The sequence below is a fragment of the Pelophylax lessonae genome, assembly GCF_965119305.1.
Source record: "Pelophylax lessonae genome assembly, chromosome: 1".
Lineage (NCBI taxonomy): Eukaryota > Metazoa > Chordata > Amphibia > Anura > Ranidae > Pelophylax > Pelophylax lessonae.
The window spans coordinates 53,004,304-53,059,332 of NC_138768.1; the positions used below are offsets into that span (position 1 = coordinate 53,004,304).

General features: G+C 42.9%; 1 protein-coding gene across 1 annotated transcript; it reads left to right on the plus strand.

Annotated features, from left to right (window-relative positions):
• The first annotated feature begins 5,581 nt into the window (after positions 1–5,581).
• On the plus strand, positions 5,582–54,805 carry HDHD2 (haloacid dehalogenase like hydrolase domain containing 2). The gene is made up of 7 exons (XM_082269825.1): positions 5,582–5,703; positions 12,560–12,671; positions 14,074–14,282; positions 18,425–18,509; positions 43,018–43,234; positions 53,264–53,327; positions 54,676–54,805. Exons 2-7 carry the CDS (start codon positions 12,571–12,573, stop codon positions 54,777–54,779), a joined length of 780 nt encoding a protein of 259 aa, XP_082125951.1. The 5' UTR covers positions 5,582–5,703; positions 12,560–12,570; the 3' UTR covers positions 54,780–54,805.
• The last annotated feature ends 224 nt before the right edge of the window (positions 54,806–55,029 follow it).

The following is a 55,029-nucleotide window of genomic DNA, read 5'->3' on the forward strand; positions in this document are numbered from 1 at the left end:
TGCAGGTGAGTATCTAACCACTCCTGGACCGCCCACCGTGTATTTATGTTTGTATTTTGACGTTAAATACCGGGGGTTTTGGCAGCAGCTAGCGGCCATAACCCCGTATTTTTTTTACACAGCAGGCAATCTGAAATCTGACAAAAAGAGGTCCCCGCGGCTGATGCGCCACAAGATCACTTTTATGGGCAGTGGGGGACATGCCCCCTCCCTCTCGCAGCTTCCCGGTCGTTTTCCCTGCTTTACCGAAGCCGTAGGTGGCGGCGAAAATGATCTGATTCGGATGCACGGATGGGCAGGAAGTCGAGTGAGGGCAAGATGACCCCCACTCTACTCTATGCCCCTGGAGGACCGGAGCGACGTCAAACGTCACTTCCGCCCAATGGTTTTAAAGGGCAAATGTTTTTAATGGCATAAGTAAAATGAAATTTTTTTTTTTTTGCTTTTAGGTGTAAATGTGAGATCTGAGGTCTTTTTGACCCTAGAACTCATTAACCACTTGCTGTCGGCTCACTGTATATTTACGTCGGCAGAGTGGCAGCTACAGAATCACGTTAATAAACGTCATCAGCCTGGGAGGAGCTAGGGGGCAAGTGCGCGCGGCCGACGGCAAGCTCCCGCCCCCGATCGTAAGCGGGGAAGCCAGTGCGGGTGTCAGATGGCTCAGATTGCTGCCTGACACAGGCGATCTCTCCCCGCTGACAGAGAAGGACGGACGGCTGTTGTAAACACAGCCGTCCTTCCTTCTGACTGCAATGATCACAGAGGTCATGTGATCCTGCTATATACAGGGAGTGCAGAATTATTAGGCAAATGAGTATTTTTGAGGATTCATTTTATTATTGAACAACAACCATGTTCTCAATGAACCCAAAAAACTCATTAATATCAAAGCTGACTATTTTTGGAAGTAGTTTTTAGTTTGTTTTTAGTTTTAGCTATTTTAGGGGGATATCTGTGTGTGCAGGTGACTATTACTGTGCATAATTATTAGGCAACTTAACAAAAATCAAATATACAGTATACCCATTTCAATTATTTATTTTTACCAGTGAAACCAATATAACATCTCAACATTCACAAATATACATTTCTGACATTCAAAAACAAAACAAAAACAAATCAGTGACCAATATAGCCATCTTTCTTTGCAAGGACACTCAAAAGCCTGCCATCCATGGATTCTGTCAGTGTTTTGATCTGTTCACCATCAACATTGCGTGCAGCAGCAACCACAGCCTCCCAGACACTGTTCAGAGAGGTGTACTGTTTTCCCTCCTTGTAAATCTCACATTTGATGATGGACCACAGGTTCTCAATGGGGTTCAGATCAGGTGAACAAGGAGGCCATGTCATTAGCTTTTCTTGTTTTATACCCTTTCTTGCCAGCCACGCTGTGGAGTACTTGGACGCGTGTGATGGAGCATTGTCCTGCATGAAAATCATGTTTTTCTTGAAGGATGCAGACTTCTTCCTGTACCACTGCTTGAAGAAGGTGTCTTCCAGAAACTGGCAGTAGGACTGGGAGTTGAGCTTGACTCCATCCTCAACCCGAAAAGGCTCCACAAGCTCATCTTTGATGATACCAGCCCAAACCAGTACTCCACCTCCACCTTGCTGGCGTCTGAGTCGGACTGGAGCTCTCTGCCCTTTACCAATCCAGCCACGGGCCCATCCATCTGGCCCATCAAGACTCACTCTCATTTCATCAGTCCATAAAACCTTTGAAAAATCAGTCTTGAGATATTTCTTGGCCCAGTCTTGACGTTTCAGCTTGTGTGTCTTGTTCAGTGGTGGTCGTCTTTCAGCCTTTCTTACCTTGGCCATGTCTCTGAGTATTGAACACCTTGTGCTTTTGGGCACTCCAGTGATATTGCAGCTCTGAAATATGGCCAAACTGGTGGCAAGTGGCATCTTTCTCAGTTCAAGGGCTGTTATTTTGCGCCTTGGTTTTTCCACACGCTTCTTGCGACCCTGTTGACTATTTTGAATGAAATGCTTGATTGTTCGATGATCTCGCTTCAGAAGCTTTGCAATTTTAACCGCTTGCCGATAATTAACGTCACTAGCCTGGGAGGGTCTGGGGAGCGAGCGCGCGCCGCCGGAGGCGCGCTCCCGCTCCCGCGCGGTCACGGACCCCCCCGCGCGTGTGACCGGCAGACCCGATGTCCGCCGCTCACTCGGCGATCGTCGGGGGAGAGGGAGAAAGTCAGGCAGCTAGTGTAAACAAGCTGCCTGTCATTCTCCTCGGTGTTAAAACACTGATCAGACGGATCTAGTATGTAGATCTGTTGATCAGTGTCCTTTCACCTCAAGCCACAGCCAATCACAGTAGAAAGCACGCCCCTAGGGACACACACAGCCCCTCCCTCCCAAATAAAGTTAACCCCTTCACTACCAGTGTATTTTTACAGTAACAGTGCATATATATAGCACTGATTACTGTAGAAATGTCACTGGTAACCCCAAAAGTGTCAAAAATTTCAGTCAAGGGTCCGATCTGTCCGCCCCAATGTCGCAGTACCACAAAAAAAATCTCAGATCGCCGCCATTACGCGTTAAAAAAAAACAACAAAAATGACAAAAATCTTTCCCTTTGTTAGTAAACGCGATAACTTTTGCGCAAACCAATAAAAATACGCTTTTTGCGATTTTTTTTACCAAACATAGGTAGGATAAAACAAATTGGCCGAAAATGTTAAAAAATTTTGATTTTTACATTTTTTTTTGAGGAATTTCATATAAAAAAATGTGAAAAATATTGTTATTTTTGCAAAATTTACGCTCTTTTTTTGTTTATAGCGCAAAAAGTAAAAATCGCACAGGTGATCAAATACCACCAAAAGAAAGCTCCGTTTGTGGGAAAAAAAGGACGTCAAATTCGTTTAGGTACAGCGTTGCACGACCGCGCAATTCTCCGTTAAAGTCACGCAGTGCCGAATCGCAAAATACCCCCTGGTCGTTTAGCAGGAAAATCCTCCGGGGCTTAAGTGGTTAAGAGTGCTGCATCCCTCTGCAAGATATCTCACTATTTTTGACTTTTCTGAGCCTGTCAAGTCCTTCTTTTGACCCATTTTGCCCAAGAAAAGGAAGTTGCCTAATAATTATGCACACCTGATATAGGGTGTTGATGTCATTAGACCACACCCCTTCTCATTACAGAGATGCACATCACCTAATATGCTTAATTGGTAGTAGGCTTTCGAGCCTATACAGCTTGGAGTAAGACAACATGCATAAAGAGGATGATGTGGTCAAAATACTCATTTGCCTAATAATTCTGCACTCCCTGTAGGATCACATGTCTCTATGATCATTTCAAAAGCCCAACCCCCCCACAGTTAGAATCACTCCCCTAGGCTTACATTTAACCCCTTGATCACCAACAGTGTTAACCCCTTCCCTGCCAGTGTCATTATTACAGTAACAGTTTATATTTTTAGCACTGATTACTGTAGTAATGTCACTGGTACCCCCAAAAGTGTAAAAAATTCCAGTCAGGGGTCCGATCTGTCCTCCGCAATGTCACAGTCCCGCAAAAAATCGCAGATCGACACCATTACTAGTAAAAAAACAATAAAAATGACATAAATCTTTCCCGTAGTTTGTAGACACGATAACTTTTGCGCAAACCAATCAAAATATGCTTATTACGATTTTTTTTTTTTTTTTTTACCAAAAATATGTAGCAGAAAACAAATTGGCCTAAAATGTTTAAAAAATTTTGATTTTTAAATTTTTTTTTGGGAAATGTCATATAGCAGAATATGAAAAATATTGTGTTTTTTTTCAAAATTGTCTTTGTTTTTTTGTTTATAATGCAAAAAATAAAAATCGCAGAGGTGATCAACTACCACCAAAAGAAAACTCTAAAGGACGTCAATTTTATTTGGGTACAGCATTGCACGACCGTGCAATTGTCCGTTAAAGTAAAGCAGTGCCGAATCCCAAAATAGGACCTGGTCATTGAGCAGGAAAATCTTCTGGTCAAGAAGTGGTTAAAGAGGACCTGTCATGCTTATTCCTATTACAAGGGAGGTTTACATTCCTTGTAATAGGAATAAAAGTGATCAAAACATTTTTTTTTTTTTTTTTTTACAGGGACAGAGTAAAAATAAAAAGGAAAATAAATAGGGAAAAAAAAAGCGCCCCATTCCCTCCGAGCTTGCGCGCAGAGGCGAACGCATGCGCAAGTCACGCCCACATCTGTAAACAATGTTCAAACCACACTTGTGAGGTATTGCCGCGATTGTTGGAGTGAGAGCAATAATTCTAGTACTAGACCTCCTCTGTATCTCTAAACAGGTAACCTGTAAAAAAATTTTAAAGTCTCACCTATGGAAATTTTTAAGCACTGTAGTTTGTCTCCATTCCATAAGCATGCGTAATTTTGAAGCATGACATCATGTTAGATATCAATTTATTCATCATAACACCATCTTTCACATTATACAAAAACATTGGGCTAACTTTACAGTTTTATTATTTTTTAATTTCAAAAAAGTATATTTTTTCAAAACAAAAATTGCATTTGTAAACGCAATAAAGTATTGCAATGATCTCCATTTTATTCTCTAGGGTCTCTGCTAAAAAGAAAAAAATTATGTTTGGGAGTTCTAAGTAATTTTCTAGCAAAAAAAAATAAAGATTTTAACTTGTAAACAACAAATGTCAGAAAGAGGCCTGGTCCTTAAAGTGGAGTTCCACCTAAAAAAATACATAAAAATACCCCCGGGACAGTCAGGGCTAGTGCATTCCACAATGGCTAGCCTCTGATCTGTCCCGGGTCGCACTTACCTTTTAGAAGAAATACTTACATTGAAAAAGTATTGTCCAGCGCTGCCATCTCAGGTGTGGGCAGCTTGAAGCCAGCGAGATCCTCTTCTGCGTCCTCTTTGGTCCCACGATGCACTGCGCCGGCCCCGCTCGTCACTTCCGGTGCCGCAGCGTCTTCCCTGCATGCCCAGAAGCTGTTTAGCAAGGTATGATGGCGCCTGCGCTGGAACTGACGTCGGGGCCGGTGCAGGCGCATTGATTCCTGGGAGTGATGACGTTCAGCTCCCAGGAATCATTGCAAAGCCAGGAAGTGACGAATCGCCGTGGCCGCCGAGGGGAGGAAGAGGAAGTAAGGTAAGTATATTATCTTCTGACAAGGTAAGTGTTTCAGGTGACCCGGAGCAAGAAGATGGACCAAACTTCAATTTCAGGGTCGAACTCCACTTTAAGTGGTTAATATACTTTATTTTATTGTTATGGTGGTGACAGGGGCTCTTTCATGTAATTATCCATACACAATATTTATACCACTCATTATCAGTTAATTTTAAACAGGAATGTCTCCTATTCTTCCATGACGTCACACACTATGTCCCTGTGTCAGGCTGAAGACTCCAGAACTCGCAGCACTACAAATTCCACACCAGCAGGCCGACCTACAGCCAAAGCATGCATTTTGCGTTCCACGCTCACTTCCGCATTCGGCCGCACGCATGATGACAGCGTAGAGGCTTGGAACGCATGATGCATTCAGCTATTTCCTATTTTGAGGACTCGGGGTCCTTCTTAAAAATCGTCTGTCCTACTTATGCCTGATTTAATCAGTGAAAACACAGAATGGACCAATGAATGAAAATCCATCAGGCTTACTGTGGGGCAGCAGAAGTCATTAAGCAGCACAAGGGGAGGATTGCTGCAAGTGTAGAGGTAGGTCAGAGCTGTGTTGTAATGCAAGGGACATGTGTTACTTGCATCCTTGCTGATTGAATTGTGATTATGGCTTCTTCTGTGGACAGGAAGAATTTATGTTACATTATACTCTGCACTCCCCTGGGCTCTGTGACCCCCATGTGGGTGATATTATTAAAATTGTTTTATTTTTCATGAAAACTGATTGGGCCAGAGAATGGATCCCAATGCAGCACATTTTAGAATTGTAGATGTAAACCTGACCGCTAGATTCTCATATAGATTACCACATTTAGAGACCTTTCACACTGAGGCGCTTTTCAAGCGCTTTGGCGCTAAAAAAAAAAAAAAAAAAAAAAAGCCCCTGTAAAGCTCACTGATACATTAAAATCAATGAATGCTTTCACACTGGGGCGGGGCGGTGCAAAAAATCCTGCAAGCAGCATCTTCGGAGCTCCTGAAAAGCGCTTCAAAATGGTTCTTGAAGCAGTTTTGAGTCACACGTCCTTAGAAAAAAAAAAAAAAAGAAGTGCACCACAAACGCCTCAAAAGTGGTTCAAAGCGCTCAGCGTTTTATGGGCAGTTTTGAAGCGCCTCAGAGTGAGAGGGCTCTAATGCCAATTTAAATGTAATTTTGTTTGTTTTTTTTAAATCTGCAACTTTCCTTTAAAATAATCCCCGGGATCCCGCCATGTGGGTTCTGTTCAGAAACTTCCTGTTGAAGGGTGACAACGCCCTTCCCTTCTTCCCAATTGTGTTTCACCAAGTCACATGAACGTCTGATCTCCCTGCTCTGGCTTTCTTGGTCTGCACACCTGCTGTGCCCATTATGAGGGGTTCCCTCCATCCCTGTGCTGAGTTCCCGGGTCTGTACAACCTGCTGCACCCATTATGAGGGGCTCCCACCATCCCTGTGCTGAGTTCCCAGGTCTGTACACCTGCTGTGCCCATTATGAGGGGTTCCAACCATCCCTGTGCTGAGTTTTCAGGTCTGTACACCCGCTGTGCCCATAATGAGGGGCTCCCACCATCCCTGTGCTGCGTTCCCAGGTCTGTACACCTGCTGCACCCATTATGAGGGGCTCCCACCGTCCCTGTGCTGAGTTCCCAGGTCTGTACACCTGCTGTGCCCATTATGAGGGGTTCCAACCATCCCTGTGCTGAGTTCCCAGGTCTGTACACCCGCTGTGCCCATAATGAGGGGCTCCCACCATCCCTGTGCTGAGTTCCCAGGTCTGTACACCTGCTGTGCCCATTATGAGGGGTTCCCACCATCCCTGTGCTGAGTTCCCGGGTCTGTACACAAGCTGTGCCCATTATGAGGGGTAGTGGCCTACCTAGATACACCTAGAACTGAATAAAGTTTTGTGTGGGCCATATAGACCTACAGCCCAAACCCTTTAAATTGTCAGGATGGGAAAATCTTGCACTTGGTTTGCACTCAGGGACACTTCCTCTCCAGAAAACAGCTTTCACCTTGAAGCTCCTACATCTCCATGCAGATAATGTTGATTCCTGCTAGATAAGGACCAATAGTCTGAGATAATCATGATAAAGACGGATGCCTCAGAGAGTTTAACTCTTTCCTCCTGGGAGTGTATCTAAAACCAGGAACATAAATGTAATATATTGCAGCTTTTCGGTCCTTAGGTGCGGTGGCTGCGTTACTTTTTACTTTCCAGGCTTTTTTTTACCTTTTATTTTCACCTGGTGATCCTGCCAGTAACACACTTCCTGTCCAAGGGTGACAACTCTCACTCGGAGTATTGCATCTATGGAGGGGCAGCGTTGTCACCACAGAGAGGGAGAGTCTACAGCACTACAGAACACAATGTTACAATGTATAAGACAATAAATAGGATAAATAGGATTTGGACATTTTGGGTGCATGTGTTATAAATCCAAACATTGAATATCAGTGAAAATGCTTTCAATTTATTTTGGATCATATATAAAAACATTATTGTAAAATGAACTGTAAGAGCCGGTTCACACTGAGGCGATCCGACTTCGGGGGGCGACCTGTGAAGTCGCGTGCACCGCGACTTCGGCGCAACTTGCAGGGTCTTCACATAATGGAAGTCTATGCAAGTCGCTCCCAGGTCGCCCCGAAGTAGTACAGGACCCTTTTTCTAAGTCGGAGCGACTTGTGTCGCTCCTATTAGAACGGGTCCTGTGCTAATCAATGAACGCGACCGACCGCGACTTGTCAGGCTGACAAGTCGCGCTAGTCTGAATGGGCTCTTACAGTTCCATGGTAAATATCTAGTATATGCAATATGGTGATAATCATACAACCCTCGTACACATTTTCTTCTTCAAGTTTCGCCAACTTGGCTTATTCAGGAAGTAATTATGTGCATAGGAGACTATTAAAGATTAAAAAATATATATATATTTTATGCATACACAAGTGAAGATAGAGGGGGGGGGGGTCCATTTTATATATATAGTATCTCACAAAAGTGAGTACACCCCTGACATTTTTGTAAATATTTTATTCTATCTTTTCATGTGACAACACTGAAGAAATGACACTTTGCTACAATGTAAAGTAGTGAGTGTACAGCTTGTATAACAGTGTAAATTTGCTGTCCCATCAAAATAACTCAACACAGCCATTAATGTCTAAACCGCTGGCAACAAAAGTGAGTACACCCCTAAGTGATAATGACCAAATTGGGCCCAAAGTGTGAATATTTTGTGTGGCCCCCATTATTTTCCAGCCCTGCCTTAACCCTCTTGGGCATGGAGTTCACCAGAGCTTCACAGGTTGCCACTGGAGTTCTCTTCCACTCCTCCATGATGACATCACAGAGTTGGTGGATGTTAGAGACCTTGCACTCCTCCACCTTCCATTTGAGGATGCCCCACAGTCGCTCAATAGGGTTTAGGTCTGGAGACATGCTTGGCCAGTCCATCACCTTTACCCTCAGCTTCTTTAGCAAGGCAGTGGTCGTCTTGGAGGTGTTTGGGGTCGTTATCATGTTGGAATACTGCCCTGCGGCCCAGTCTCTGAAGGGAGGGGATTATGCTCTGCTTCAGTATGTCACAGTACTTTTTGGCATTCAGGATTCCCTCAATGAACTGTAGCTCCCCAGTGCCGGCAGCACTCATGCAGCCCCAGACCATGACACTCCCACCACCATGCTTGACTGTAGGCAAGACACACTTGTCTTTGTACTCCTCACCTGGTTGCCACCACACACGCCTGACACCATCTGAACCAAATAAGTTTATCTTGGTCTCATCAGAGCACAGGACATGGTTCCAGTAATCCATGTACTTAGTCTGCTTGTCTTCAGCAAACTGAGGGCTTTCTTGTGCATCATCTTTAGAAGAGGCTTCCTTCTGGGACGACAACCATGCAGACCAATTTGATGCAGTGTGCGACATATAGTCTAAGCACTGATAGGCTGACCCCCCCCCCCCCCCCACCACTTCAACCTCTGCAGCAATGCTGGCAGAACTCCTATGGATATGACGCTGAGCACGTGCACTCAACTTCTTTGGTGGACCATGGCGAGGCCTGTTCTGAGTGGAACCTGTCCTGCTAAACCGCTGTATGGTCTTGGCCACCGTGCTGCAGCTCAGTTTCAGGGGCATGGCAATATTTTTATAGCCTAGGCCATCTTTATGTAGAGCAACAATTCTTTTTTTCAGATCCTCAGAGAGGTCTTTGCCATGATCTGCCATGTTGAACTTCCAGTGACCAGTATGAGAGAGTGAGAGCGATAACACCAAATTTAACACATCTGCTCCCCATTCTCACCTGAGACCTTGTAACACTAACGAGTCACATGACACCGGGGAGGGAAAATGGCTAATTGGGCCCAATTTGGACATTTTTCACTTAGGGGTGTACTCACTTTTGTTGCCAGCGCTTTAGACATTAATGGCTGTGGGTTGAGTTATTTTGAGGGGACAGCAAATTTACACTGTTTTACAAGCTGTACACTCACTACTTTACATTGTAACAAAGTGTCATTTCTTCAGTGTTGTCACATGAAAAGATATAAAAAAATATTTACAAAAATGTGAGGGGTGTACTCACTTTTGTGAGATACTGTGTGTGTGTAGTCAAAAGTATTGGGATGCCTGCCTTTACACACACATGAACTTTAATGGCATCCCAGTCTTAGTCCGTAGGGTTCAATATTCAGGAACACAGATCTCTGTCTTCCCCCAGTCAGAGCAACCCCCACACAGTTAGCAAGCACTCCCAAGTAACACATTCAACCCTTTGATCGCCCCTGATGTTAACCCCTTCTCTGCCAGTGTCATTAGTACAGTGACAGTGCATATTTTTGGTAGCACTGATCACTGTATTGATGTCACTGGTCCTCAAAAAAGTGTCAGTGTCCGAATTGTCCGCCACAATGTTGCAGTCTTGCCGCCATTACCAGTAAAAAAAATGTTTAAAAAATTCCATAAAAATCTCCCATAGTTTGTAGATGCTATAACTTTTGCGCAAACCAATCAATATATACGCTTTTTGAGATATTTTTTTTTACCAAAAATATGTAGCAGAATACAAATTGGCCTCAATTTATGAAGAAATTTAAATTTTTAATATATTTTTTTGGATATGTTTAATAGCAGAAGTAAAAAATATATTTATTTTTTTAAATTTTTGTGTATAGCGCAAAACAGGGCTCGACAAACCCCGGGCGCCAGGTCGCATTTGCGACTAGAATTAGCGACCTGGCGCCTGGGGTGCCCTGCAGGAGGTGTCCTGTCCCTTTTGCGCCCCCACCTCCTCCCCGAGTGCACGGACTTCCGCGCCGTCCGAAAATTGAGGCCCCGGCTTTTCGGCCTTCTTCTGTGAGATGAGAGAGGCTGGGGAACTGGCGCCCTCTTGTGGTGGCCGGGAGTAATGACTGTTTCCACTGCCTGTTAATGCATTCCCATCTCCTTCCTAAGAGGAGATGAGAGGGAAGTTTTTGCAGGCTTCATCTCCCTGTCCAGTTACCTTTGCTTAAAGGTAAGTGGATAGGGAGTGTGGTTATTATTATTAATTTATTTTTTAAATTAAAAAAAAATAAATAATAATAATTTTTTCTTTTTTTTAATAATAATAATAAAAAATAATTTCTTTTTCTTTTTTTTTTTTTTTTTTTTCAATTATTCTTATAAAAAAAAAAATATATATATATTTTATGTGTAAATTTAGTATCCGTTTTATTAAATAAAGCTTGGTTGTTAGTTTAAAAAAAAAAAAAAAACCTGGCTCCTAGATTTCAGGCAAATTTGTCAAGCCCTGGCGCGAAAAATAAAAACTACAGCGGTGATCAAATACCACCCAAATCTATTTGTGGGAAAAAAAAAAGGACACGGAATTTTATTTGGGTACCGCGTCGCATGACCGCGCATTTGTCAGGTAAAGTAACGCAGTATCGTATTGTCGTAAAAATGGCCTGGTCATGAAGGGGGGTAAATCCTCCAGGGCTGAAGTGGTTAATGGACTTCAATTAAGCAACAAACAAATTACAGCCAGACTCCAGCTAACATCTTTTTTAGATAGTTACAGCAACCGTTTAAATCCTATGGAGAAAAGGTGACTGTTGTAATCTCCCCCTGCAGTGTTACTGTATATGGTTTGTCCTAACCCCTGTTAAGGCTCTTTTACACAGGCAGCTGAGCCGTAGTTTTGCTGCCCCCCGCCACGCACCCAAAGGCCAACAAACTATAATTCTGCCACTTTACAAGACTCTGATCCTGGCCACGTCCTGGATATGCTGTCCCGTTCCGGTCACCAGTCCTCAGGAGGGATGTGCTGGAGACGTCCAGAGAAGGAAAACTAAATTAATATGGGGACTGGAGGACCTCAATTACGAGGAACCACTACCAGCATTAAACGTGTTCTCCCTGGAGAAGAGACGCTAGAGAGGAGATATTATGGCGATGTACAAATATTCCGTTTCAGGGAGCTTAAAAAGACAGGTGGCCACTGAATTGGGAGGAGAAGCGATTTCCCCTTAAAAGGGTTCTTTACTGTTGGAGCGGTAAGGATGTGGAAGTCCCTTCCATAATCGGTGGTGTCAGCAAGGAGTGTCGACAGTTTCAAAGATCAATTAGATGGGCATCTTAGCGAACACAATATGCAGGGATAGGGGAATTATTGTTGACACAACTCAGACGCGGGGTGAACTGGATGCAGGCAGTCAAGCCGACACCGCCTGTCAAACTCACCCATTGAGATCAATTGAGCTGCACTATAAACATGAGCCAAACCCCCACCTTCCTGGATGCTCTGTGAATGGGCCACCATGGCCTCCTGAGATATGTGATAAGGTTATTCTAGGGAGCCGTCATCAGAATGGCGGTGTGGGGTGGGACCACCTGGAAGTGCCTACTGGCTTTCACAGGCTACTGTATAACATCTACTAAAAGACAACTTAAAGCAAAACTCCAGTTAAAAGATCAATAAAAATGAGAGATTAAGGAACAAGGCTTTTGCTGCAATATTGAACATCAATCCAGAGAATTCCCTGCTGTACTTTTATCTGCCACTAGATGTCCTCAGTCTTCTAGCCAGCATCATTCACCACACTTGTCCTGATCCTGCCCACCTTGTGACTGGACAATGAAAGGAGAAGCAGCACAGTGATGAGGTCATCTCTCTGTCACTCTGCTCTCTCTTTCTATCAGCATGCTTCTTGTCAGCACATAAACTGATTTGGCTCCTTGTACTGCTTCTTCCTCTTACACTGCACAGGCGATGATAAAAGGCTAGTACCAGGTCAACTTCAAATACTTACACAGCTTATATTTAAAAGAAAAGTGCTTCTTAAGATGTAATAACGACTTCCATAGCTATATTTAATGTCAGTGCTGCATGTTTAGTTTAAAGTATAATCTTTTGTTCCACTAGATCACTTCAGCATGGCGGCTCGGCGGGCTATAAAAGCCGTACTTGTGGATCTTAGTGGCACTCTACATATTGAGGACACCGCCATCCCTGGAGCTCAGGAAGCTCTTAAAAGGTGAGTTTCTTTAAAGTGTAGAGAGTTCACAACATGGCTTGTCATTTACCCGCTTCAACACATTTCGCCCAGAGAGAGCTTAATCATGGAAACCTATGAGGCATAGGGGGGGGGAGCTTAATCATGGAAACCCATGAGACATAGGGGGGGCCAGTGTTTTGGGGGGGGTCAGTGGAGGCTTTCAGATGGCTGTACAACCACTGGATCACTTCCACCTGAAATCCAAAATTCAGTTTGTTAGACGTATACGCAACTTCCTTTTGTCATTTGTCACATAAAGTTCAAAAAAGTACAAAAGCTTTTTTGGGGCAGAATTGTGCGTTTTAAGGGGAGCGCTTGAACAGAGCTTGAAAAACATGGCATCTCACCTGTCATCCATCCACAAAAACGTGTTTCGCTCAGAGAGGGCTTAATCATGGAAACCTTTGAGACATGGTGGGCCAGTTTTTTGGGGGTCAGTGGAGGCATTCAGATGGCTATTCAACCACCAGATCACTTCCACCTGAAAGCCAGCAGTCAGTTAGTTAGACCTTAGATGGAAGCCACTGCTGTCAGTTGCCACATACATTGTTTTAAAAAGCACATGAGCTTCTTTGGAGCAGAATTGTTCATTTTTAGCTGAGTGCCAGAGCAAAGCTTGAAAAACATGTCATCCTACGTCATCCACCTGCCCTAACGTGTTTCGCCCAAAGAGGGCTTAATGAAAACCTATGAGACATGGGGGGGGGCAGTGTTTTGGGGGGCAGTGGAGGCATTCAGATGGCTGTACAACCACTGGATCGCTTCCACCTAAAAGCCAATAGTCAGTTAGTTGGACTTGGACGCAATTTCCCGCTCAATCAGTTGTCACACAACTCTCTTTGCCCCAAAGACCTTCTCTTTGGGGCAAAATTGTGCATTTTAAGGGGAGTGCTTGAACAATGCTTGAAAAACATTGCATCCCACCTTCCATCCACCCATCAAAACGTGTTTCGCTCAGAGAGGGCTTAATCATGGAAACCTTTGAGACATGGAGGGCCGGTGTTTTGGGGGTCAGTGGAGCCATTCAGATGGCTATTCAACCACCAGATCACTTCCACCTGAAAGCCAATAGTCAGTTAGTTGGACTTGGACGCAATCTCCCGCTCAATCAGTTGTCACATAACTCTCAAAAATGCACATGAGTTTCTATGGGGTAGAATTGTGCATTTTAGGAGGAGTGCCTAACCAACGTGTTTTTCAGGAAATTCGAATTAAAAGTCTACGGGGCCAAAAATGCACAATTCTGCTCTTGTACTACAAGTCGCACATAAAGACATGCAAAAAACGCATGAGCAGAAATAACAAGTGTAGAAATTTCTACTTACCTGCAATAAAAAAAAAAAAAAAAATTCTCAACTTGCCCTGATATTTCTTGCTTTAGGTTACGTAGCGCTCCACTCGCCATACGCTTTGTGACCAATACCACCAAGGAGAGTAAGAGGACCCTTCTGGAGAGGCTGAGGAAGCTGCAATTTGATATCAGCGAGGATGAGATCTTTACTTCACTGACTGCAGCCCGGAACTTAGTGGAACAGAAGGGAGTCCGGCCCATGCTGTTGGTGCATGAGAGTGCTTTTCCCGACTTTAAAGGTATTGGACCTTTTTATGGCAGTTATTTGCACCCAAGAGGTGTATGGAGTCAGCCAGATACACTATTAGGCCAAAAGTTTGTGGACACGGAAAAAAAGAGGGCACATCGGCCTCACGCATTAACCAAGACACCTTTTATTTAACAATAAGAATTGTACTCAAAGAGTATATGTAGCTTCAAGCTTAATGTAAATATCCAACAGAACAGCCAGAACCGGTTACACTAGATGGACTGAAGTGATGTCGCTGAGTTCTGGAGACGCTTACGTGTTTCAAGGTTACTCTCTTAATCAGAAAAAAAGATGACGATGATGAAAGGGTACAATCCAACATGTAAGCGTCTGCAGAATGCAGGGACATCGCTTTGGTCCATCTAGTGGAGTGTAACTGGGTCTGGTTGTCCTTAACTTCTGCAGATGCATGCGTGTTTCGAGGGTTCCCCCTCTTCATCAGAGCAAAAAAAGATGATGACGATGAGAGGGTATCCTCAAAACGTTTAAGCATTTGCAGTACATCACTTTGGTCCATCTAGAGGGGTGTAACCAGGTCTGGTTGTTCTGATGGATATTTGCATTGAGCTGAAAGCTCCATATACTTTGTGAGTATAATAACTTTTATCAGTATATAAAAGGTTTCTTGGTTAATGCACAAGGCCGATGTGCCCTCTTTTTTGTTTCTACATATAATGTTTATGTTATAATGTAAGGAATACGGCGCTAAATGAATATTACTTCCAAGTAGCTGCCAGCACTACAATAGACATTGTGATCCAACATTATAAAAAAAGTGCAGCGCTTAAATCACAATAAATGACCATATATCATATGCATCTATAAAGGGCACAGTGCAAAAAATTCCTACTTTTATCCAAAAATGTATAATAAAAATAAATAAAAAAATATAATTCACATATATATATATATATATATATATATATATATATATATATATATATATATATATATATATATATAAAAAGAAAGTCCAATAAATTGTAGACGTTCCAATGTGATCAAAGTAGTTATGGATGGTAGTGATGACAGTCACTATATAATACCAATAAGTGAACATTTACCACCAAAGTTTTTGCGCTTATCGGATCCAGTGAACTCAGATACCGTAGTACTGAGTCAGTAGGGCATTGGTAATCCAAATATTGATTACGGAAGCAGCGTTGGGTCCACGCTCTATCTAGATCAGTGATGGGGAACCTTGGCACCCCAGATGTTTTGGAACTACATTTCCCATGATGCTCATGCACTCTGAAGTGTAGTTGAGCATCATGGGAAATGTAGTTCCAAAACATCTGGGGTGCCAAGGTCCGCCATCACTGATCTAGGTCATTGTGTTCTACATGCTGCTCTTTTCTTATTGGATTTGATGACAAGCTTTTGATTTTTGGATGTGATGTAAGTGTTCTACTTTCTTTTAATAAACTTGCCAATTGTGGTTTTACACTATATGGAGGCCCTTTTTATATTTACAAGGATCATCAGAATGCCTAAAATAATCAAGTGAGTGGCAATCCTATCGCAAGGTGGTGAAGTGAGACCCTCCAAGCTGCTTCCGTAATCAATATTTGGAATACCAATGCATTATTGACTCAGTACTACGGTATCCGAGTCCACTAGATCCGGTAAGTGCAATACTAAAAACTATAAACAAACTAAAAAATAAACAATTTCATTTTTAGTCCTGAAGCAAAGCTGATCCCGGCTTTGTTTGAGTCTGTGTCTAGCCAGCAGACTTGCTGGTCACTCGGGTCTCGGTGGGATGGGAGAGCCCAATAGAGCCTTGTAATAGCATAAATAGAGAATATTATGTTCTGCAGCACACCTACATATTGGAAAAACAAGCCTCCACCCCTATTTGTATATGCAAAAAATACTTTTCATAGGTTTGCGGGACTTTAAATGAGGCAAATTGATCCTTGATTATATGAAATAAACATTTTAATATTTTAATAAATATAGACCAATATTGGCCTTCCATTGTAACAACAGTAGAATATAAACCAGTTGAAAAGGTCTACTTCAATTCTTAATAAATAAATATACAAAAAATAAAAAATAGAAAATAATAATGATTATACATTTCAAAGAATACAACATAATTTAAATAGGTAGGTCAAATTACAATTAAAACAGGTAAGTATGTCGAGAAGTGCTGACATGTGAGGGAATTCATTCCTGCATCGTACAAAATATATATTTTTGATGGTACATGGTATTGCTCTGCTGTAAAAATACACTGATTGGTACTGCACCTGATTGGCTGCAGCTGCTGATTGAATGAAAAATTTCTAACATTCCCGGTCAGCAAAAGTTGATCGTTCGATTGACTTCTGTTGAGCAGGAATGGCCATGAATAGATAAAAAAATTCTGGCAGTCCCTGCTGAAGCGGCTGAATTTCGATCCATCTATGACTAGTTTAAGGATGCACACTGGTGTACATTGTGTAGGGGCAGTGGGGAAGGGGAGGGGGGTTTTCACTTTTTTTTTTTAACTTTATTTTAAGTGTCATAAAATTAAGTCTATGCGATGACCTGTTGCGGTGAAAGGGCGCATCAAAATGCAGAGACCGCACTTATGCCCCATACACACGTGCAGATTATCTGCAGACTTTTGTCTGCAGATTTACCTTTTCTATGTAGTGCAAGGGCCTGCCGGATTGCATACAAATTAAAAGTGTTTAGGTTTGACCTCATATTAAATGGTTTTGGTAAGTCTGCAGACTTTAATCTGCACGTGTGTATGGGGCATTAATGCGGCGTTATGATGGGAACTGGACACATAGAGAACAATTGTTTTCTAAGTGCCCTTGTATTGACCCTGCATTGATTTATGCTCAGATAAGTTACACGTCAGTGACCTCTGGATCACTGTTATATAAAATAAAATATAATTTTAATAAATGTTATATTAATAAAATATAATAAAAGGAATAATATAATTTAAGGTATAATCTAACATTCTAATACAATATGAGGTATAATATAATATGTTACTAGATATAATATAATTTATATTATAATAATAATAATACAAGGTGTGATCTAATGTATAATATAATACAAGATATACTATAATTTAGTATGAGGTATAATGTAAGCTAATATTTGTTATATTATAATATATAATATAATGTGAGGTAAAATATATAATGTATAGTATAATATAATAAAATACAATATTAGGTAGATTATAATATTATACAACGTATCCTCTAATATAATATAATATAATCTAGAATATAAAGTATGATATATTATAATATCATACAAGCAATAATATAATATTTAATATGAGGTATAATATAATTATATATTATAAGGTATAATATAATGGATAATACAAAATATTATAATACAAGATATAATTATATAATGTATTATATTATACCTCATAAAATATTATGGGATATAATACGTAGTATAATATAATCTATAAAAAAATATAATATAGAATATAATATAATAGAATATAAGGTATAATATATTTTAATATTATACGAGCTATAATATAATATTTAATATGAGGTATGATATAACATAATAAGAGTTATAACACAGGATTATAACTTATTATATATTATAAGGTATAATATAATGTATAATTCAATATATTATAATACAAGGTATAATTATATAATCTATTATATAATGTATTGTATTGTATTATATTATATTATACCTCATAAAATATTATTGGGTATAATATAATATAATACATAGTATAAAATAAAATGAGGTATAATATAATACGTGGTATATTTTAATATAATACGAGGTATAATATAATACGTGGTATAATATAAAAATATAATCAATATAAAAAAATACTATCCAGGTATTTTTCATTGTCTTTAAATGGTGAAACCAATAGATACATTAGAGTGCGGACCCATTAACATCCCGGTGAAGAAGATAATGAAAAGCCTGGCGTAGAGAGAACAGAGGAAAGGTGCGTCCCCTATAAAGACTATTTTAATACCGGTCGGAGAATTAAAGGTTTTTTTTTTGCATTGATGAGAATTTGCACCTTTGGGCTTTGTACTGAAGCATGACTAACTGATAGGCTGCATGTACAATTCAATTACTGCCGAGTCTTCTCCTAGTGACCTCTCCGTTCTGTGCTCCCAGGAATCGCCAGCGACAGTCCCAACGCAGTGCTGATAGGATTAGCTCCCGAGCACTTCAACTACCAAACCATGAACGAGGCCTTCAGGTGAGTGCCGTCCTGATTGCGGCTCGCTGTCCCTATAATTGGCCGGCGACTGTTTTACTGAAGGATTAATTCTGTTCTGCGCTCCGCCGGGACCCAGTGAGGCGGGTAATACCGTTCTATCTGCGCGTTAATAAGAAATGCGTATAAAGACGCCAATATTCGTGCCCCAGTTCTCACATGCTTTCCGGCAATTAGGTTCTCATTTCCAATGTCTGAATTAAAGGGAAAGTATGTGCTTATAGGGAACCTACCCTACCTTATTGTTATAAATTATGCCTGACAGTCCTTTGATTGTGATTGGTGATTGTCACACTGTAATTGGTGGTATCAGACTGAATTTGTGCCATCATTGCAGTTTGGGGGGGGGGTAAAAACATGCAGTCCAGCCATGTTTTACCTACCCCGGGTAGGCTGCAAAGGGAGACTTAGGGGGGTATACTCATGCCACGGCTGTGATGCTTTGAATTCCGTTGTGGCAAAAATGACCCCCTTACAACGCATTTGTCAGACAATACTATCCATTGAATGCGACCCATTCCAGTGAATGGGACCGAGCCATAACCACGCTGCGACTGCCTACAATGCAAGCAATTTAGGGGTTAAACAGGTGGTGAGGGGGTAACATCATGCCTCCTTACCACTTGTCAAACGCCCTCTAAAAAGCCATCCATTACTCTTTGAAGGGCTAGCACAAATGCACGAGAAACTTTAGTTGGCCATACGTTATTATAAAATTAGTTTGTTGAGGCGTTTGAAGATGCCAACATTAACCTCTTAAAGAGGAAGTAAACCCTCCTCTGACACTTGTACCTATAGTTAAGCCTATATTAAGGCTTAACTATAGGTACTGTAAATATCTCCTAAACATGTACCGTTTAGGAGATATTTACATTTCATGCAGCCAGTGACGTCACTGGCGCATGCGCTCTGAAGGAACGGCCGATCGTGCCGTTCCTTCAGAGCCCCGTGCCGTGACCGTCGGCTCCCGCGCGCGTGCGCGGGAGTGACGTCACCGCGGCTCCGGCCAATCAGATGGCCGGATGCCGCGATCCTGGAAGACGGGCGACAGGACATGTCGCCCATCATAGAGGTAAGAGAGCGGCGCGGCGGTGGCTCGTTCTAAGGTAAGTATTTGATAATGAGCTAGTATGCGATGCATACTAGCTCATTATGTCTTTCTCTTTCAGGATGTAAAGAAAAAAAAATGTTTTTCTCAGTTTACAACCTCTTTAACGGACGCCCTCCACAGTTTTACTGCGGCAGGTTGGCTGTGTCCCGCGAAACTACGTAACTGTACGTCGCTTCATGGGTAAAACGACCAGGAAGCTGCAGGAGGGGGTCGCCGCCCATAAGGGTGATCTCCGCTGGGACCACCCTTATGTTAAAGCAGACCGCCCGCCGTTTAAAAAAATACCGGGGTTATGGCAGCTATCTGCTGCCATAACTCCGGTATTTAACATCAAAGTACCGACGTAAATACACGGTGCGCGGTCTGTAAGTGGTTATTATTGGCATCTATGGGAAATATTGGTCAGCTTGACATGGCACTGCACCCTCTCTTTAACAAAAGGATAGGGGTAAGTGGGGCTTTACGGGCCAGTGGGAGTAGAAGGATCACACCAAAACCAGCTTATATAAACAATTTACATTTTATTGAGTTCCAGCGTAAAAAACATGGCCGTGTACGCACATGTTGACAAGGACAAAAAACATAGAACAATGCTTATAAAATCAATTGATAAGAGTCATATAAATAGAAATACATCCCATAAGGGAAAAGAACCAAGAGCCTGTGTAGGATGGAAAATAGGTCTCAGATGGAATGCGGTCAATGTAGGTCCCCAGCAAGCCGACGCGTTTTCGCTCAAGGCTTCCTCAGGGCCAGAGAGACCATGACAGACCGGTATTTCCTTTTTAATGACTCAGGAGATGGCAGATTGGCGACACATAGAACAATAGATATTAATCCCCTAATGTTTGTATATAGCATCCAAGATGTACATATATTCACTCATTTATTTTGGGCTAGGTGTCCAGCCTCTCAATCACCGCAAGAGCACCGCTTTTTATGCTAAATAGAATAGCACTTCGTTATAGCTTGATAGTCAGAATTAGTTTGTATATCCAAATATTCTGGGAGTACGGTAGTTATCACACTAGTAGTTGCACTTGATATATCCACCTATAGTTTCCTCCTCCCTGGACAGACCGGTGGGGTGATTATTTGGCGTGTATATAGCGATACAAACATGCAATCCTTACAGCCTATTTGCAGTGTATGAGTGGCCTCAGGCAGGAACAAACAGCGTCAAATCATCCTACTTCAAAAAGGTGGGGGGGATAATATGTCCCAGGTCCAACAAGTCCTCAAAATGGTTACACGCCAGCCAGCCTGTCCGGGTGTTCGTGTGTTCAACATAAAGCCCATCCTTAACATCCACTTAACATCAACTACCTAAAACAAATCTTCGCCCATCCACCCCCCCCCCCTATTTTTTATTTTGTTTTGTTTAATTTTACCCCCCCTTACTGGGTGGTCTGTGCACATTTCAGATCCATCTGAGCATCCAGGTCGAAAAAAGACCTCACAACTACACTAAAAAAGAAAAAAAAAAAGTCATATTTTTTTTTTTTCATGATGAACCGGAGGATTTTCCTGCTTTACGTCCAGGCCACTTTTTGCAACTTGGCACTGTGCGAATTTAACTGACAATTGCGCGGTCATGCAACGCCGTACCCAAACGAAATTTACGTCCTTTTTTTCCCACAAACAGAGCTTTCTTTTGGTGGTATTTGATCACCTCTGAGCTTTTCATTTTTTGCGATATTAATAAAAAAAAGCGACAATTTTGAAAAAATAACAATATTTTTCTACTTTGACAGTTAAAAAATATAAAATATATTCAATTTATGTCATATATTTAGGCCAAAATGTATTTAGCTACATGTCTTTGACAAAAAATTCTCAATGAGCGTATTTTTAACCGCTTTAAGACTGTAGAACGTGGGAATTTTTGGATGACTGGTACGGATAAATTCCCAACATTGTTTGTCGATGGTGTTGTTGTAGTAGGCGGTATCGACTAGTAAGTAGAATTCTTGGTAATATTTCTCAATGGTAGATTTGGAAATGGGTCTGTACTAGTCTTTATCCTGTAGGATTTTGTTGCACATAAGTTTGTACTGATCATTGTGCATGCCACCCTTGTCAGAGGGTTTAATAGCAAGTTGAGATTGGTGTAACAGAGTTTCCAATGCTTGTTTTTCTGGAATCGAAAAATTTGAGCTGGGTGTGGAAGTTTTAAGTTTATTTATGTCTTGAATGGTCATGGTAAGGAAAGCTTTGAGATTAGGGTTTAGGGCAGGAGAAGGGAATTTGTCGGATTTCTTTTTGAGTTTGGTTATACTTGTAGCATTGTCTGGTAACGGATTGACATGTGCATTTAAGAGAGTTTCGAGGTCGATCTTATCTATTAGGTCAGGGCCTTCTTGTTCTTCTAACAAGGAGATAAGTGTGTCAAGAGCCACGTTCTCTGCAGGCCTTTTCTCTGTGGGTTTGGTGTGGAAGCTTCTAAGTAGTAATTTTCTGGCGAAGATTTGGAGGTCTTTTATTAGTTCAAAACTGTCAGTATTGGAGTCCGGCCAAAAACTCAGACCTTTGGTCAGTAAGTTTGATGGGTCTTCGGACAGTGGGTAGTCGGAGAGGTTAATGATATTAAAGGGGTCACTGGTGAGTTTATTGAGGGGTGCCAGTCATGTGTGGTGTGATGGTGCAGGGGAAGATAGGGAAAGAGATCCTTCCATGTCACTGGAGGATGTGATCAGGGGTGCTGTTGTGCTCGTATTTTTAAATATGGGTGCTGTGGTTTGTCTAATTGGACCGTTGCATGAGGTACCTGTATTTAGTGAAGAGAAGATTCCTGTCGGTGCAAGTGGTTGTGATGGGGCGTGCGATTCAGTGATGTGTTTCTTGAATAGTTTGTCATCGTTGTCTGAAGAAGTCCTCTTCACTTTTGCGCGCAATTGTCCATTACGCGGTCGTGCGACGCTGTACCCAAAGTAAATTTATGTCCTTTTTTCCCCACAAATAGAGCTTTCTTTTGGTGGTATTTGATCACCTCTGCGATTTTTACTTTTTGCGCTATAAACAAAAAAAGAGTGACAATTTTGAAAAAAATAACAATATTTTTCACATTTTTTTTTTATATGAAATTCCCCCCCCCCCCCCAAAAAAAATGTAAAAATCAAAATTTTTTAACATTTTAGGCCAATTTGTTTTCTGCTACATATTTTTGGTAAAAAAAATCGCAATAAGCGTATTTTGATTGGTTTACGCAAAAGTTATCGCAGCTACTAACTACGGGAAATTTATGTCATTTTTATTGTTTTTTTTTTTTTTAACGAGTAATGGCGGCGATCTGCGATTTATTTTTTTGCGGGACTGGGACATTGCGGCGGACAGATCGGACCCCTAACTGACATTTTTGACACTTTTGTGGTTACCAGTGACATTACTACAGTAATCAGTGCTATAAATATGCACTGTCACTGTAATAATTACACTGGCAGGGAAGGGGTTAACTTTATTGGTGATCAAGGGGTTAATGTATGCCTGGTGCTTACTGACGTGTGTGGGGGGAGGGGACTGTGTGACACAGGCACAGATCGCAGGTTCAGCTATGCTGAATCCTGTAATCTGTGACTGTCTGTCACATAGGAGATCCGCCCACTTTGTTTACACAAGCGGGCGGATCTCCTCATTCGATCCCCGACGATCGGGGAAGAGCGGCGGTGATCACCGCCTCTCCTCCCCCTGCCCGACTCCCACTGTGTCTGAATACAGCGGGAGCCAGCCTCCGGCGGCGCACGCACCGCCCACAGGAGGAGGAGTCCAGCAACGTAGGTCTATGTCACTGGACGATATCGAGCCACTTTGCCGGTGTACGCTCCATGTGAGCGGTCGACAAGTGGTTAAACCCGTTGTTTGTGAGCGACGTCTGACGTCGCTCCAGTCCTCCAAGGCCATAGAGTTGAGTGGGGGCCATCTTGCCCTTACTCCACTTCCTGCCTGAGAGGACAGCGGACCGTATCGTTTTCCCCACTACCGACGGCTCCGGTAAGCAGGAAGTGGTGGGAGGGGGCACCATTTTATCCAGCTCCAGTGTGGAAGCAATCGGATGGCAGCGGATCCACCCAAATGCTTCCCCCTGACAAGTGAGCCCTGCGACTTTGCAACAGTGAATGGGCTGACAAAAGCCCAGGTGCCAGGATGCAGTTTCTAGTTGTCATGGCGACCTGGGGCCTGAGATTCGTCAAGCCCTGCTTTATAAGCAGTTACAGCAAACAGTTTTTTTCTTTTTTTTTCCTTTTGGGATAAAAGTTTTACATCATTGTAAGCACCCCTGTCAGTGTTAACTTGTCCCATCCCGGTAAACTGATACATCTGAAAGAGAGCTTGTTCTTTTGAAAAACAACAGACTTATTGGCCGGATAACCAGATGAAAACAGAAGAAAGAAAGCCTTAGAGCCTGATTGAGTGATGACAGACATCGCATGTGATTCGGAGCGCACTGCTCTGCAAATCACATGCGATGTCTGTGCGATGCGAATTCAGTCATACAGATTTTATGGCTGAATTCGCATTGCATTCGGAGACAACTCACACAGGACCGTTTTTTGGGTCCGCACCAGAATCGGATGGGTGTTCAAACCTATGCGATCCGATTCATGTCCGAACTGACCGTTCGCACTGCGATATGCAAACTGATCTGGGGGGTGTCATTAACTTTGTATTGACACCCCCAGCAATTCGCATATGGCATTGTGAACTGCCTGCGAGCTAAATGCGATGCGGGAACCCGAAAACGAATGCAGCCACCACATCTAAAGCTGGCCATACACTAGCTGAAAAATCGTTCAAACTCCTTTTCGAAAAACGAAAAATTGCCGTGAGAGCAGGCAATTGGGCCTTAATGTAATGACCGAATTTCGAATGATAAATCGTTCGGTGGACATAAATTAACCACTTTACGACCGCCCACATTGACACTACTGCGGCAATGTGGCACGATCCCATCCAGCGACGTAGACCTACGTCGCTGGACTCCTCCCCCTGTAGGCGGCGCTCACACACCGCCGGAGGCACGCTCCCACTGTTTTCAGTCACAGCGGGAGTCGGGCCAGGGGAGGAGCGGCGGCGATCGCCGCCGCTCTTCCCCGATCGTTGGGGAATCGAGTTTGGAGATCCGCCCGCTTGTGTAAACAGAGCGGGCGGATCTCCTAAGTGACAGGCAGGGTCAGATTGCAGGGTTCAGCATAGCTGGACATCCGATCTGTCCCTGTGTCACTCAGTCCCCTCCCCCCACACACGTCAGTAAGCACCAGGCATACATTAACCCCTCCCTCTCCAATAAAATTAACCCCTTCCCTGCCAGTGTCATTTTTACAGTAACAGTGCATATCTATAGCACTGATTACTGTAGTAATGTCACTGGTACCCCCAAAAGTGTCAAAAATGTCAGTCAAGGGTCCGATCTGTCCGCCGCAATGTCGCAGTCCCCCCAAAAAAATCGCAGATCGCCGCCATTACTCGTTAAAAAAAAAAAAAAAAACACCAAAAATGACAAAAAATGTTCCCTTAGTTAGTAAACGCAATAACTTTTGTGCAAACCAATCAAAATACGCTTATTGTGATTTTTTTTACCTAACATATGTAGCAGAAAACAAATTGGCCAAAAATGTAAAAACATTTTGATTTTTAAATTTTTTTGGGGGGGAATTTCATGTAAAAAAATCTGAAAAATATTATTTTTTCAAAATTTGCGCTCTTTTTTTGTTTGGGTACGGCGTCGCACGACTGCGCAATTGCCAGTTAAACACAGCGCCGAATCGCAAAAAGTGGCCTGGACGTAAGACAGCAAAATCCTCCGGTGGTAAAGTGGTTAATCCGTTTTGCGTTCAGTTTGTTTCATATACCTAGTGCAAACATTTCGGGCGAGAAATACATTAACGTTCAATGTATCGTTCGTTCGGCAGAAAATTTCCAAACTGTTCCTTCGATTTTTCGGCTCTGAAAAGTGAAAAACGATTTTCTATTTGTGCCCATTAACTGCATGAAAAACTAACGAATGGACCAAATGACAGATTTTCGAACGATTTTTCGGCTAGTGTATGGCCAGCATAAGAATTGGTAAGCTGCGATATAATAAATGTTTGCTTTTTTTGGTTTAATACCGCGTAAACATATATTGATAAAATGATTTACATTCACACATTTATCTAAAGGAAAAATCATAAAAATGAACACGCAACGCTGCTAAATGCTAAAAAAAAAAAAAAAAAAAAAAGTGAAATGTTTATCTGTATCGTTTCTATGGCCTGATAAGACTTTCCTGATAATCGCAGCATCCTTGGTATGTCCATGAACGCGTTCTCGCCTGCAGAGAGTGACGAAGGTCACCAGGGTACATGGGAAACCCTCCCCAATTTTATCTAATCTCCCAGCTGCGTTATCTTATCACCCCTGATAGAACCTGATGTTCTCCGTTACATTGCACCTCTCTATAACTTATATACAGTATAATTCCATGGCCGCCGTTCCCTATATATGAGAGCATGGAAGGTGGGGGTGAACCCCGGTCTTCTGCAGGTCAATGGTCCCGCTGCCGTTATGCCGGGGTAATAAACTGACACTGAGCTACAATCTTATGTATCCTGACAGTTGTTGATTCCTATCAAGTTACCAATCTACAATAATATTCACAGCAGATTGAAGCTTGCAAGCGAAGGTGTCAATGTTCTTCTGGGGGGGCTTAAAATGGGGTTCTCACTTTGCCACTTGGACCCAAGCTGTCTCTTGTTAAAGCCCAACTTTAGCGCAGTTTTATATTTAAAAGGTAACTCCACTTTCGTGGGGAAGTCAAATCAGCAAATAAAGAAAAAAACAATATAGCGTATACAATTGCGACACAAATCATATTGTAATTGAATGTTATTAAATATTACTTTTTCCTTTTCAATCTGCAGCTGAAAATGCAATACAATATGGCCGCCTGGAGTTGTTCTGTACACAGAATGTATACTGACCATAGGCGTGCGCAGGGGGTGTGCCAGGTGTGCCTGGGCACACCCTAATCACTACGCTGCATGATGGAGAGTGGGGAAAGGGGCTAGTAAATATGTAATTTACTGGTGCCTTCCTTTTCCAAATGAACATTGTGAACACAACTAGGTTTACTATGCTTCAGTTTGTGAATGAACAGGAAGCCGCTAAGCACAGAGCACTTCCAATTCATTCACTGTCCAGTGCAGCTGAGGCTGCAGAGAAAGGCATGTGTGTGAGCTTTGGGGTGCACATCCTAATGCAATAGGCTGCGCACACCTATGATACTGACCACACCCCCAGAAACCTAATTTCCTGCTTGTCTGATTGGCTCACCAATTTTCCCAGAAGTCTGCCTAAGATACAAGTCAGATTTCTGGCATCCCCTGCAACAAAAATGTAATTTTTGGTGAGATACTCCCAATAGAAACACGTCTAAAGGGATGCAGGCCCAGCAGCTTTTCTCATTAGGGCCCTGCAGCTGCCACAGCTGACAGATAATTATGAAACCACTCCCATGCCTGTTCAAAATGAATGGGCTGTAATGCACCTTAAAGGATAAGTTCATTTTTTAACCACTTCTGGACCGGAAGTTTTAACCCCTCTTAATGACCAGGCCATTTTTTGCGATACGACACTGCGTTATTTTAACTGACAATTGCGCATTCGGGCGATGCTGTACCCAAATAAAATTGATGTCCTTTTTTTCCCACAAATAAAGCTTTCTTTTGGTGGTATTTGATCAGCTCTGCTGTTTATATTGTTTGCGCTATAAACAAAAAAGGAGCGACAATTCTGGAAAAAAAAAAAAAACAATACTTTTTACTTTCTGCTATAAAACGCAGCCAATAAATTTTTTTTTAAAAATCAATTTTTTTTTATTATTTTAGGCCAATATGTATTCTGCTACATCTTTTTGGTAAAAAAAAATCCCAATAAGTGTATATTGATTGGTTTGCTCAAACGTTATCACGTCTGCAAACTAGGGGAAAGATTTATGCCATTTTTATTTATTTTTTACTAGTAATGGTGGGGATCAGTGATTTTTAGTAGGACTTCGACATTGCGCCGGACAGATCGGACCCCTAACTGACACTTTTGAGGTGACCAGTGACATTACTACAGTAATCGGTGCTAGGAAGGGAAGAGGTTAACACCAGGGGCGATCAAAGGGTTAAGTTTGTCCCTAGGGGGTGCTTTCTAACAGTGTGTGGGATGGACTCAGTAGATGAACACAGGATCCCTGTGTTAATCTGTGACAGAACGGCGATCTGCCTTGTTTACATCAGCAGGCCACTGTTCTGTCTCTATGGGAGCGATTGCGGATGCCCGGTGGACATCGCATCCGCCGGACCCGCTGATTGGCTCCCCCTGTGGCCAATCAGCGCATGCGCCCCCAGTGGTGTGCTCACGCCCCCACTGGCTATTGCACATACAGGTATGTCATTTTGCGCAATAGAAGCCGACCTGTGGCAGTGAAAGTGCGGTGGCTGGTCGGCAAGTGGTTAAACAAAAAATAATAAGTGCACATTTTTTATTATTCTTTTTTCTTGGGAGCCTGCAGAGCATTGCACCCACGATCAGTAGAACACAGGTGCAATGTGAGGCTCTTGCAGATCGCGGGTGCAATGTCAGGCTCCTGCAAACTCTCAGTATAGCTTTCTGCCTGCTCCTTCCATAAGGGCAGACAGTTACTCAGCTGCAGAAGAATCAACGAACTACATGAGCGCTCAGCAGTACCCTCGCCGTTCATGGTTAACTACAGGACATCTGCCGCAGTGGCTGATGGTACTTGAAGTACATTCATTCACAGAACGCTGTGAATCCCTGAGGCCCGTACAGCTGCTCTGTTTTCAAATTGTGACATCGGTTGCAGGGATAGGATCCTCCGTCCCGCTGTCACAATGGGGGGGGGGGGGGAGGGGGAACGGACACAGGGGCTGCTACTTTAGTAACATGTTACTTGTTACACCCTGATAATGGGTGTAATCTGTTACTTAAGATTATCCTTTAACGTCCAAAACTGTTTTAAAGCATACCACAATACACACTGAAGAGAAAAAGTAAATGTAAAATAAGCCCCATCAATGGTATCAGTGGCAGTAAGGATAACCCCCAGAATTGGTGTGTGTGGCTCCAATCTAACCCCTCTCCCCCCTTCTCCCACATTGGTGTCAGTGGACACAGAAAAATAGCCCACAGCATTGGTATCACTGGCCGCAATCACCCCCACCCCTCCCAGCATTTGTTTCAATGAATGTAATAATAACCCTCAGCATTGATGTCAGTGGCTACAATCAAAACTCCCCAGCACTGATGTCAATGAATGTAATAATAACCCCCAGCATTAGTGTCAGGGACTGAAATAATAACCTCCAACATTGGTGTGAGTGGACTCAATAATAACCCCCAACACTGGTGTTAGTAGATGCAATAATCACGTCTGGGATTGGGGTCAGTGGCCAAGTCAACCCCCCCAAGCATTGGTGTTTCAGTGACTGTAATAATAACCTCCAGCACTGGTGTCAGTAGATGCAATACTAATCCCTAACGTTGGGGTCAGTGGCTGCAGTAATAGCCCCAGCATTGGTGCCAGTGAATGCAATAATTACCCCCAATAGTGGTGTCAGTAACCGGAATAATAACTCTCAACATAGGTGTCAGTAAATGCAATAATAACCCCTAACATAGGTGTCAGTGACTGGAATAACAACCCCCAGCATTGGTGACAGTGGATTTAATAATAACCCCTAATATTGGTGTCAGTAACTGGAATAATAACCCTCAACATCTGTGTCAGTAATTGCAATAATAACCCTCAACATAGGTGTCAGTGACTGGAAAAATAGCCACTAGCATTGGTGTCAGTGACTGCAATAGCATCCCCAACATTGGTATCAGTAGACACAAGAATAACCCCCAATATTGTTGACAGTGGAAGCAATAATAACCCCCAACATTGGTGACAGTGGAAGCAATAATAACCCCCAACATTGGTATCAGTGGACACAGGAATAATCCCCAGCATTAGTATTAGTGATTGGAATAATATCCCCAACATTGGTGTCCGTGGAAGCAATAATAAACCCCAACACTGGTTTGCGCAAAAGTTATCGCGTTTACTAACAAAGGGAAAGATTTTTGTCATTTTTGTTTTTTTTTTAACGCGTAATGGCGGCGATCTGCGATTTTTTTTTTTTTGCGGTACTGCGACATTGGGGCGGACAGATCGGACCCTTGACTGACATTTTTGACACTTTTGGAGTTACCAGTGACATTTCTACAGTAATCAGTGCTATACATATGCACTGTTACTGTAAAAATACACTGGTAGTGAAGGGGTTAACTTTATTTGGGAGGGAGGGGCTGTGTGTGTCCCTAGGGGCGTGCTTTCTACTGTGATTGGCTGTGGCTTGAGCTGTAAGGACACTGATCAACGGATCTACATAGTAGAACCGTGTGATTAGTGTCTTTACACCGAGGAGAATGACAGGCAGCTTGTTTACACAAGCTGCCTGACATTCTCCCTCTCCCCCGCCGATCGCAGAGTGGCCGGCGGACATCGAGTCCGCCGGTCACATGCGTGGGGGGGGTCCGTGACCACGCGGGAGCGCGCCTCCGGGGGCGTGCGCTCGCTCCCTAGACCCTCACAAGCAAGCGACGTAGACCTACGTCAGTTTGCCTGTGAGGGGCTGACCGCCGACGTAGATAGTCGTGCGGCGGTCAGCAAGTGGTTAAGGCAATCAGACGATTAAACAATACATATTGCATCAATATAAATAACAATGTTTAATGGATCACAATGGATCACTCAATACATTACTATGAATACAATAAAATATCCAAATCTGTGTGTGTCAACAATCTTGCATTGTATCACAATTCATAATAAAATAGGAGTTAATTTGTAGGCTCGACGCGTTTCATGGACCTCCGTCCATTCATCAGGAGCTTGAATAAATATTATGAATCTAAAAATAAAAATATGAATTGTAATATTGTATTTGTGAGGGGATAATGATTAAAAATAAAAAATGTAGTGGAATAAACACTACCTTGAGCAGTGTCATAAATCCATGAGCGGTCCAATATTGGAAGGGGAGACCAGAGCTGATCCAGAGATACCCCACCCGGGGCTGAGGCATTAAAACCATTCAACACACAGGGGCAACAGAGAGGAAAGGGCCAAGGATCAAAGTGATATAGCAATTTGAAGGCATCAATCAAAGAAATATTATTAAAGGGCACACACTGGGGCCAAAAAGGTTTCTGAAAAAAATGTATACAGACTTGCATGAATATGCTATGAGAACATTTCATAAATGATAAAAACTGATAATATCAGGAGTAAATGCGAACAAATGGACCCAGAGGAAACACCAAGGGAGAAACACCAGGATAAATTGTCCAGAGGGAGAGTAGGAAAGTTGTTTTATTGGAGAGTGCATGGGAAAACTGTGATGGGTAGGCAGGAAAAGAAGGACCCCCATAAAAACTATAGGGGATACCAGATTGGAACACTGGAATGGTGAATAGGCATGAAAAAAGTGACCATAGCATAGCTGAAGCTAGTGCAAAGAAAATACAATTTTTACTTTCTTTGCACTAGCTTCAGCTATGCTATGGTCACTTTTTTCATGCCTATTCACCATTCCAGTGTTCCAATCTGGTATCCCCTATAGTTTTTATGGGGGTCCTTCTTTTCCTGCCTACCCATCACAGTTTTCCCATGCACTCTCCAATAAAACAACTTTCCTACTCTCCCTCTGGACAATTTATCCTGGTGTTTCTCCCTTGGTGTTTCCTCTGGGTCCATTTGTTCGCATTTACTCCTGATATTATCAGTTTTTATCATTTATGAAATGTTCTCATAGCATATTCATGCAAGTCTGTATACATTTTTTTCAGAAACCTTTTTGGCCCCAGTGTGTGCCCTTTAATAATATTTCTTGGATTGATGCCTTCAAATTGCTATATCACTTTGATCCTTGGCCCTTTCCTCTCTGTTGCCCCTGTGTGTTGAATGGTTTTAATGCCTCAGCCCCGGGTGGGGTATCTCTGGATCAGCTCTGGTCTCCCCTTCCAATATTGGATTTATGACACTGCTCAAGGTAGTGTTTATTCCACTACATTTTTTATTTTTAATCATTATCCCCTCACAAATACAATATTACAATTTATATTTTTATTTTTAGATTCATAATATTTATTCAAGCTCCTGATGAATGGACGGAGGTCCATGAAACGCGTCGAGCCTACAAATTAACTCCTATTTTATTATGAATTGTGATAAAATGCAAGATTGTTGACACACACAGATTTGGATATTTTATTGTATTCATAGTAATGTATTGAGTGATCCATTGTGATCCATTAAACATTGTTATTTATATTGATGCAATATGTATTGTTTAATCGTCTGATTGCCTTAACTCTGTGTGTGGTTATTAACAATGTCTTCATAGTATTATGTATATGATATGTAATCATTAAATTTTTATGTCCAATTGACCTCACTCAAAGTCCCATACCTCTTTCTTTGTTCTATATCCATTTAAAGGGATGGAGGCAATTGGACATCTGATGTGGCAAATCATGTATACCTACATTTTTTCTGGAATAATAACCCTCAACATCTGTGTCAGTAATTGCAATAATAACCCTCAACATAGGTGTCAGTGACTGGAAAAATAGCCACTAGCATTGGTGTCAGTGGATGCAGCAATAACCCTCAACATTGGTGTCAGTGACTGCAATAGCATCCCCAACATTTGTATCAGTAGACACAAGAATAACCCCCAACATTGTTGACAGTGGAAGCAATAATAACCCCCAACATTGGTGTCAGTAGACACAAGAATAACCCCCAACATTGGTGACAGTGAGGTAATAGCATCCCCCCAACATTAGTGTCAGTGAGGGAATAGCATCCCCCCAACATTGGTATCAGTGGACACAAGAATAACCCCCAGCATTAGTATTAGTGATTGGAATAATATCCCCAACATTGGTGTCCGTGGAAGCAATAATAAACCCCAACACTGGTGTCAGTAACAGCAATAGCATCCCCCAACATTGGTATCAGTGGACACAAGAATAAACAACAGCATTAGTATCAGTGATCAGAATAATAACCTTTAACATTGGCACCAGTGATTGCTATAATAACCCCTCACCATTGGTGTCACTATGACTGTGTATGACCCACTCCGGGAAGCAGCACACCTCTGCTAGTTATGAGCCCCCTGCCATCACATATATATCTGATATAAGATGAAGAAGACTGGTTCCCATTCTAGGGATCTCTTGCATTCATTCATGTTCATTGAATGAAGGGGGTGACATACTGCCACCTGGAGGCTTTGGGTAGCAGTAAAGGGTTAATCTGCTCTGTTAGGTTGCTGGGTGCCGGGTGATAGGTGCTGATAATCAGACGGTGTCGGTGACTGGAGCTGCAGCGGGATCTGTGTAATCTTTACGAGGGCAGATACGGGTGTGATAAGTCCCTGGCACAGCTCTGACCAGTTACGTGCGGAGAGGCACATGTGCCCGGAGCTCACTACTTTCTAGCCAGGCTCAGGGGGGGAGGAATGCGTTTACAGCTGCATTGTTGGGGCCCATTCACATTGTGTTTTTGCGGTAATCTGCATGACACGTCAGGTGCACGGCTGTGATGCAGTGCCATGTGTTCACGTACGTTGCGCTGCGGATACGTTTTTGCCATTCTGCTGCATCGCACATTATTGCACTGTCACATGCCGCGATGCGCATCTGTCGGAAGGTGTGTGGGGGTGCCATTCAGAATGACATCAGACTGATATGTGCGATCTTCCTAGAATTGTACTGTATTTCTTCACATCTGTGCAGTCATTCAGTGTGACACGTTCTTCCTGTAATAAAGACCGCTCTCTCTCCTTGTGCAGGGTGACTGGTCTTGTCTCCGCCCCCTCCTGTAGTTTCCTGCAGGCAGCCTGTAGTGGGTGGAGCCTGCTGAGCCACTCCCACAGCTCAGCTCCCTGCACAGGCTGATGCTGTCACTGCTACTTTTACATGCCAATATCTGGTTTTGCAGAGGCATTTGGTGCACACAGATTCGACTGCCGACTGCAATACATATATATATATATACGTTGCAGTTTGCAAGTGGTTTACCGCAATTGTGGCTAAAGATATCGGCCATTACCCTGGTACCATTTTTTTCTGCAGGTGGCCGGCTTTCTCAGAAAACTGGTCCAAGCGGCTCCTAAGTGTCTCGCCGGTGTTTCTTGGGCTTAGGCCCTGTTCACACCTGAGCGTATTTCAGCTCGTAAAACGCTCATCTCTGAAGTCTTAAAACGCCCAACAAGCAAAATCCCATTCATTTCAATGGCCCCTGTTCACATATGAGTGTTTTGTCGCCTGAAGAAAAACGCCTGAAGCTCAAAATAGTACATGAGCTTCTTTTTTGGCAGATTACAAGCGTTTTTGTTAGATGTCAATGCCCGCCTCCAAACACCTGCAAAAAACGCCAGAAAAAACGCTTGAAGAACGCCCAAACAAATGCCTGAAAAACGCATGAAAACTATGCGCTCAGGTGTGAATGGAGCCTTACTGTTTCCCCCGGTTCGCCCAAGAAACAATCTGATTTGATCGCCTCTATGGCCTTGGAGGACTAGAGTGACGTCATTGCGTCACTTCCAGTCCAGGCTGGAAGAAAATATATATTTTTTATTTTATTTATTTTTTTTTTATTTTTTTTTTTTTTTTTAAAGCGAAAGAATAAAACATTTTTTTTTCTTTTGTTTTTAAAGGTAAAGAAGAGATTTGAGATCTCTTTGACCCCAGATCTCTCCATAAAGAGGATCTGTCATCCTTATTTCTATTAAAAGGGATGTTTACATTCCTTGTGATAGGAATAAATGTGATAAAAAAAGTAAAGGTACATTGTAAAAATAAAATACATAATAATAATAATAAAATAATAAAAAAAAATTAAAGAGCCTAAATGCTCGTGCGCAGAAGCGAATGCATACGTAACTTGCGCACGCATATGTAAACAGTGTTAGAAACACACATGTGAGGTATTGCCATGAACATTGGAATGAGAGCAATAATTTTTACACTAGACCTCCTCTGTAACTCTGAACAGGTAACCTGTAAAGGCGTCTAAAGTGCCACCTATTAAGATTTTTAAGATCCATAATTTGTGACATGTTAGGTATCTATTTACTCAGCGTATCATCATATTTTACATTTTACAAAAAAACTGGGGTAACCTTTGTGTTTTGTTTCATTTTCTTTCATTAAAGTGTATTTTTTCCCAAAATATTGCGTTTGCAAAACCGCTGCGCAAATAACGTTTGACATAAAAAAAAAAAAAAACCGCAGTGATCTTGACATCTCATGTAAGGGTGTAAGGGGGGGGGGGGTGCTCTGGACATCTAATCTTATGGCAGGAATACATGATAAGAAAATCGTACGAAAATTTTCGTTCAGCGAACGATCGGCCAATTTTCTACTCGTCGATGCCCAGCAATCAATACCCAATATCAATATTATGAACGAAAAAGGCTGATTGAAAAATTCTGTCGCATCGTTTGCGAACAAACGATTTTCTATTCATTGGTGTGAAGATCGACAGTAAAAAATCTATAGAACATTATCACGCATGAGCGGAAATAGTTGGCCACCCGGAAGCAGTGTTCAAGAAAGAAATTTTGTAAACACTAATGAAAGATTCCGAATAAACAAGGCAAAAGAAATGTCAGCAAATATATATATATATACACACGGTTTTAACCACTTAAGCCCCGGAGGATTTTCCTGCTCAAAGACCAGGTCCTATTTTGCGATTCGGCACTGCGTGAATTTAACAGACAATTGAGCGGTCGTGCAACGCTGTACCCAAATTAAATTGACGTCCTTTTTTTTCCCACAAACAGAGCTTTCTTTTGGTGGTATTTGATCACCTGTGTGATTTTTATTTTTTGCGCTATAAACAAAAAAAGAGCGACAATTTAAAAAAAAATAACAATATTTTTCAAATTTTTTTATATGAAATTCCCCCCCAAAAAAATGTAAAAATCAAAATGTTTTAACATTTTAGGCCAATTTGTTTTCTGCTACATATTTTTGGTAAAAAAAAAATCGCAATTTTGATTGGTTTGCGCAAAAGTTATTGCGTTTACTAACTAAGGGAAAGATTTGTGTCATTTTTATTGTTTTTTTTTAACTAGTAATGGCGGCGATCTGCGATTTTTTTTTTTTTTTTTTTTTTTTTTTTTTTTTTTTTTTGCGGGACTGCGACATTGTGGCGGACAGATTGGACCCCTGATTGACATTTTTGACACTTTTGGGGGTACCAGTGACATTACTGCAGTAATCAGTGCTAAAAATATGCACTGTTACTGTAAAAATGACACTGGCAGGGAAGGGGTTAACTTTATTAGAGATCAAGGGGTTAAGTGTGTCCCTAGGGGCGTGCTTCTAAATGTAGAGGGGCGTGGCTTGTGATGTAACCACAGAGACATACGATCCTATATAGCAGGATCATGTATGATCTCTGCAGTTACATCAGTGAGAATGACAGGCGGCTTTGTTTACATCAGCCGCCTGCCTTTTTCCCTCTCCAGCGGGAGATTGCGAGTGGCCGGCGGACATCGGAGCCACTGGTCACTCGGGCGGGGACCTCCGTGAACGAGCGGGGCAGGAGCGCGCCTCCGGCGGTGCGCGCTCGCCCCCTACAGGCTCCTGGACGTCACTTTGCCCAGAAGGGGCTGACTGCTGCAGTAAATGTACTTGCGGCGGTCGGCAAGTGGTTAATGCCGGTCCCTTCAACGAAGAGCCGAAGGAACGTTTGTGCTTGGAGGAAGGGCGTGGCTACAAGGTCACACGCACACCACATCACTTCCACTTGTATCTGAAACGCCAACACTACATAATAGATCGATTGCTCTTTGAAAGATTTTTTTTCGATTGTTAATGTTGGCGACGATTTTGACCAACGAACGCTGTTTTGTTGGTCGGCGATGGAACGATCGGTCGATATTCGAACTTTTACAGATATAACCGGCTCTTTGAGGGCAACCATAATGCTGATGTGGCCCGCGATGAAACTGAGTTTGACACCCCTGATGTAAACAATAACAAATCATGTTGGTTCCAATTTTATTGAATGCAGCTAAAGGAGTTCTTTCTGAAAAAAAGGTTAGAGGTAAAGAGCCCCACCCTGATGGAATGGGGTAACAGAGAAGACCAGATTTCTAATATGGAGTATTTAGGGGGAGAGGAACATCCAAATTATGTGTTGGAAAAATGGAGAAAACGGGAAGACTTCAAAAAGTCCAGTAAATATTTCAAAATTTTAATAGTGGATTTATGATAGAATTTATGGCGCTTTTCCACTGCATGAAACCGAATGGTTCGGCTCGCTTTTGCGCTTTTCCACTGCATGGAACCGAACGGTACGGCTCCCTTAAACAGTACCACCTCAGTTGTGGTTCCAAGAGGGCCGTACTGATACCATATCCCACAATCCTTTGCATACAGCCTTGACTGTTTTGTCACTACTAGCCACTGATTGGTCAGAGAATAGTTGTTATCCCACCCACTTTACTTTAGTGGAAAAGCAAACCGTACCAAACCGTTCCAACACCGTACCATGCGGTACCATGCAGTGGAAAACCAAACCGAGCCAAGCAGAGCCGAGTGGAGCCGAGCCGGTACTTGCAGTGGAAAAGTGCCAATAGAACACTGTGAAGGTTTGAGAGTAACATCAAAATTGGGAAATTGATTGGTGAGTTGGAGGGGGGGGGGGGGGATAGAGGTATAAGGGGAAAGTTGGGGAGGGAGGGCCAAGGGGTTTCATTTGTATTGGGAACGTTATGTGAGATGTTTTTTGTTTTTTCCTCTCTTTTTTCATTGTTAACAGAAGTTTAAAAATTAATAAAATATTCATAAAAAAAAAACCTAGCAAGAGAAAATCAAGTCCTTGGTGAAACTAAATCAGAGAGGGGCACAGAAGTGTATTTTTTTTCTGTTGATCTTTGTTTTACAAGATGATGAATGCAGCAAGAGGAGTGAGACTTCCCATTCTCAGTTATTTGATGGCAGACAGTGGAGGGTGGTTCAGCCTCCCAGAATCCTTTGCTGTGAATAGACTTGGTCTTTACAGGAAATGTGAAGGGTAGAAGTTTGGCGCGGAGGGTTAACATGTCACATGATCTCCCTCTCTCCTGGCACGGCTCGTCTCTTTCTGCTCTTCTTCCTCCTGATAGCAGCCCAGTGAGATGTTGTAATGGGATGGCGGCAGGTTTAAAGGGCCGGAGTCATAAAAGGGGTTTTGCAACCAAAGTGAAGTCAGTATTTATTGTGTAAGACGGTGACGCCGGAGGAAGTTCTAATGGGGCGCACTTGATTCTCACTAGGCACCTTTCACACTGGTGCGACTTGTCCTGCAACCTGGGACTGCAAAATTACACCACATGATTTCCAATGAGTACATTCATATCTGTGCGACTTCAAAGTAGTCCCTGCACTACTGTGGTCCGACTTTGATTCGACTTGAAGTACATAGACCTCAAGATTACACAGGCCTTGCTTCAAGTCCTGTGACTTTCAGGTCGCATAAGTGTGAAAGGGGCCTAACTCCCAATTCATTTATAGAAGAGGACATTGTTGTTACCCATAGGAGCCGGATTTTCTCATTTGCCTTCGGGCTCATTCACACTGACGCTCCTCTGAAAAGCGTTGTGCGGTGAATCACATTTCAGAGGGTGTTGTCTGTTTTAACCATGAAAATGCTGAGCAACCACTTTGCAACCACATGTATTGCAGGCGGTTGCAGGGCAGTTACAGTGCAGTGCCATTCATTTGATCTTTTGTTTCCTGCCCTCAGTCTCTGACCATCTCTTGTGTCATGTCTGCAGTCTCTGACCATCTCTTGTATCATGTCCTCAGTCTATGATCACCTCTTGTGTCATGTCCTCAGTCTCTGACCATCTCTTGTATCATGTCCGCAGTCTCTGACCATCTCTTGTATCATGTCCTCAGTCTCTGACCATCTCTTGTATCATGTCCTCAGTCTCTGACCATCTCTTGTGTCATGTCTGCAGTCTCTGACCATCTCTTGTATCATGTCTGCAGTCTCTGACCATCTCTTGTGTCATGTCTGCAGTCTCTGACCATCTCTTGTATCATGTCCTCAGTCTCTGACCATCTCTTGTATCATGTCTGCAGTCTCTGACCATCTCTTGTGTCATGTCCTTAGTCTCTGACCATCTCTTGTGTCATGTCCTCAGTCTCTGACCATCTCTTGTATCATGTCTGCAGTCTCTGACCATCTCTTGTGTCATGTCTGCAGTCTCTGACCATCTCTTGTATCATAGAAACATAGAAACATAGAATGTGTCGGCAGATAAGAACCATTTGGCCCATCTAGTCTGCCCAATATATCTGAATCCTATGAATAGTCCCTGGCCCTATCTTATATGAAGGATAGCCTTATGCCTATCCCATGCATGCTTAAACTCCTTCACTGTATTTGCAGCTACCACTTCTGCAGGAAGGTTATTCCATGCATCCACTACTCTCTCAGTAAAGTAATACTTCCTCATATTACTTTTAAACCTTTGCCCCTCTAATTTAAAACTGTGTCCTCTTGTGGTAGTTTTTCTTCTTTTAAATATGCTCTCCTCCTTTACCGAGTTGATTCCCTTTTATGTATTTAAAAGTTTCTATCATATCTCCTCTGTCTCTTCTTTCTTCCAAGCTATACATGTTAAGGTCCTTTAACCTTTCCTGGTAAGTTTTTTCCTGCAATCCATGTACTAGTTTAGTAGCTCTTCTCTGAACTCTCTCTAGAGTATCTATATCCTTCTGGAGATATGGCCTCCAGTACTGCGCACAATACTCCAAGTGAGGTCTCACCAGTGTTCTGTACAGCGGCATAAGCACTTCTCTCTTTCTACTGCTTATACCTCTCCCTATACATCCAAGCATTCTGCTGGCATTTCGTGCTGCTCTATTACATTGTCTTCCCACCTTTAAGTCTTCTGAAATAATTTACTCCTAAATCCCTTTCCTCAGATACTGAGGTCAGGACTGTGTCAAATATTATATATTCTGCCATTGGGTTTTTACGCCCCAGGTGCATTATCTTGCACTTATCCACATTAAATTTCAGTTGCCAGAGTTCTGACCATTCTTCTAGTTTTCCTAAATCCTTTTCCATTTGGCGTTTCCCTCCAGGAACATCAACCCTGTTACATATCTTTGCATCATCAGCAAAAAGACAAACCTTGCCATCGAGGCCTTTTGCAATATCACTTATGAAGATATTAAACAAAATTGGTCCCAGTACAGATCCCTGAGGTACCCCACTGGTAACATGACCTTGTTCTGAATGTTCTGCATTGACTACAACCCTCTGTTGTCTGTCACTCAGCCACTGCCTAATCCACTCAACAATATGGGAGTCCATGCTCAATGACTGCAGTTTATTGATAAGTCTTCTATGTGGGACAGTGTCAAAAGCCTTACTAAAATCTAGATATGCAATGTCTACTGCACCTCCACCGTCTATTATTTTAGTCACCCAGTCAAAAAAATCTATAAGATTTGTTTGACATGATCTCCCTGAAGTAAACCCATGTTGTTTTTCATCTTGCAATCCATGGGATTTAAGATGTTCCACAATCCTATCCTTTAATAGGGTTTCCATTAATTTGCCTACTATTGATGTCAGACTCACTGGTCTATAGTTGCTCGATTCCTCCCTACTACCTTTCTTGTGAATGGGCACGACATTTGCCAATTTCCAATCTTCCGGGGCGACTCCTGTTACTAATGATTGGTTAAATAAATCTGTTAATGGTTTTGCCAGCTCACCACTAAGCTCTTTTAATAATTTTGGGTGTATCTCATCAGGACCCTGTGACTTATTTGTCTTCACTTTAGACAGCAATCTTAGAACGTCTTCCTCTGTAAAGACACATGCATCAAATGATTCATTAGTCATCCTTTCGAGTGGAGGTCCTTCTCCTTCTTTTTCTTCTGTAAAAACTGAACAGAAGTATTCATTAAGGCAGTCGGCTAGCCCTTTATTCTCTTCTACATACCTTCCGTCCTTTGATTTTAATTTAGTTATTCCTTGTTTTAATTTCCTTTTTTCATTTATATATCTGAAGAATGTCTTATCCCCCTTTTTCATAGACTGAGCTAGTTTTTCTTCTGCCTGCGCTTTAGAAGTTCTTATAACTTGCTTGGCCTCTTTCTGCCTAATCTTGTAGATTTCCTTATCTTCATTGCTCTGGGTTTTTTTATAATTACAAAATGCTAGCTTTTTATTTTTAATGATTTGGGCCACTTCTGCTGAGTACCACAGTGGTCTCTTCCTTTTTTTGCTTTTACTGACAAGTCTAATGCAATTTTCTGTTGCATCTTTTAAGTAGTCCCATTTCTCCTGGACTCCATGTAATCCGTTCCAGTCTGATAAGGACTCATTTATGACTAATTTCATTTTTGAAAAGTCTGTTTTTCTAAAATCTAAAACTTTTGTTTTTGTGTGGTGTGACTCTTTCACAGTTCTTATATTAAACCACACTGACTGGTGATCACTGGATCCCAAGGTTTCGCCTACAATGACATCATATACCGAATCCCCATTTGTGAATACCAAATCCAAAATGGCCTCCCTCCGGGTTGGCTCCTCAACCACTTGTTGCAGAGACAACCCCAGTAGGGAATTTAGAATATCTGTACTCCTGGTAGAACTTGCTTTTTTGGTTTTCCAGTTTATATCTGGAAGATTGAAATCTCCCATAATGATAACTTCTCCTTTCATTGTCATTTTAGCTATTTCTTCAACTAGTAGATCATCTAGTTCTTTAACTTGACCAGGTGGTCTATATATCACACCTACACGAGTTACTGCATGATTAGCAAACTGCAACGTAACCCAAACTGACTCTATGTTGGCCTCACCAACTTGTATTAGGTTAGATTTAATGCTATCTTTCACATACAGGGCCACTCCTCCTCCTTTCTTGCCTTCTCTGTCTCTTCTGTATAAAGAGTACTCTGGTATGGTTATGTCCCAGTCATTTCTTTCATTAAACCATGTCTCCGTAACAGCCATTATTGACCCAAGTTCATTGATTTTTTTACCTAAACTGCGAGCATTTGTAGACAGGACTCTGAGCTTATCATTTCTTAACCTCTGTGCTTCTGACCTGTTCTGGCATTGTTTCGGGGGGCAATTGGACTCTTGTATTTCCACTCTTCACTGTATCATGTCCTCAGTGTCTGACCATCTCTTGTATCATGTCCTTAGTCTCTGACCATCTCTTGTGTCATGTCCTTAGTCTCTGACCATCTCTTGTGTCATGTCCTTAGTCTCTGACCATCTCTTGTGTCATGTCCTTAGTCTCGGACCATCTCTTGTATCATGTCTGCAGTCTCTGACCAGCTCTTGTATCATGTCTGCAGTCTCTGACCAGCTCTTGTATCATGTCTGCAGTCTCTGACCATCTCTTGTATCATGTCCTTAGTCTCTGAACGTCTCATATACTATGTAGTCTCTGATCATCTCTTGTATCTTGTCCTTAGTCTCTGACCATCTCATGTGTCATGTTCTCAGTCTCCGACCATCTTTTGTGTCATTTTTGCAGTCTCTGACCATCTTTTATCATGTCCTCTGTCTCTGACCATCTCTTGTATCATATCTGTAGTCTCTGAACATCTCATATACCATGTCTCTAGTCTCTGACCATCTCTTGTATCTTGTCCTTAGTCTTTGACCATCTCATGTATCATGTCCTCAGTCTCCAACCATCTTTTGTATCATTTTTTCAGTCTCTGACCATCTCTTATGTCATATCGGTAGTCTCTGACCATCTCATGTATCATGTCCTCTGTCTCTGACCATCTCTTTTATCATGTCCTCTGTCTCTGACCATCTCTTGTGTCATGTCTGCAGTCTATGACCATCTCTTCCTGAACTGCAGAGAATCTTTTGACTCCTCTCACCATCCCTCCCCCCCCCTGTAGTTCTCTTGCTGAATTCTTCCACAAATGTCCATAAGTGAGCAGAAGAAGGAAACAAATTAAAGGAAAAGATATGACAATTAGAACATGTTGAAGCTTGGCAGTGCCCCCTCCAACCTCTCTGTCCTAGGCTCTGGTCCATGAGTGCCACAATGGTGGTTATAGCCCTGCCTAGGTATATTGGATTAGACTCCACATGAGGTTTCCTATAAATGTTTCACATAGCTTGCATGTTACTGGGTTCTACCAGGATTAGTGTGTCTGTTATCTACTAGAGACCCCAAGATAGACTGATAGACCTCTGGGGACCCAATGCACTAAAGTAAGTCTGATGTGTTCTAAGGCTTCTCTTACATGTAAATCTTTCTATGTCTTTCCTTTAAGGCTGGTCCTGGATGGAGCGCCAATCATTGCCATCCACAAGGCAAGGTACTACAAGAGGAAGGACGGCCTGGCCCTGGGTCCTGGTCCATTTGTCACAGCTCTGGAGTATGCTACTGACACCAAAGCCACTGTGGTTGGGAAACCGGAGAAGACTTTCTTCCTGGAAGCCTTGAGGAGCACAGGCTGCTGCCCAGAGGAGGCCGTCATGATCGGGGATGTGAGTTGGAATTGTTGAATTTAAAGCAGATGCCAGAAAAAAATAGAAAATCCGTATTTAGTACACTCATCTGTTCCCATGGTTTATCCCTTCAATAGACATTGGTTTCTATCCTGGAAAAACAATGATGACAACTTTACTCTCATTGTGTGCAGGGAAAGGGCTTCTGGGAGATGTAGTTCTGTTAGCATGCCTATGTCAATAGGAACTGAGTTCCCAGAATTCTACAAGCCTGATGATGACCTCACAAGGTGTAATAAAAGGTGTTTTTTACTAAAGGAACACAGTAAACAGGAAAAAAAAAATGCTGGGACATGCTCATGGAGTGGGGGAGGGAGGGTTGAGAATACATTTTGGCCATTGCTATACAAATCCTTTTAACCCTGTTACCACCACTACCATTGGCTGCACGTAGGTGGCAGCAGGGGGTTTTATACACACTGCAGCCCCGGAAATGTGTAGGTAAATCTCACTAGCCAGCTGTCAGATAAAAGTGATCCGACAGCTGTGCAGCTGCTGTGGGTTGCTTCAACACACTCCTGTAAGTTCCAGCCCCAACCCATGAGTGCCCCGCCATGTTTCCCAGGCTCTGCATGCCCATTGGTGGACCCAGGACTGGCATAATAGTTGCCGCTCAGTAGAGGAAAGAGAGATCAGTGAACATCTGTTCACTGATCCCCCCCTTCATGCTAATGACTCTGAAGCAGCGTGTAAAATGTCACTTACGGGTCCTGGTTTCACTTTCCCAAGCCTATATGGCCGGGGAAGAAGCTAATGGAGCACGATCTGCATTAGCTTCATTGGAGGGCAATTGAAGCCCCTGAAGTTACATTAAAGAGAACCTGTAACTTTCATCACATCACTTTTTGTCCCCATGTGATAAAAATAGTTTAGTGGAAAAAAAAATTAGGAAAAAAGTGTAAAACATTAAAGCTGAATTTCATCAATTCAGCTCCTTTGTAAAAAATGAAAGCACACTATGAGTTAAGACCAGCAAGGCATGACACCTCCAGGACTTAGCTCTATTATTTATATCTGACAGATTTATTGCTGTGCCAGGAATGACACTCAGGGCTGTGAAATAGGAGAAAGGCACAAATAGCAGCTTTGCCTACCCCTCCCCTCTGCTGCCCATTCACAGAAGCCTTTGTATTTTGTGAATGTGTTCATATAATACAAAGGCTTCTGTGAATGTGCAGGTAGAGCGGGCATAGCAGCTGCGCGACTCTCCTGTCCAAGATGCCTTTTTTCTCTCTCACAGCCCTGAGTGTCTCAAGTGTAATTCCTGGCACAACGATAAAGATAAAAATAATAGAAATAAGCCCAGGAGAAGCCATGCACCTCTTTGGACTTAACTCATAGTGTGCCTTCACTTTTTACAAAGTGTCGGAATTCCTAAAATTTAGCTTACCCCCCCCAAAAAAAAAAGAACATTTTTGAGACCCTACACGCTCGCATGTACATACGAACATGTCAGGGGTGCCTACACATGAAAATGTTGATAGCGATACCCATGTTACATGTCGCCACACATGCCAGGGACAAACTATAATTAGTAGACAAACTATATAGTAATTTATATAGTTATTATATAACTATAATAAATAATTCTAGGCCCATTATTCATGCTTATCTCTAAACTGATGACCTGTAGGAGCTTTTAAAATATCACCCAAGTTTGTTGCTGTTACACGGGCACAATTTTAAGCCTTGGCATGTTGGGTATCTATTTATTTGATGCAACCTCATAATTTATATTTTACCCAAAAATGGGAAATCTGTTGTGTTTGGGTGCCCTAAAATGACTTTTATTGTCATTTTTTGGTTTCATAAAACTGTTGCTTTAATATTGTGTGACATCAAAAATTGGAGCTACCGCTATTTTATTTTCCAGGGTCTCTGCTTTCAGAAAATATATAATGTTTTGGCCGGGTTACTTTTAACTAATCTTAGGCCTAAAATATTTTTTTTTTAAATGTGTGCACAAAACGCAAAAACGTCTCTGGCAGTGAAAGGGTTAGATAGTGATTACTGTCTTTTATACAATCTTCCTGTATTCTCCTCCTGTATATTAACTGAGTGAACTGAGTGAGCTAGTTGGCTTTTTGCTCAGTGCCCTTCTAACACTGGGAGCTTGCTGACAGGAGAGAACGATCATGTTATAAGTGTGCTGCTGCAACCTTCATTGTCCAGTCCAGGTTTGATCTTTATCTTAGCTGCAGTGGGGAAAAGCAAGGTCAGAATCCTGGCTGCACTGTCCGACAGGGGCGCCTGGATCACAAAACTAGCTGAACAGAGTTACAGATAAATAACAAACCGCATATTTTTGAAGGATGTCACCAAAAGAAAGCCTTGTTGATCCTAAAAAAAAAGCCAGACATGTGCAATGTGACAAAGTAAAAATTGCTGTGGGTACAGGTGTGAGAGCTGAACTGATGCGGCTAATCTGATCTGTTTTAATTGAAAATCACAAACTAGGGACCCTCAGTTGGGTTGATTTCCACTCTGCTGCAATGATTGGCTGTGGCAGAATTCTGTTGATTCCCTTGTTTGCGTATGCTTGTACCTAGTATCTCTGTTTGTATAGTCTCTATGCAGAGTGGTGTGACAATCCTAATTGTTCTACTGCCTTTTATTAGAAGGCCATCTATCATACAGCAGAAGCCAAAGTCTGCAGTACAACGCTGACCTCTTGTGGTCACTTTTGGCATTACCTCCATAATCAGAGTTCACAGCTAAGTATTAAATATGCATAGCGCAAGAAAAAAAGAGTTCCTCATGGAGGCAGATAAATCACATCGTACACTGATGTACAGATTGATCATGGTAGACAGGATGTGTAAGACTTTAAAGATCCATCCAAAATAAATATTTTAGCTACAGGTAGAGCATGGTGAACTGACTCCGCCCCAAAACTCTTAGGTATTTTTGCATATTCCAGGCCATAATTCCCAACTCTGTTTCCATCCACCTCCATGCCTTCTGTTACATTCAACAAAAGGAATGGTGGGGACTCCTCAGACCCAGGAACTCAGCACAGGGATGGTGGGGACCCCTCATAATGGGCACAGCAGGTGTACAGACCCAGGAACTCAGCACAGGGGTGGTGGAAGCCCTCATAATGGGCACAGCAGGTGTACAGACCTGGGAACTCAGCACAGGGATGGTGGGAACCCCTCATAATGGGCACAGCAGGAGTACAGACCCAGGAACTCAGCACAGGGATGGAGGGAGCCCCTCATAATGGGCACAGCAGGTGTACAGACCTGGGAACTCATCACAGGGATGGTGGGAACCCCTCATAATGGGCACAGCAGGTGTACAGACCTGGGAACTCAGCACAGGGATGGTGGAACCCCTCATAATGGGCACAGCAGGTGTACAGACCTGGGAACTCAGCACTGGGATGGTGGCAACCCCTCATAATGGGCACAGCAGGTGTACAGACCCGTTAATTCAGCACTGGGATGGTGGGAACCCCTCATAATGGGCACAGCAGGTGTACAGACCTGGGAACTCAGCACAGGGATGGTGGAACCCCTCATAATGGGCACAGCGAGTGTACAGACCTGGAAACTCCGCACAGGAATGGTGGGAGCCCCTCATAATGGGCACACAGCAGGTGTACAGACTAGTTATCGACCGATATCGGTTTTTCGTTACCGATACTGATATTTTTGCCAATGCATTTCGGTATCGGCCGATATTTTCGTACATTTAAAAAAAAAAAAAATTATTTTTAAGACTGTTCTGCGACTGACAAGACTGTTCTGCGACTGACAAGACTGTTCTGCGACCGACAAGACTGTTCTGCGACCGACAAGACTGTTCTGCGACCGACCGACGGCGCTCTTGACTGATCGACCGTGAGTATTTTAGAGACTGGTAAGTATCTTCGCGACTAGTGAGCATTTTGCGACTGGTTAGCATCTTGCGAGGGTTAGCATCTTGCGACTGGTGAGTATATTTGCAACTGGTGTGTATCGGGTGAGTATCTTGCGACTGGTGAGATTCTTTGCGACTGGTGAGTATCTTTGCGACTGGTGAGTATCCTTGCGACTGGTGAGTATCCTTGCGACTGGTGAGTATCCTTGCGACTGGTGAGTATCCTTGCGACTGGAGAGTATCTTTGCGACTGGTGAGTATCCTTGCGACTGGTGAGTATCTTTGCGACTGGTGAGTATCTTTGCGACTGGTGAGTATCGTTGCGACTGGTGAGTATCGTTGCGACTGGTGAGTATCTTGCAACTGGTGAGTATCTTTGCGTCTGTTGGATCTTTGCGACTGGTGAGTAGCTTAGTGACTGGTTAGTATATTAGCGACTGGTGAGGACCCCAGGTTTAGTACCAGGGGAGACAGAGGTAGTGTAGGTAAGGAAGAGCAGGTCGTTAATATTATCCCCATAGAGTAGTGGGTAATAATGTCCGACAGGATTGCGGATGCCACTCAGTGCACTTCTTGCTGCATGTATGCGTTCCTTGATGAACCATTCGAGGGCGAATACTGCTGTGCAAGATGTGAGCAACTTGTTGCTCTGTTAGACCAGATCCTGGACCTACAGAACACAGTGGCAACACTGCGTGGCATCAACAACCTGGAAAGGAGCTTGGACATTACCCATCAGGCGCTGGTAGGGGCCAGCATAGAGGAGGGAGGAACAGAGGAGACGCAAGCAGCAGAGGTACGCAGCTAGGTGACGGTTAGGAAGGGTAGAGGGAGGAGAGCCAGGGAGGCCAATCCTGAGTTGATAGACCCTAACAAATCTGCCGAGTTGCAGGCTGAGGGGGATATCAGCTCAGGGGTGGCAGAGCTAGAGCATGCTCCCTCCCCCAGCTGCCAGGGGAGGGACGGCTCCAGGAAGAAGGGGGGCTGTAACTCAGGAAAGGTTAGAAAGGTTGTGGTAGTTGGGGACTCAATTATCAAGAGGACAGAGAGGGCAATCTGTAAAAAAGATCTCGTGAACCGAACAGTTTGTTGTTTACCGGGCGCCCGAGTTCGGCACATCGCAGATCTGGCAGACAGATTGTTGGGCGGGGCTGGGGATGACCCAGCGGTCATGGTGCATGTGGGCACTAATGACAAAGTTAAAGGTAGGTGGAGGATCCTTAAGAACGATTTCAGGGACTTAGGTAATAGATTGAGGAAAAGGACCTCCAAGGTGGTTTTCTCTGAAATACTGCCTGTACCTCGAGCCACACAGGAGAGGCAGAAGGAGATTAGGGAACTTAACAAGTGGCTGAGGAATTGGTGTAGGAAGGAGGGGTTTGGGTTCCTGGAGAACTGGGCTGACTTCTCAGTCAGCTACCGGCTCTTTAGTAAGGATGGGCTGCACCTTAATGGGGACGGTACAGCTCTTTTGGGGAGAAAGATGGCCACCAAGTTGGAGGAGCTTTTAAACTAGGAGACGGGGGGGAGGGCTCAGAAGTAGAATCAGTCAGGAGGGAGCAGAGGACTGAAGGCAGCTGTAGGGTCAGCAGCGACAGTAGGTCCACAATGTCAATTGGCAGGTCTGTGCGGGAGAACCTCAGACCAAACAGAAATAAACATAACCGCCAATTGCGCTTAACTTCCTTAAAACTAAGAGGGGTATATGCTAATGCCAGGAGCCTAGCTAATAAAATGGATGAGTTGGAAATATTAGTATATGAGGAGGACATAGACATTGTGGGAATAGCGGAGACTTGGTTCGACCCCTCACATGACTGGCTGGCCAATATCCAAGGGTATTCGGTGTACCGGAAGGACAGGGTAGGAAAAAGAGGGGGAGGGGTATGTCTCTATGTCAAGAACAATATAAAGGTGATAGAAAGGAGTGACATTACGGATGGGATGAGCATGGATTTAGAATCTGTGTGGGTTGAACTCCATAGGGAAGGAGAAAAGGGGAAAGTAATTGTGGGGGTTTGCTATAGGCCACCTAACCAAGGGGAGGAGGTAGAGCTGGAATTTTTAGCACTAATGGGTAAAGTGGCAAAATTGGGATCAGTCATCATATTGGGGGACTTCAATTATCCCGACATTGACTGGGAAGAGGGGACTGCACACTCACAGAAGGCCCGTCTATTCACGGAAACCTTACTGGATAATTACATGTCACAGTTGGTGGATTCCCCTACCAGAGAAAACGCAGTCCTGGATCTATTGATCACTAATGACCCAGACATAATCTCGGAGGTAGGAGTCCAGGACTACCTGGGCTCTAGCGATCACAGGATGATCACATTTAGTGTAAATAACAATATAACAAGGCAAGTGGGGAACATAAGAACCCTAAACTTCAGAAGGGCAAACTTTCCAAAATTGTACTCAATGATGGAAAGGGTAAACTGGGACCAAACCCTGGGATCCCTGACCACAGAGGAAAAATGGGAATGCTTTAGGAACATATTAGGCAAAGGCATCTTGCAGTGCATTCCTATGGGAAATAAATTTAGAAGAGACAAAGCCAAACCTGGCTGGCTAAACTGTAGCGTCAAAAAACTTATTAGGGGGAAAAAATTGGCCTTCAAGAAGTATAAATCAGAGGGCACAGTATCGGCTTTCGAGTAATACAAGGAGGCAAATAAGAAAAGTAAACAAGAAATCAAGATGGCTAAAATCAACTTTGAGAGACAAATAGCGGAGGATAGTAAAAAAAAACCCAAAGAAATTCTTTAAATATATCAACAGCAAAAAAACTAAGGCAGAGCATATTGCACACATAATTAACAATGATGGGAGGATGGTTACAGAGGACACTGAAAAAGCAACTGTGCTGAATGCTTTTTTCTCGTCAGTCTTTACACAGGAAACGGAGGGGTACACTGACCATGACTGTATGGTTAGTAGTAATAAACAGGACTTGCCACCATGGCTAACAGAGGGGGAAATCAGGGAAAGGCTGTATAAACTTAACACAAACATATCACCAGGCCCGGATGGCGTACATCCGAGAGTACTCAAGGAACTCAGTAAAGTTATATCGAGACCACTGTTCCTGATCTTTGCTGACAGTATTAGGACAGGAGATGTACCAGGGGATTGGAAGAAAGCTAACGTGATTCCATTATTCAAAAAGGGCCAGAGGCATATCCCAGGAAATTATAGGCCTGTCAGTTTGACATCAATAGTATGTAAACTTCTGGAGGGGATGATAAGGGACTATATCGTAGAGTTTGCTAAGGACAACAACATCATCAGCAGTAATCAGCATGGGTTTACAAATGGGCGTTCTTGTCAAACCAATCTCCTAACATTCTACGAGGAGGTGAGCTGTGAGCTAGATAGGGGGAGACCAGTGGATGTGGTGTACTTGGATTTCGCTAAGGCGTTTGATACAGTTCCCCACAAGCGCTTAATTTATAAAATAAGGTCTGCAGGTATCGATAGCAGGGTTTGCTCTTGGATACGGAACTGGCTAAAAAGGCGTGTCCAAAGGGTGGTAATAAACAGCGCATACTCAGACTGGTCTGAGGTAGTAAGCGGGGTCCCCCAAGGCTCAGTCTTGGGACCAACCTTGTTCAATTTATTCATAAACAGCATTGAGGACGGGATCAGTAGTTCGATATCAGTTTTTGCAGATGACACAAAATTGGGCAGGGCAATAACTTCACAACATGAAGCAGATATCCTACAGAATGACCTGGACAAAATAACAGAGTGGGCAACGACATGGCAAATGAGGTTTAACGTGGAGAAGTTTAAGGTTTTGCACTTGGGGACTAAAAACATAAAAACACAATACACGTTAGGAGGGGAGCCCTTGGGGGAATCAAAAATGGAGAAGGATCTGGGAGTCTTGGTTGATGATAGATTAGGAAACAGCATGCAATGTCAACCGGCAGCTTCCAAAGCCAACAGAATATTAGCATGCATAAAGAAAGGGATGCATTCCAGAGATAAGACTATAATCCTTCCACTTTATAAAACTCTGGTCCGACCGCATCTGGAGTATTCCGTCCAGTTCTGGTCGCCAGTCCTCAGGAGGGATGTGTTGGAGCTGGAGAGAGTCCAGAGAAGGGCAACTAAACTAATTAGGGGATTGGAGGACCTTGACTATGAAGAGCGTCTACAATTTCTCGATTTATTCTCCCTGGAGAAGAGACGTCTGAGGGGGGACATGATAGCAATTTATAAATATCTTAATGGGGATCCCAGCTTAGAAAAAAAGCTGTTCATTCGAAGGGATTGCATGAGGACTCGAGGGCATACAATGCGATTAGAGGAGAAGCGTTTTAACCTCAGGCAACGCGGGGGGTTCTTTACGGTTAGGGCAACAAGATTGTGGAATTCTCTACCACAAGAGGTGGTTTCTGCGGGTAGTATGGTGGCTTTCAAAAGACTCTTAGACTTACATCTCAAAGATCAGAACATTCAGGGGTATGTGAGATGATTATACACACACCTTCACAGGTTGAACTAGATGGACTATTGTCTTTATTCAACCTCACCTACTATGTAACTATGTAACTATGACAGGTACTCTTGTGGAGGGCAGACAAAGAGAGACAGGGTGCCCAAACCAGTGGATAAAAAGCCTGTGTATAACCTCAGTAGCTCTGATGGGGACTCCTGGGTGCAGAGTCAGATCAGTGAGAAGGCTGGAAGTTAAGGAGCGCTTCTGGTAATAATTGTATTAATGAAATCAGTCACAAACACCTGATGGTAAACAGCATAGTGGTGGAAAAAAACTTAAAAAGGCTCCACTCCAGGGAAAGGTCCAATAACACACAGTTTATTGCATAAAATCAATAGAAGTTAAAAACACACACTGGTCGGATGTCGGGCTGAGCCCGTGTACTTGCTCCCACCACCAACGTACTGCTAGCTGGGTTTCTGGCTTCTGGAGCCCTTTTTACGTTTTTTCTACCACTATGCCGTTTACCATCAGGTGTTTGTGACAGATTTCATTAATGCAATTATTACCAGAAGCGCTCCCTAACGTCCAGCCTGCTCACTTAATATTCGGAATATCGGCAATATCGGCCAGTTCTGGGGCCGATACAGATATATCGGCAAAAGTCAATATCGGCCCTCGATATATCGGCCTTGCCGATTATGGGTCGATCCCTAGTACAGACCCAGGAACTCAGCACAGGGATGGTTGGAACCCCTCATACTGGGCATAGCAGGTGTACAGACCCAGGAACTCAGCACAGGGATGGTTGGAACCCCTCATAATGGGCATAGCAGGTGTACAGACCCAGGAACTCAGCACAGGGATGGTTGGAACCCCTCATAACGGGCATAGCAGGTGTACAGACCCAGGAACTCAGCACAGGGATATTGGGAGTCCTACATAATGGGCACAGCAGGTGTGGAGAACCAAGTGCAGGGATGGTGTAAACCCCTTGTAATGGGAGAAGAGGTGTGAATGAACAATGCCTGTTAATTCAAAATAAACAAAAGATCATTCAGCACTGTGGTGCTGTGTACTCTACCTGCGTCTGATTATAAATATGCAGGGCTCCTGCTGATACATCACACAACCCTGCGATGATGAGAGATCTTTTACTATTAGAAATGAACAACAAGCACTGTTGAGATGGTGCTGACTGTTCACTCATATTCGTAAAATAACCGGAACGCCCATAAATTGGGCTTCAGACTGAGGTGGAGCTACAGCCAGCATTAACATAAATAAAGAGGAGCTTTTACTCTGTAATGGAGTCCCTGATCAAAGCAGGATGGGCGGTATATGCCCCTGAAGGATTACATTAAAGTTAAAAAATATATATATAATTGAGAGCTCTTCTCTAAAGGCTTCAACAAAGCTGCTTGAAGCTGGGTAAAAGCTTTGCACATACTTAAAAAATAAAGCTCATAGTACACAACGCTCTTCAGATACTTATGTACAAAGCTCTATGGGCTAGTGTATGTGGACTTTTTGGAATCCGTGTCAGTAAGAGATCAGTCCCCCCTCAAGTCATAATGAATATATGATAAGCACTACACAAATGCATTCCACTCACCTATGTACAAAAGCCAAAACTGGCATAACACGATTCATACATGATCCATAATAAAACATTTTCTGCTTTCTCTGTGCAGGACTCCAGGGATGACATCGGAGGGGCACAGAACACCGGAATGTTGGGCATCCTGGTTAGAACAGGTGTGTATCTATGAACATAACCCTGGCACACATATGTACTGAGCTTCCTGTGTGTGTTCTTCTCCCCATCTATGAAGACATGTTACAACATTTTACATCAGCTGCATGACAATAAGGGGGCTTAGTGGGAAGGGGCAGGACATTGTGTCGGTATAATACAGAGAAGAATCCACTTAGGAGTCTGCTGCATTCGTTATTTTTGGTGCCAGCATGGTTGTGGTACTCGTGTTCTGCACAGGTTTACCATGCGTTTTGTTAAGGAAGCCCATGGTGCTGCCACCGCACAGGAAGGGACCAAAACAACACACATGCATTTTTTTCCCAACATAGTGGTGGTCCGCTGAAACACCTGCATTGCAGCTACAGTGCATCCGGAAAGTATTCACAGCGCTTCACTTTTCCACATTTTGTTATGTTACAGCCTTATTCCAAAATTGATTAAATTCATTATTTTCCTGACAAATCATATTCCTCATAAATCATATTTTTAGGAACACAGTGACCTTTGTTCCTAAATAGGGGGAGCACAGGATCCCTGTGTTCATTGCTGACAGAACAATGGTCTGCCGTGTCTACAATGGCAGACCCCCGTTCTGTCTCCACGAGGAGCGATTGCGTGTGCCTGGCTGCAATCGCGGCTGCCGGCCCCGCAGATCAGCTTTCCCTGTGGCAAATGGGCATGCGGGCGACGTACAGGTACGTTGTTTCGTGGGATAGAGCCGACCTGCCGCAGTATATGTACTGCTGACGGTGAACAAGCATTTAAAAAAAAAATTTAAAGTCAGCAGCTACAAAAACTGTAGCTGCTGAGTTAAGTGAGAAAAAAAAAAAAAAACAAGACACCTGTTCAATGGTCCAGCATGTCCTCCCTGGTCATCAGGTCCCAAACGCTGGCATGTTTCCTAAGGGAACCCGGCTGTGATTTCTTACAGCTTCTATCTGCACATGTGTGAGTCATGCTGCGCTTTGTGAATGGACCTGCAGCTTCCTGGGACCTGTGATGTGCCCCAGAAGATTGCGTGTGGGGGAGAATCTACTCTGATCACCTAGGTGGAAGTGGGAGCAGGTACCTGTTAAACTAGGTACCTGCTTCACAAAAAAATGCCAAAGTGGGAGAGGAGTTAAAGCAAAACTTCCCCTTTAGGTTGAAGTTCCACTTTAATGTAGCAAACATTATAACATGTGCTAGGACTAACACAATGCACTGGGAAAACATCACTGTGAAGATCCTAGTTGCACAAGGAATCAGCAATTATCCTAATTTTCGTTTTTACACCTGAATTGTCAGTTTTTAGCCTTTGCGTCAAGTATTACAACCCAAAAAAATAATTGTTTTCATGTTTAACAGGAAAATACAGAGAAGGAGATGAAGATAAAATACAACCAGGGCCGCACCTGACCTGTGCAAGTTTCCCGGAAGCCGTGGATCATATCTTAAAGGATCTGTTATAGGAATATCATGTGCAAATTAACTCATTGGCCACCCTTCCACCACCAAAATTGTTTATTTCTCCTACCCAGCATGACTTAGGTTTCCAGAAACTCTCATACAGAGCAAAGCAAACAGGTTCATTTTCCCTCAGCCCTCCCCAGCAGCTTATACTTCCTTCCTTCATCTCCCCGATGCTCCGTTCTGCAGCTTTGTATAAGCTATGAGTCGCTGGAGTTGAAGCATAAAAAGGGCTGTAGACTCTCCTTGTGA

Bases quoted from the DNA above. Each gene is read 5' to 3' on its own strand.
- HDHD2 (XM_082269825.1), top strand. From the start codon at position 12,571: ATGGCGGCTCGGCGGGCTATAAAAGCCGTACTTGTGGATCTTAGTGGC. The intron at 18,510-43,017 runs GTGAGTGCCGTC...CTTTCCTTTAAG, and splicing joins ACCATGAACGAGGCCTTCAG to GCTGGTCCTGGATGGAGCGC. The intron at 53,328-54,675 runs GTGTGTATCTAT...CATGTTTAACAG, and splicing joins GGGCATCCTGGTTAGAACAG to GAAAATACAGAGAAGGAGAT.